This window comes from Manis pentadactyla, chromosome 1, assembly GCF_030020395.1.
Source record: "Manis pentadactyla isolate mManPen7 chromosome 1, mManPen7.hap1, whole genome shotgun sequence".
NCBI lineage: Eukaryota > Metazoa > Chordata > Mammalia > Pholidota > Manidae > Manis > Manis pentadactyla.
The window spans coordinates 84,802,478-84,874,566 of NC_080019.1; the positions used below are offsets into that span (position 1 = coordinate 84,802,478).

The 72,089-nt window shown below is 46.1% G+C and overlaps 1 protein-coding gene and 2 pseudogenes across 1 annotated transcript; 2 read left to right on the forward strand and 1 right to left on the reverse strand.

Moving 5' to 3' along the window:
- Window positions 1–14,239: 14,239 nt before the first annotated feature.
- Window positions 14,240–23,283, forward strand: LOC130679497 (pleckstrin homology domain-containing family G member 4B-like). Its single transcript, XM_057488404.1, has 10 exons — window positions 14,240–14,310; window positions 14,685–14,783; window positions 14,999–15,413; window positions 17,489–17,497; window positions 17,729–17,968; window positions 19,264–19,353; window positions 19,426–19,662; window positions 20,913–21,082; window positions 21,739–21,917; window positions 22,753–23,283. The coding sequence occupies exons 1-10, from the start codon at window positions 14,240–14,242 to the stop codon at window positions 22,989–22,991; spliced, it is 1,749 nt and encodes a 582-aa protein (XP_057344387.1). The 3' UTR covers window positions 22,992–23,283.
- A 7,246-nt stretch (window positions 23,284–30,529) lies between these two features.
- LOC118933188 (leucine-rich repeat-containing protein 14B-like) lies at window positions 30,530–34,131 on the forward strand (annotated as a pseudogene).
- Window positions 34,132–38,347: 4,216 nt separating this feature from the next.
- Window positions 38,348–53,928, reverse strand: LOC118933189 (coiled-coil domain-containing protein 127-like; annotated as a pseudogene).
- Between the last annotated feature and the right edge of the window lie 18,161 nt (window positions 53,929–72,089).

Consider the following 72,089-nt stretch of genomic DNA (forward strand, 5'->3'; position numbering starts at 1 on the left):
ACCGCTCCTCTGTGACCCCTGCCTGCCATCACCCCAAGGGCTGAGCAGCTCCAGAGAGAAAAGCTTCTGGGCGCTAGAGGGTGCCACCTACAAATAGGAAACGTCAAAGTCAAAGGAACCTGGTAACTGGACTCGAGCAATCTTCGTGAAAGGGATCTCAACATAAAAATCAGAAACATGCTCATGGAGCTACAGCAAAAAATTGCCCCTGTCTCTTGAGCATAATTACCTCTCTCTCTCTCTCCCTCTCTCTCTCTCTCCCGCCCCCCCACCTCTCTCTTTACCAGCAGCACTTTTGAGGCCTTGTTCTGAGAAGGATGCTGGGACAGCCCAGCAGGAACGGGCAGAGCGCTCAGATCCACCCCGGCCGCTGTCAGGGCAGTCCCACACGGGGTCTGACCGAACTGCAATGGGGGGACGCCGCACGTGTAAATCCACAGGAGATAAACAGTGCCGCATGCTAAGCCTTCCCATGAATGGCTAGTGGCTAGGTGGCACCACCGATACCAGGTGATGTCCACATCCCGGGCCTTATCTCCGTGGCAACCTTTTCTCCCTATGAACCTTGAAAGCAGCACATGGAAAGATACTATCAGTCTCCACCATCTCACTTCTCAGCTTAGGCCCGATGTTCCTGCATCACATCTTCTCCTCTGCATTCCAGTTTTCTCGACGGGTTGGTGTCCTGGGAAAAAAAAAGAAAAATTTGAGTAAGAATTTGAATGAAATGGGAGGGGCATACCATTCTGTTTAAAACATCAGAAGAAGAACAAAGACACCCTATAGAACGGGAGGATATATCCATAGATGACATATCCGATCAGGGGCTGCCAACTAAAATACGTCTTAAGTGCTCAGGCGCCTCCACACGCAAAAAGCAAATAAAACCAATCCAAAATGGGCAGAGGACCTGAGCAGACACTTCTCCAAAGAAGAAAGCCAAGTGGCCGACAGGCACATGAAAAGATGCTCCACGTGGCTCATCGTCGGAGAAATGCAAATTAAAACCACCACGGGATATCACCTCACACCGGTCAGGATGGCCGCCATCCGGGAGACCCACAACAGACGTTGGCAAGGTGAGGGAGAGAGGGGAACCCTCCTGCGCTGCTGGTGGGAACCGAAGTCAGTTCGTCCGTTGTGGAAAGCAGTGTGGAGGTTCCTCGAAGAGCTCAAAATGGGAATACCATTTGACCCAGGAATTCCACTTCTGGGAATGTACCCTAAGAACGCAGCAGCCCGGTTGGAAAAAGACAGATGCACCCCTATGTTAATGGCAGCACGATCCACAGTAGACAAGAAATGGCAATGTCCGTCAGTAGAGGAATGCATGAAGAAGACGTGGTACATAAAGAAAAAGGAGGACAGAAACCACATGCTCATCTCCACAGACGCTGAAAAAGCGTCTGACAAAACTCAACATCCACTCACGGTAAAAACCCTCAGCAAAACGGGTCAGGAGGGCAAGTACCTCAACATAGTAAAAAGGCCACATGTGATAAACCCACAGCCAACATCACACTGAACAGTGAGAAGCTGAAAGCTTTTCCTCTGAGATCGGGAACAAGGCAGGGATGCCCACTCTCACCACTCTTCTTCAACACAGTACTGGAGGCACTGGCCACGGTGAGTAGACGAAACAAAGAAATACAAGGAATCCAGATTGGTAAAGAAGAAGTCAAACTGTCACTATTTGCAGATGACATGATGCTGGACCGTAAAAAAAAAAAAAACAAAAGACAAAAAAACAACAACCCCGAAAGACTCCACTCCAGAACTGCTAGAACTGATACCGGAACACAGCAGAGCTGCAGGACACAAAGTGAACACACAGAAATCTGTGGCTTTCCCATACACTAACGGTGAACTGAATAGAAAGGGAAATCAGGAACACCACTCCATTCACAACTGCATCAAAAAGAATAAAACACCTAGGCATAAACCGAACCAAGGCAGTGAAACACCGAAACCCTGACACCTATACGACACCCTTCATGGGAGTTAAAGGGGACACTAACAAATGGAAACTCACCCCGTGCTCTGGGCTAGGAACAATTAATATCATCAAAATGGCCATCCTGCCCAAAGCAGTATACAGATTTCATGCAATCCCGATCAAATAACCAACTGCATTCTTCAACGTACTGGAACATGTAGTTCAAAAATAAACATTGAAACACCAAAGACCCCAAATGAATAGCCAAAGCGGTCCTGAGAAGGAAGAATCTAGTGGGCGTGTGGGTGGATCTCGTTTCCCAACTTCAAGCTCTACTACAAAGCCACAGAAGTCAAGCCAGTTTGGCACTGGCACAAGAGGGAGCCACAGACCAGTTGAACAGATTAGAGACCCCAGACAGTAACCCAAACACATATGGTCAATTAATACACGATAAAGGAACCATGGACATACAATGGGGAAAAGACTGTCTCTTCAACAGATGGTGCTGGCAAAAACAGGGCAGCTACATGTAAGGGAATGAAACTGGATCACTGTCTAACCCCACACACAACTGCAAGTCTCAAATGGATCAAAGGCCTGAATGTCAGTCATGAAACCATAAGACTCTTAGACAAAAACATAGGCAAAAATCTCTTGGACATAAACACGAGTGACCTCTTCATGAACATATCTCCCCGGGCAAGGCAAACAATAGCAAAAATGAACTCATGGAACTACATCAAACTAAAAAGTTTCTCTATGGCAAAGTACACCATCAACGGAACAAAAAGCCATCCTACCGTATGGGAGAATATATTTGTGACGGACATATCTGACAAGGGGTTGACATCCAAAATATCTAAAGAACTCACATGCCTCAACACACAAAAAGCAAATAATCCGATTTACAAATGGGCAGAGGATATGAAGAGACAGTTCTCCAAAGAAGAAATTCAGATGGCCATCAGGCACATGATAAGATGCTCCACATCACTAATCATCAGGGAAATGCATATTAAAACGAGATTATCACCTCACACCAATAAGGAAGGCCAGTACCGATGAGACTAAGAACAAATGCTGGCGAGGACTTGGAGAAAGGGGAACCCTCCTACACTGCTGGTGGGAATGTAAATTAGTTCAACCATTGTGGAAAGCAGAATGCAGTCTCCTCAAAAAGCTCAAAATAGACATACCATTTGGCCCAGGAATTCCATTTCTAGGAATTTACACTAAGAATACAGCAGCCCAGTTTGAAAAAGACAGAAGCACCCCTATGTTTATCGCAGCACTATTCACAATAGCCAAGAAATGGAAGCAACCTAAGTGTCCATCAGTAGGTGAATGGATAAAGATGTGGTACATATGCACAATGGAATATTATTCAGCCATAAGAAGAAAACAAATCCTACCATCTGCAACAACATGGATGGAGCTAGAGGGTATTATGCTCAGTGAAATAAGCCAGGCGGAGAAAGATAAGTACCAAATGATTTCACTCATATGTGGAGTATAACAACAAAGAAAAAAACTGAAGGAACCAAACAGCAGCCGACTCACAGAACCCAAGAATGGACTAACAGTTACCAAAGGGAATGGGACTCGGGAGGATGGCTGGGAAGGGATGAATAAGGGTGGGGAAAAAGAAAGGGAGCATTACAATTAGCATGTATAATGTAGGGGGGGGGCATCGGGAGGGCTGTACAACACAGAGAAGACAAGTAGTGATTCCACAGCATCTTACTATGCTGATGGACAGTGACTAATGGGGAATGTGGGGGGAACTTGGTGAGGGGGGGAGCCTAGGAAACATAATGTTCTTCATGTAATTGTAGATTAATGATAACAAAATTTTAAAAAATAATAATTAATTACTTAAAGCAAGTAAATTGTAAAGACAAAGCAACATTTAAAAATAAACAACTAAGGTCAACTGTTCAAAACCTCCTAAATATAAAAAAGTCTTTTAATTTCAACTGCTTGATGAGAGTAGAAGTTTCTAAGTTGTAATCAGAGACCAAAAATCAAAGCATAATAAGCCTAGTTTTTTTATTAAGACAAGCTCCTAAAAAATAAGGTACTTTGATTTTATGTGGCAATCTTTAAGGAAAAAATCTCAATTACACGACTCAAAAAGTCACACAACTAGAAGCTATTCCTGGGGTCATTTTTAATTCATACTTCAGAAAAACAAAACTTAAAATATTTACCTGTAGGCATTAAAAAATCAAATACTTAATCAGGTTTATATTTACTGTTTGCAAAATAAAATTCTAATGTACTGATACAGAAAACAAAATGACAATGAAATCAGTAACAACAGAAAGAACACCCAGGTAGATATGACTGTAGCAGGAGTACAGAATCTCAGAGCAGGTTTCATTACAAACTCTTAACTGTGTGTCATTTGAAAAGAGTATTTATTCAGTCTTGAATAACGTTGATGCAAGTTGCTATGACCACCTTTACTACGATGATACATTAATAAATTTTCAGAAAACTATGACTAAGTTCCAGCTGAACAAATAAAATTAAATACTTCAAACATCCTATTGTCACCTGGAATGCAAACACAACCCTTATTTCCTTTATAGAAAATTCGATGTAATTCTAACTAAGTAGGTAGCTTTGATTATGTAATGCATGTAACAAAACAAAATTTTAAATTAGAAAATTATTATTTCAACTATTTCAAAGATCATGACTATCTCAGTTCAACACAACGGGTCAAATTTAGAGGGTATGGAATAGAAATATACGGGTGAAGAAAATAAATTGGAAATTTTGCTTCATTCAAGGGAACTTTTATCATTAGTCATCAAATTTTAGTATTAGTTTATAACTCAATCGAAAGGGCAGGGACAAAAACGAAATACTATCACCCTGTGAGTTAGAAAAAGACCCCTTCTGAGCCAACAAATGAGAATAAGTCACCTTTTCCTTCTCTAAGATGTATTTTAGCCCTACTTGTTCTCTCAGTCAGGCATTTTCGTGTAGGGCACACTCAGCCTAACAAACTATACCTGGTAACTCTGCACAAGCAAAAAGCTTCAGAAAGGATTTCCCTGCCCCCTTGCAAGTCTGAGAAAGTAAAGAGTTCAGTCCTCCACGACTTAAGAAATTCGTGCAAGATGAAGGAGGGAGGATGCAGGGAAGGGAACACAGGGAAGAAGAAAGACTCCTATTTGCTCACCTTCTCCTTGCAATAAATAAGCTTCACAATTATTTATATCCCATTTTACTCCAAAATTATTTAATATGACTTACAGAAATATTAGTAGAATAGAATGCTTTCAAAATACAAATTAGTATGAATAAAGGGAAAATAAGAGGATGCAAGAAAGGTGAAACACAAGGTAAAGTTGGAACACAGGAAATACCCAAGGCCTTGCACAACTCTAAAATGTGGGTGGTTCAGCTCTTAGCTTCTTAGCAATCAATCCATGAAGTGGGAAACAAGATCTAATTACAAAATTTTCATTCCATATACGAAGTGATTTACAAACAAGCACCTTTTCCTAGTGCTCAGGAGAGAAACAACTTCTTTACTTTTCAATAACGGGACACTGGACAGTACTGTAATTTTCTAAACAGCATCTTTATATAAACTGAGTAATAGGTTTCCTATGAAAGTTTCTTTTAACATTTCCTCAACACAGCTAGGGTCATAACATAAGGAAAGTTATCCAGAAAATGAACCATCTTGCTAGTAAACCTTCTACAATTTAATCTGGGGTTATATGTATTCATTTATTGGATTTGATACATTTTTTATATAGGGTGTTGCTTTTAGTAAATAGTTATACCAGAAGGTATTCATCTGGGACTTTAAACAAATACTAACAATCCCCCAAGATAGTTCTTAAATTCACAGTCCATTTTCATACTCCAAAGTCCTATTTCATTTTCTAAATTCAGGTTCTTCTGATGGATAAGTAAAATGGTCATGCAAGTGACAATTGTGGCTCCAGATCAGATGAAGACAACACTAAAACAGGTCCAAACACTTCAAGGAGACCTCTTTTTAAAACTTAGAGAACAGTCCCTGTCTTACTTTTCCAGGGGGCCTTCTATTATCCTGCTTGATTCAGCAACCTGGGAGCCCAATCTGTGATGATTTTTATTCTTCCTAAATTTTGTATTTCTAACCAAGAAATGGTAAAGAAATCTAACTTAAAAGAGTTTCTAGATTGATTATCTTCCCATTCAGTCTACACCAATTTAGATTCATTTTAGAGTATGAATCTTTACACACTTTGGCAGGTTTTTTTACGTTACTGGTGGGGGAGAAGAGAGTAAAATTAGTATCAAGAGAATTTCCTATCTCCCATTTTATCATACAAGAACAAATAAGGTCCACAATGGCAGCATCTCAATATACTATATATCTGGACTTCATACTACTAAAATTTAGCAATGCTACAATCTGATATTTAATAAATAGGCAGTAGCAAATTGTATCTTCCATTACAGCTGGGTTTCCTCCTCTCTGTCTCCCAAAGATGCCAAATTTATATTCTCCTACCGCCCACATTATGGTCATGTTGTACCCCGTTGCTTTCCTACCTCATTAGCAGTTTGAATCTCATCACTTTCAGGATGCTCCTCTCTCAAAAGCCTGGCTATTTGGGCCCACATAACCTTCTCATCCTATTTGATTTAGCTCTATATTACTCTCTAATTATTTTAGTATTTCCCTTACTAGATATTGGAATTCCTAGTTCTTACGTTACCTACTATGAATAATGAAATGCAAATGCTCTAAGTACAAATTAACTTAATATGATGCATTAATCAACTACATACTGATAACAGTTTATGGTTGTTCAACATAACTAAGATATTTATTAAGATTTCATCAAGTAAGCCAGAAGGCCAATTTTTTACCACAAAGGTAATTTCCAAATGGCATACAATCAACCCATATTACATCAAACCTTAGGCTCTTCTACTTTCAAGCCCGTCAGAAGAATTTTAGTTGTGAGGACTTTTGAGAACACTGCCAAAAAACCAAATAGATTTTGTAACTTATTGTCAGACCTCTAAATGACCAAGATTAAATGACAGTGGTATCCAATACAGTTTGATCCATACTTGAACTCATATACATAACCCAGAGTCAGGCAACCTCTTCTATTATTATATGAACTCTTCCAGTGTGTAGCCACTGAAATTTGTTATTTCTGAATTTCCTGTTTTATGAAAATTCAAACCTTAGTGATCTCAACATACAATCTTCAGTATTGCAAACGGTAGCGGTATTTACATTTGGCATATGTACACCTGTTTAACATTTTTCTTGCAATTAAAAAAACACTCCTACATTTAAAAATATATTGGAAAGCATATGCCTAAGAAGCTCAGTATTAATTATAAGCTTAAATCAATCAATATTATATTCTATTAACTTAGAAAGTTATAGGATAATTAGAATGATTTTACATTAACCACTTAAAATTGTTTACTTCAGAGAATAAAAGTAGGAAACATATCTATAATATAAATTGAAAAGCTTTTACCAATTTAACAAGAGAAAGAATATAATTGTTTTTCTTTTTCTTAAAAGACAAACTGTAAAGAATAAACCAAACAGAGCTACAAATATGTAAGTATTCATTTAATGCAACATAATAGATACACACAGAGCCTGTGAGAATACAATATTCATTCTGCTGAAGAACAGATATTGCATAACAATGAGAGTTACTAATGAAATCAACCATCAACCTGGAATATATATGCATTAAACCAAGACCTCAGTGTCATTTTCTTTTTCTTTCTTTCATTTTTTTCTTGACCTTGTCAGTATTTTTGTCCTTTAGATTTTGTAACTTTGGTAAAGAAAAATCAAGGCTATAATGTTGTAGTGTAGTGCTTTTTATTCATCACATTTATTTTTAATGTAAATTCCAACTGTTCTGCTTCTATCAGCACTATTAAAGTATCTTTGAGAAAAAAATCAATGGATGATACCAGGAGAAACAAAGGATATTTATTTCTATTCGGAATTGCAACATCTGACATAAATTGCACATGAAAACTTTTATAGCAATGTTAGTACCTACTTGATAAGAAATAAGAATATATTTTTAGAAGTTACTTTTGTAATAATGTAATTCCTGCAGCAATTTCTACTACTGACAATTATTAAGTGAAATAATGTAGAGCTGACATAATAACTATCAGTATGAAAATTATTCTAATGTGTTTAGATAAAAATTGTAATTTTCCCCCAAAAACTGCTCTGCTGTCCTGTTCTACAAAGTTAATTACTAATTTCCATTAATCAAAAGTAAATAATTCTGAGAGTTTTCTTAAAAAACTATTATTTAAATCTATGATTTAGTTATTATAATTTTCTACAAATGCCCAAGACTATGAAAATAGTTATTATATATTTCAAATAAAATAATTAATGACCCTCAAAATTGATTCATTTCTTTTTGAGTATAAGCTATTTAGCTAAATAACTGTATGTTTCATTGGTTGTTTACACAAATTAGGTTTTCAATTCACATGTGCTACAGATAAAATTAACAGCTTAACCTGCTGTGGCATATCATTGCTGTTAATTCATGATAATAACAATTGCTTTTTTAAAAAAAGCAGCACTTATACCAATACCAACTAAAACAGCCTCAGCCAAACAAAATTAAGTACATGCGTGCGGTGGCCGAGAGGACACCTGGAGCTGTGAGCAGTAACAGTGGTTTCTCCCAACCTGCCCCTTCCCTTGACTGACTTTGGTTTCACTGGAATTTGTTTCTGGAGGGGAACCCCCCACCCCTTACTCCTGGAGCTACAGCCAAAAATTTCTATTAAAATGACAAAATATAAATCAGACTGTAGAGAAACAGGCAGTTTAAGCAAATGTCCATAGTAATAATGAAAACCTGCTATCTAGGACCAAGACTGCAGTCCTAAAATGTGGTGATAGGCTTTGGAAAGTCAGCTAGCTCCTTGCTACTCAAAATGTGGCCCACAGTCCAGCAACACTGAAACTGCTTTTTTTTAAGAAAATCAGAATTTCAAGCACCAGCCTACATGTACTGAATCAGAATTTTACACACATTAAAATTTACAAGCCATGATATAGAAAATTCTTCAGCCTACCTAACAATTTGTATATCAATTCCAGTAATTTCTGATATTCTAACAACTCCTCAAAAATTCAAATTCAGATACAGAATATTCAGAGAACAGACAGCTTACCTGCTATACCCAAAGCCCATTTACATATCATCTGATTTACTTTTTCAAGTCTCATATATTCATTATAAACTACTGATCTGCAAGTTTGTGGTCATAAAGAAGTAAGAGGGATTATCTTTTTGTAAGATCTTGGAAAATCTTAAATATATGGATAAAGTTGAAGTATTTACACTCAGCCACTATTTTAAACAATTTCATCAGTAGAGTGTTTCCTAAATAAAATCTTGTTTAGGAAGGAGCCCAGTACAGTAAAATATAAATAAAGGACTCTGCTTTGGGGCAGGGAAGGTATCCAGCAGTAGCCAAAGCATCTCAACAGAACCAACTCATTGGATTCCTCAGAGTGCAGTTTGGAAAACTCTGCCTTAAAGGCACTACTTAAAAGTCTAAAAACAAACTGAGTAACTGTTACACTAATCACAAGTAAAGTTCATTATTGATCAAAGTGAGCCCTAAAGATCTCTTTATAGAAACCTACTATTCAATTTAGTTTAATTTACTCTATCGTGTTTTAAAGAGCACTAGATATAATTATATAATTAAGGATCTTTCCTAATTCAAATTGATCTCCTCCCAAAATAGTCTAATTGCTGAGGTTGGTTTTAATTAACATATTATTATCAACTGAATTTTTACTCTAGTTAATAGTATGCCTACCATATATAAGACATTATGTTAAGTTTTACAAAGGCAATATAAATGGACAAAGTCTTCATGGAACATAGTAATTGCCAAAAAATCTATATAAATATAGTTTTTTTTTTTTATAAACTGCAGGTGTTATAAAAGGCTTCATGGAAAGATGCTTCCTGAAGCAGGCCTTGAAAAGTATGTAGGATTTTGAAAGGCAAAGGCTAAGTGGAAGAACTAGGAAAAAGGGCATCACAAGCGGCGGTAAAACTTGTTAGAGGAACAGAGGCTGAAAACATTGGGTTTATTCACAGAAGAGCCTGAAGTCACTTGCAAGCTCCCAATAACAAGAATCTTGAGTTGTTCGTTTTATAGCAAGAGTACCTACAAAACTCAAGGGTCACTATGCCTGTATAGTATAGTACAAGCATTAAATATCAACTATTTGAATGAATTAATAAATGCAGGTAATCTAGTCTGGCTGTGTATAGGGCATACGCAGAAAACAGTGGTTGAAAAGGTAGTTTAGGACCTTATAATAGATAACCCTGAATACCACATTAAGTGTTTAAATTTAACACTGCAAACAACGGTAAACTACTTACATGAGAAATACTGATCTAGCAGTTTTAAGCAGGATGGATTGGAGCAGGAAGAGATTTCCAATAGAGAGATTGCAATATTCAACTTTTTCTTTCCTCAGATGGTTGTGTTTATATACTAAAGATATATATCCATGTTAATATGTGTAACTCTAGTTCATTCATTTTAACTGGTTTATACTATTGTTCTATAAACATACCACAACCTTTTATTTTTCCAATATTTCACTATACAAATAGTGCTGCAATAGTTTAGGCAAGAATTAAGGGTCTCATCTAAGATTGTAGCAGTAGAGTCAAAAATATGGAGATGATTATGAATGAGATAAAATGAATCAAAACTTTTTCTTACTTCATTGCTGGGCAAAGAAGAGCTAGAAATAAAAAAAATGTAGAAGTAAAATCTACTGGACTTCATAGCAAGTTCTATACAGAGGAAGTGGGAAGGCAAAAAACAAGGAAATCTCAAAGACTGGCAAAAATGTAGAGCAGGAAATCTCTTATGCACTGGTGGTGCCAACTGGTACAAACACTGTATAAAAATATTAAGCAATACATAGTAAAATCAAAGCTGTATGCCATTTCCATCACAGCAATTCCACTTCCAGATATAGAATCCAGAAAAGTTCTCATCCATGTGCACAAGAGGTCATAAACAAAAATGTAAATTTCAGCACTATCGGTATAGTTAAATATTGGAAAAATAAAAGGTTGTGGTATGTTTATAAAACAAAATAGTATAAACCAGTTAAAATGAATGAACTAGAGCTACACATATTAACATGGATATATATCTTTAGTATATAAACACAATCACCTGAGGAAAGAAAAAGTTGTATTTACTTCTTATCAATTTTAAGACAGAGCAATCCTAAATAAATCGGTGAAAAAAGGAAATGGGTATGTCTTATGAGTGATCGACGTAACAAGTCTCTGGAGCACAAAGAGACTGAAAATCAAAAAGCACGTCTTAGGTTTGGGCGGGGGCGGGGGGGGGGGGGGATGACACAGTTTTTTGTTTTTACAAATGTTAAGACTTGAAACCATAAAACTCTGGAGAAACAATAGGTGGTAAGCCTTGGATGTTGGTTTTAGCAAATTTTTTCTGCATATGTGTCCCCAGGCAAGGGGAACAAAAGCAAAAGTAAACAAGTGTGGCTACATCAAATTAAATGGCTTCTGGGCAGGAAATGAAACCCTCTAAAAGACAAAAAGGAAACCTATTTGTTAGGCAGGAAATTAGCTATGAGCGGGGTGGAAAGAGAAAAAGGCCAGAAAGTCCACTAAAAAGACCCAAAATTAATCAATTAAAAGCTCAAAAAGCCAAGAGCAACTTAATTACTTCTTGGCAAATAGTGAATCTGAGGCATCTTACTACACTGATGGACAGTGACTGCAGTGGGGTATGATGTGGGTGGGTGGGGGGGCTCATGCGTGAATGTAGTAACCACATTGTTTTTTCATGTGAGACCTTCATAGGAGTGTATATCAATAATACCTTAATAAAAAATTTAAGAATCTTACCTGTTTAACTTCCTGGGTGTTAAAATGCAATCTTATCTTTAAGATGGGATGCTTCCTGCCTTTTACTACATTGTTTGTGACTGGGCTTACTTGCCATATTATTTGCCCAGGTTATGTATCACTTGATTAGGGGATGGAGGGGGAAAAGCAGCATCTGGGCAAAGTTAAAGATAAACTGGGCCTTTTATCCGGCTGCACTAAATGTTACACCATCCTCATTTAATTGACACAATGAAGTCTTGGGCTACATGGAGGCATTTTCTTATCCGGGGGATGTTTACACAAACATTCCAGGCCGGGTTACTCCTGGCTTTTTAGTTTTAAGTAATCTTCACTGAAGAATGCTTATACTCCTAATTTGGTACTTGACTCTGACTTTGCTGAATTGTTTAAATACGGAGGTTTGGCAGGGGTCTTTTTCCGGAGGTTTGGCAGGGGTCTTTTTCCAGAGGCCCTCACCCTACTCTGACTACACCCACGGTCCCTGTCTCAGAATCCCCGTCTCAGAATTACTCAGCTGCAGATTACAAACCGAAATTACAGAAAGGTATGAATTTCTAAATACAATAAACTGCACTGTCAGTTCCCAGACCAAAGTAAAGAAACTTCATTCCCAAATAAAAGACATGAGAAGTACCCTCTCGAGAAAAATTTTAATTTTAAGGTGCTGCCTCTGGGCGGCCTCTCGCCCGCCGCCCCGCTGCGGGTCACACTTGAACCTCAGCCTGCCCGGCCCTCGCCCTCGAGGCCCCCGCCGAGAAAATCCACACACGGCAAAACGCCCACCGGCCTCCCAGTCTGCGCGGCCCGGCCCGGCCCCACCGCCTGCGGCACCGGCCAGAGCGGCGGGGGCAGGTCGGCGGGGCGGCCCCGGGCAGGGCGGACGCGCGCCGCGAGGCGGAGAGCAGCCGCCCTCACCACTCAGGCCCGGGCGGAGGAGCAGTGGCTCAGGCGCGCCTCTCTCCCCCTCCCCCGGCGAACTTCACCAGCCACTGGGACATCCGCCCCGGGCGCACCCGCTACGCTCCCTCCCTTCCCGGGCGGCCCCTCTGTCGCAGCGCGCCAACTCCTGGCCCCCGGGCGGGCCCCGCGAGCCCACCACCCGCGTCGGCCGCTTCCCGGCCCCGCGGGCCACGCGCTGCCCGCCGAGCCACTCGCACGGCCGCCCCCTCGTCCGGCTCCGCCGGAGGCAGGGTTCCCCGCGCCCCGTCCGGGTCCCGCCGCGCCCCGCGGCCACGTACCTTCTGGCCCGCAGAGCCGTCGCTGTCGCCTTCACCCTGAAGCAGGGCCCGCTCTGGACCCTCCACCGCAGATCCGCAGGAGCGGGAGCCGCTTCTCCGCCGAGCTCTCTGAAGTCCGGCGAAGGCAGCGGCTCCAAGTCCGGGCCGGTGCCGCCCCCGCATGCGCGCCGGAAGGACGGCGCCGCCGAGCTCGACGCGGGTTCCTCAGCATCTGCTCTCCGCCCAGCCCGCTGCGCGGACAGGACGGCACGGGCAGCTCCTCCCGGGCCGGCCGACCGAACACTGAGGGAGCAGCAGCAGCGGCTTCCCTCGGCAGCGCTCGCGGTGCTACCGACTGAATAAGGCGGCGGCAGCGCCTGCAGCTACTGCGCAGCCGCAAGACTCACGTGATCGACGCTCTCGCCCAGTAGATGTCCAAGAAATGGAAGCAACCTAAGTGTCATCAGTAGATGAATGCATAAAGAAGAGGTGGTACATATACACGATGGAATATCATTCAGCCATAAGGAGAAAACAAATCCTACCATTTGCAACAACACGGATGGAGCTGGAGGGTGTTACGCTCAGTGAAATAAGCCAGGTGGAGAAAGACAAGTCTCGAATGATTTCACTCCTTTGTGGAGTATAAGAACAAAGAAAAAACAGAAGGAACAAAACAGCAGCAGACTCACAGAACCCAAGAATGGACTAACAGTTACCAAAGGGAAAGGGACTGGGGAGGATGGGTGGGAAGGGAGGGAGAAGGGGGAAAAGGGGGCATTGCAATTCGCACACATAATGTAGGGGTTGGGGGTATGGGGAAGGCAGTATACACAGAAGACAAGTAGTGATTCTATAGTATCTTACTACCCTGATGGACAGCGACTGTAATGGGTATGTGGGGAGGACTTGGTGATGGGGGGAGTCTAGTAAACATAACGTTGCTCATGTAATTGTAGAGTAATGATACCAAAACAAAAAAAGAAAGAAAGAAAAGTTTCTAACACGGTAATTTGCTAATTTTTCCAAGAAGCAGTAGGAACTCTACCACTACAGCACAGTCATGCAGCACAGCCTGCCTGCTCCCAGTTCAGTAACAGTCAAATCCGAATATGTTGAAGGGTTTAGAAAACACCCGGCCTAACCTGCACACCCATTTCCCCTCAGAGAGCTCAACAGGATCGTGGGGGAAGCCTTCTCACACTCATCCCATCCTCCCCAGGGCTTTACTCTGACAAAGGGAAGCTCAGGCCCTCCCCTCCCACTGAGGCAAACACTCTGACCGCCGTGGGACACAAACCCCTCAGGCTCAGACACAAACTCGCCTGGTCTCCCAGTGGGAAAGTCCAGCCAGCAGCTGCCACTGTGGGCAGAGGGGTCTTCCTTCCTCTCCGTCTGGCTCGCCCTGGTCCTGCGTCTGAGTGACCTGCATAGCAGTCCTGTGACCTGAGTTCACACGAGCCACCCTTGGCCGCCCAGCATCAGGCAAGCCTTCCAGGCCATCTTGGCAGCGGTGGCCCCCTGCTGCCCTGACCAGCTCGCTCCTCTGCTGTGCAGGTGGGTGGGTGGATGCCTTAGTGCCGTGAGCTCCCAGAACCCGTGGGCCCAGAGCCGGTTGCCGAGTATCCGAAGAGCTGTCACCAGGAACCCACGGAGGTGACTGTGGGGAGCTTCCCTGGGGCAAGGCAGTGGGGTGGGGCCTGGGCGGCCAGCAGGCCCTGCAGCAGTGGCACAGGGCCTTGCAGCTTCAAGAGGCCCTTTCTGTGACCACCCGGGCCCCAGTGCCCCACCTTTGGACTGGAGCCCCCTGAAGCAGGTGCTTGCCCAGGGGGCTGAGAGGGGACACCATAGCAATCCTGGACTTGCCTAAGTGACCCCGAGGTCCACACTGGACAGTGGGCCCCACTGCTCCCTGGAAAAACCACTCTGTGTGGGCAGGAGAGTGGGCACCTGGGCCCAGGTGTGCATGTCCCGGGCGACAGCTACACCTACTCTGAACCCATGCAGACACCCAGTGGCCACCCCAGGAAACACCCCCTGAAGAAAATCATGAAGAAAACACAAAGCTTTGAGATTCCATTAGCCTGTGGCCCCAGGAATGTGCACCGGCCAGGCCACACGGGGTTCTTCGTCAGAGGACTGGAGACCACCACTGCCACAGCCAGCCACAGAGAAGGTGGACCCCTGAGCCAGGGTGCTGAGAGCCCCCCTCAGAACTGGAGTCTGTCCTCTCCTGCTAGGACCTGGCCCTGTGAGGACGACGGGAGGAAGAGAGAGAGCAGGAAGGTGAGAAGGGAGCCCTCCGGCCTTCAGGCCCAGTGCTCAGTGGAGATCTAGACACCCAGAGCCATTCCATGTGCTCCTACAAAGCAGAGAATCCATAGGCACCCCTCCCAGCCCATCCTGTCCAGTCCAGGCTGAAACAGGTGCGCCTTTGCTTTTAAGCAAGGTGTTAATTACTTTCCATGTTTAGAACAGAATCCTTGAAAACTGCTTCTTTTCCTTGACCTGAGGTAATGTGGCATACCCACTCTGATGGTTACATAACCAAGTCTAGTTATTTAAGGAGCCCTGATTTTAGAAATTTACAATAGGCAAATAAAGGCCACAATATGAAAATTTTACCTCAAAAATTGCTTTTACAAAAAGACCCTAAGTGTTGAGACTAGAGATATGCACCCATTTACCTATTGCCCAAACAGATGTGTCCATTTTAATGTGTCAAATATTTAAGAAAATGTTTGTAAACATTTTCTTATTAATAGTTTGGATAAAAGTGGGCAAGAACTCCACCCATGCCTAATGGCAGATAGCAGCATTGCTGGGCATTGCTTGTCCCTGGGCTGTTTGTCCATTTCTCTAGTGAGTGGTGGGCTGGCTGGAGGTAGGTGTCTTCCACAACAGGCCTTAATCTGACCTGAGGGGGTTACATAAGTCTTCTGACACACTCCTTCAAGTTTCCCTACCTCTGGCAGTTACAGTGTGCTCCTTAAAAGGTGGGACTTTTGGGACTTTGGGAGCATCTGCATTGCAGGGAAGGCACCAGGTTTGTGAACCGCCTTCCAGCTCCACCAAGCTCATTTTGAAGGTTTAGGGGCCGCAGAACACAGGGCCGGGGCTGTCCACCTGCTGAGAGCAGCCCTTGGTTGTTCTGGGTCCGGGAGAACACGTGGGGACCTGTCCTGCTTTTGGCCCTGAGGATAGGTCCCCTGCCTGCTGCATCCAGGCCACAGACTGATCCAAGCCCAGGTCTGGAGTGGGGCCCTCCTCAGACACCAGGACAGTGGAGACAGTCCTGCTGCCTGTCTGGGGGTGTTCCTGTCACTTGGCCAGCAGGCATCTCCCAGGAAATTCCGAGCCATCACGTCCACAAGTCAATTTCCATTTGGTCCAAATACCCAGACCACTAATTTTATTTTGTTCCAGAGTATTTAAGGATGCTTATTTTCAGTGAGTGTTCACAGGAGGTGACTCCATGGCCCACGCTTGCTGTAACGGTGGCCCTCTGGTTTGCTGGGGGCTCCTCCAGGCCTGCAGCAGTTACTGATCCACCGGAAGGTGCCATTTTTGCAAAAACAATAGCATTTGTAAAATTTGTTGTGCAGGTGTGGGAAAGCACACATTCTCCAAGCCAGCTGCAGTGGGTGTGCTCTGTAGCTCTTCAGACCACCACTGTATTTCCGTCATTAGCTGCTATTAATTTTTCCACTTGAAAAAACCAAATATATGCAAAAAATTTGCCACCCCCATTAGTGTCATTGGGATTGAGTACTTTGAGAAAGTTGCTAGTAGGATGCTATCAAATAAAGAAGAAAGTAATGTGCCTCGCTGTTGGCAGGGTGGGGCCCCAGTTCACCAGCAGACTCTGCTCAGCGCCCAGGTGAAGTGAAGCCAATTGGTACCATGTGCATCCTTGAGACATGTACAGTGCTTGGACACCAGCAGGCACCGTGGAGGAGAAGAGGTCTGCCCCCTGCTCACATCCCTCCCTGGCCTCAGGGTCAGATATCACTATATAAAGCTGATTTTGCAGAAATACCTTCTGGTGGGTTAGCAGCAGGTGTGCATCAGAAACCCATGTCCCCATAAATCTCCACAGCCTTCTTTGCAGAGGCTCCCTGCTGGGAGTGTTTGGATGTCCTGCCGGAGCAACCCCTGAAGAGAGGCTAGAATCACACCCTCTGGAAACAAGAGGCCTCATGACTCGGGCTTAAGTCAGGAGCCTGTGAATCTCACCTTTTCAGTTTCCAAAAGGATCTCTCATTTGTAAAGGCCATGATCAATAATGGGGAAGTTATTTTTTGTGCTAATATGCATCCCTCCCTGTTTTTATCTTTCCTATTTATATTGCATCAAAGGAGCAACTCCAGGTAACAGTGAGAGAATGACTCAGGGCTGGGAGCACTCTTGTGAGTGGTCATTGCTGGACTGGAAGTGCCCTGCTTGCTGGGAACCTCCTGTCTGCATGCCGCCACTGTCCTTATGGATTTCCATTGCTTCTGTCTCTGTAGGAGGCGGAAACGTTGACGCCGTGTTGCAGGGGCCTTTGCCTGCCGCCTGACTGTCCCACCGGCTCTCTGTCTTCCAGCCGCCAACCACAGCACATAATGGCCGAGATGATTTCCACAGAGAGGGAGTATGTCAGGTCCTTAGGATATGTCATCGACAACTATTTTCCAGAAATGGAAAGAGCAGACCTGCCCCGGGACCTCCGTGGGAAGAGCCATGTCGTCTTTGGAAACGGGGCGGAGCTCCACGACTTCCAGGGCCAGCACTTCCTCAGGGAGCTGGAGTGCTGTGGGATCTGTCCACTGGCTGTGGGCCAGGGCTTCCTCAGACACGTGAGTCCCTCTGGGCTGCAGGGAACCCAGGGCCAGGAGAGTCGGAGCACTGCTGTTGGGGTTAGGCATGGGTCCCTAGGCACAGTAAGACTTGTGGCCCAGTCAGTGGCCCACAACAGGCAGGCAGCTGTGGGTCTGACAGCACTGGCCACACCCCGTACACATCGCCCGATGGCAGCCTTGTGGAGAGCCACACGCGCTGGGACCTCGCCCACATCCTCACGCTTAGACCTGTACCCACCCTGCGCCCTCATGCCCAGGGCTAATCGGCCAAAGCAAGTCCCGATCAGCTTGCTTCCCACACCCAGGAAGCCCACTGGTCCCCTTCAGAACCCTTCCCAAAGTTCCCTGGGGCAAGGCCTGCCTAGTTCTGAGAATCTGGTGGGGACTCTTGACAGAAGCACATGGAATGTACACATTAACGGAGGGGGCTGCTTGCTCTCTCTTCAGCCACGAGTACGGACCGTCTCTCCATTAGGGTCTTTCACAAAATTCTTAATTCACTTTGGAAAGAAAATCCTTTCAGCAAACGCTTACCAGGCACTATTCTAGGCACAGGGACCCAGGGGGTCTGCACTGTGGGCAGATGAAACATTTGCCTCAGCACTTTTAAATAGAGATTCCACAAGGAAAACACCACAGATGAAATAAATCCCACAGGTTATGTCTTTTCAGCTAGTTTTTGAAAGACACTGGTAGTCATAAGGTGCAATTTCTGTATTTTTGGCAATAATTTCAAGAATTTTTAATGTTTGGACAACTTTGGCTCTTGAATCTTAGTAACATTTCAAAGCCCCCCATTCTGAACCCTCCCGGGCTTGCCCTCTTGCCCTTTCCCCCAAACTCCACTTTAAGACAATTCCAGGACTTGGCATCAGGCCTGGGGCACTCCCACACCTTCGGGAGCTGAGTAGTCTTAATGCAGGTCCAAGCCTCCAGCCTCCTGCCTCCTGCCTCCAGGCTCCAGGCTCCAGCCTCCAGCCTCCTGCCTCTAGGTCCAGCCTCCTGCCTCCTGCCTCCAGGCTCCAGCCTCCTGCCTCCTTCCTCCAGGCTCCAGCCTCCTGCCTCCTGCCTCCAGCCTCCTACCTCCAGGCTCCAGCCTCCTGCCTCCTGCCGCCAGCCTCCTACCTCCAGGCTCCAGCCTCCTGCTTCCTGCCTTCAGCCTCTGGCCTCCTGCCTCCAGCCTCCTGCCTCTAGCCTCCTCCCTCCATCCTGTGGGAGAACTTGCATGGATAGCAGGGACAGCAGCGATTCCAACCCCACCAGGCTCAGGTGCCCTGTGTTCTCTTCTGCAGGAGGAACAGCTTGGCTTGTACGTGCTCTACAGCAAGAGCAAGCCCCAGGCAGACGCCCTGCTCCACGACCACGGCAACATCTTCTTCAAGGTCATCCCCCCTCCCCGCGAACTGCGTCACCCCCAGCCTGGTCGCACCTGACCCCCTCTCCTGCCCGTGCAGGGCAAGCAGCGGGAGCTGGGTGACAAGATGGACCTGGACTCCTACCTGCTGAAGCCCGTGCAGCGCATGGGTAAGTATGCGTTCCTGCTCCAGGACCCGGTCAAGGAGGCCGGCCTCTGCCTGGCCCAACAGCAGGAGCTGGGGGAACTTGGAGCCGCCGAGGACGTGGTCCGCTACCAGCTGTGCCACGGCAACGATCTGCTCGTCGTGGATGCCATCCGCGACTGTGACATAAGCGTCCAAAGCCCTGACGTGCTCTCATGCGCTCAGGACTCTGGGCTGGTGCAGGGGAAAAACATGATCAGGGCCGAGAACACATGAACTTTCCTTCAGGAAAGTCCCCGAAACAGACACCTCCCAGAGGCCCCCCCAGAGACTCTACCAGAGGGGCAGGAGGGTGAGAGGAAGGACCCCAACGTCTGGGCCACTGGGGCAGTAGCTGCATGCATGAAAAGCAGGCTGGCTGCAGACCAGACTTACTGGAGCTGTTTTAAATCAACTGGATGCATCGACAGTTCAGCTGTACTGTGGGGCTTTGGGGGTGCTAAGGCCGACGCCCACACACCCCCATGGTGGCGTGGCAGGACCAGCACACGAGGAAGAGGAGACTGCCCTCTAAGATGGGACCCCTTGTATCTGGAGGTCAGAAGGCACGGCTACAGAATTCCCCACACAGAATGAGAACACTATGCCTCGCTGAAACGGGGCTGACCTCAGGATGGAAGGCTGCGGGAGAGACCTGCTGTTGTTTGGGACCCATCTCACAAGGGAGCAATCGCCTGGCAAGGGCGCAGAGACTGCAGACCCCCACACGGGATCAGCCCAGATGCCGCTCAGACAGGATTCTGGGGGTGGGGGAGCTGCACTGACATGCGCGAAAGGGCTTTTGCAGACCCTCTGTGTGAACCGGCAAGCACAGGAACCTGCCGAGGGTTCGGCACCCGATTCCAGACCTAGTGTATAGGTTTTCCCCTCACATCCAGGCAACTCTTGAACCCCAGATGGATGTCTTATAATTCAACCCAGTTCTGACATCATCTCCCTGAGTCAGTGTCAGACCCCACAGGTTAAGGGCTCTGTCCCATGAGATTGCCCCCTACCCCACCCAGTCACAGGCTGGAGGTTCCAAAAACCCCCTCCTTGGGTTTGAGTAATTTGCTAGAGTGGCTCAGAGAACCTAGGGAAGCATTTTACTTCCTAGATTTCCAGCTTATTGTAAGGGATGTAACTCAGGGGCCAGAGGAAGAGCCACACAGAGCTGGGCATGTGGGGAGGGCCGTGAGTCTCCGCTGCCCTGGGCTCACCAGTCTGCACACTACAAGCCTGGCCTTTGGGGGTTTGGGGGAGGCTTCATTCCCAGGCAGGACTGATAAGAGTCAGTGGCCATTGAGGATTGAACTCAAGTCTCAAGCCCCCTTCCCAGAGGCCAGGGTGGATGTATCAGCTGGAATCTAATCATCCCTGAGGGAGACTTGCTCTGTCTGCAGGTGAATTTGAAGGAACAGGGGCCACTGAGATGCCAGGATGCATTTATCATTTGCTGTGGAAGGAGAAAGTATTTGAGGCAAGTGTTCCTCTTTGAAGACCCCATCCTGTTCGGCAAGACCACAAAGGTGGGTGGGGACTACAACACCTACACATACAAGCAGTCCTTCAAGGGGTCCCTCCTCCCGTGTGCCCAGTGCCACTGGGGGTCGGGCCTGGTCCACTGGAGACAAAGCAGGGAGCACATGGTGTCTGCTACTTGCTGTGGTGCTCTGGCTGAGTTTTTGAAAACCTCAGACCTCCCAAAGCTGCAGGGATATTCACCCTTTCCAGTCCTGTGTGCTGGCTCAGGCTAGAAAACAAACATCTCCTCAGTCCGTGACTCCAGCCTGGATTTTGGTCATGTTGAATGGAGGCGGCCTTCCCTCACCTGCCCCTCGCTGATGGAGGCTAAGGGTGAGGTCTCCTGCTCTCAGGCTCCTCCCAAGGAAGACCACCCCTGCGAACCCTTACCTGCCAGCACTGAGGGACATCACAGGGGTCCTGCGGCCCTGGGTGAGAGCCAGAGGGCTCCATAGAGCCTTCCCATTCCACCATCATTTTCTCCAGTGGGGAAATGGAGGCTCCGAGAGGGAGCCAGTGCAGACGGGGGCACTCCATCCATCCCATCCGTGGGAGCCCCTGGCCTAGCTTTGTCCACACCACCTGGTGTCTGAAAATCTCCAGCACTGAGGCGCTGGGGTCAAACAGTCAGCCAGAATGTGGTCAGCTGCTCAAGGGAGGGCCCTGGGGTTCCTGACAGTGCTGCCCCTCGGGGCTCGTGATGCGGACAGCAGAGATCAGGATGACGGAGAATGTGGGTGACAGCGGTTTGAGGTTCAAGATCTGGTTCCGCAGGTGGAAATCCCAGAACACCTACATTCTCCAGGCCAGCTCTGCGGAGGCCAAGACCACCTGGACCGACATGATCAGGAAGATCCTGTGGCGGCAGGCGCTGAGGAACATAGGTGGTGGGATGTCATGGGCTGGGCTTGGGGCAGGTTTAGACTAGGTTTTGGGGTGAGTGGGGGCAGGGTTTAGGCCGGACTTTGGTCTGGGCTTGGATCTGTGCTTGGGGTGGCTTTGCTCAGGAAGCCCAATGGCCCCTAAACCCCTTCCAGTGGGTCAGTCCTTTGCAGGAGCTGGAAGTTGCGGTGCTTGGTGGGGTCTCCCTCCCCAGCCTCCCACGCCCTTGCCCATCCCCCTGCCCCACCTGGCTCTGATCATTGCCTTCCTTCCTCTGCTTGGGTCCCCAGGGGCCGCCTTGTCACATGGTCACCTGGGCTCATGCCCCTCCCAGCACTCAGCACACAGCATGTGTGCCTGGCCTGGGGGCCTCTGTCCCTGACTGTTCCCCTCTGTCTCCTGCTGTCCTCATTGTCCCCCACTGTCCCCTCTACCCCCCTTTGTCCCCTAGTGCCCCCACCGTTCCCTGCTATACCAAAGTCCCTCTTTCTTCTGCTGTCTCTTGCTGTCCCCATTGACCCCCACCATCCGTCTGTCCCCACTGCAGGCTGCACCTGCTGCCCAGCTCACCGCTCTTCACCAGCAGACAGGGTATCTCCCCTTCTCTCCCACTGGACACCCAGTCTCCGAGGCCCCTCGCCTTACTCTTGGTCCCTGAAAAGGGCCACTGTGAGGCCAGGTCGGAGGCACCACCACCTCTAGGCCCCAAGAACACTCAGGGAGCAGGGCCGGCCAGCCTGACTTGCTCCTGGCCTAACAGTTCTGGGTGTAGAGCATCATCGGCGGCATTGTACTCAACGAACTGCTTGGGGAATGGGCCGCATTCTTTCATCTTAGAACTCAGAATGCAGGAGGTGGTGTGTATGGGGATGGGCAACAAGCTGTTTGTGGACATCAAGCCCAGCGATGCGGCCAGAAGTGACCAGGCTGCCGACTACATCACGAAGGACACAGGTGAGGCGCCTTGGCCCTCACTCTCACCCTGCCTGCCCACTCAGACCCAGGCCCCACGTGTGCGGTGGGCCCTGTGGGCCAGCAGGAGGGTGGACGGTAAGGCCCACACCATGCCTGGGTGACCCCAGGGAGAGGAACTGGGCCGGTGCTCTGGATGGGCCTCTCGTTCTTGAAAGTGGCTGCGCTTCTGGAGCAGAGGCCAGACTCACATGTTTTCTGTCCTCTCCAGAGTCACAGACCCAAATGTCCACAGCTGTGCCTGCTCCCGGTGGCCAGGCCGCCCCCTTCAAGAGGCCACATTCCACCATCTCAGAGAGCAGCACATCCTCCTCCAGCAGCCAGCCCTCCACCTGGGGGCCATGGCGCCTGCATGGACCCGGCTGCCCAGCCCACGTGGGACCACTGAGCCCCGCCCACTGCCACTGGCCATGTGACATTCCCACCTGCATCGAGGAGGACGAGCAGGAGAAGGGGGCAGGGAGTCAGCCTTCCACATGTGAGTACATTTGCACGTGGGAGCCATGCACACTCAGCCTCCCGCAGCTGGTTTGGGTAGGGATACCCACACGTTCATTTATTTCTTTTGGTGTTATGTACTTCCAAAAGTTTTCAAACAATTTAGCATTTCGTTTTTATAAAAACAAAAAACTTCCAGTTTCATCCAAGATGTGTAACAGGGAACAGATTTAAAACAAAGACCAGACAAAACAAGACATAAGCAGACAAAAGATACAAAACAAGAGGTTTTAAGGCCTGGACGTCCAGCATCAAAGGACAGGAAGGCAGGAGAGCCCTGCAGCTGTGCTGATTTCCTCCGTGAGAGTCCCCAGGGCCCGTGCAGGGATGAGGGACCAGGAGGGGCCCGGCAGGCTGCCCGAGCTGAGATGAGCGAAGGTGTCTGGGCTTGCAGGACTGAGCAGAGGCCTGTGCAGAGCGGGAGGCCACACGAGGATGGAGCCTTTAGCAGAACTGGAACACTCCCCTGTGCTCACGTGATGCCTGATGGAACCCTGGAAACTCACAGGACACAGGGCGGCCACTGAGGGACCCAGTACTGCCCGGACCCACCCACCAACCACGCCCTGAGGATCCAGCTGTTCTCAGGTAACCTAACTATGTCCCAGAACAAAGCACCAGGAAATTTATATGGCGACGATATCCCACACCCAACACAGAGAATTCCCATTGCCAGACATCCAGAGACAGGCCTGCAACAAAGCAGGAAGCATAAACCATAACGAGGAGAATGACTGGTCAAATAAAACCAGCCCAGAAGTGATATGGTGCTGTCAGCTGTGGGTTGTTCTGTCTCCCTGATATCCACAAAGTTAAATAGGACAGGGTGGATACAAAATAATACCCAGGCTGAACTTAGAGGGGTAGAAGACCACAGCATCTAAGATGAAATGCATGGGAGTTAAGTCAGCAGAGGAAATTATCTGAACTGAAGGCATGTCAGTAGCAACTGTCCCAAATGGAACACGGGGTCAAAAGAACATCAGTGGGCTACAGGACAACACCAAGCAGCCTGATAAATGTGTAATTAGAGTTCCCAAAGTTGGGGTCAACACAATTTTAAAGGAACAATGGCTGAGTACTTCCCTAATTTGACAAAACTACAAACGCACAGCCCTAGAAGATGCGTGAACCCCAAAAACAGACATAACCAGACTGCACGGCGCCAGAGGCAGGCAAGAGCTCCCGAAGGCAACCAAAGGAAGATGGCAGGCTCTGTACAGGTGAGTGGTTGGGGGTGGCTGCAGGCCCCTCACTGGGAGCGGGACGGCGTCTCATCTGTGACACCCTAAAAGGAGAAGCTGTCAAACTAGAATTCATACCTGACAAAAGTGTCTTTCAAAAATGGTGAAATAAAGTCATTTCAAGCATGCGGAAGCTAAAACGACTGCACCCGAGCAGGCTGAAACATTCAAGGGCCTCTTCAGGGACCGGGAAACTGCTGACAGAAAGGAGGCCTGTGCAGGGCAGAGTGTGGGGCATCAGGCTTCTCCATCGTCCGGATCTGCAGAGGACAGGCAGCTGCCACATATACAGAAAACACAAACATGACAGCATTGGACTTGAGGTTTATCACACGTGTGGGCAAGACCAGTGACATGGCAGCATGTGGAAGGAGGGGTGGAGGAAGGTTTCTGGATGGGTGAAATTGCTCCACAAGCACCACGGAAATAACAAAACCAAGATTCGGCAAATGCGACACCAGAGCAGCTGAGGTGGGTTCATCAGAGAAGCTCAGTCCGAAAGCTCACAGGAAGGAGAAGTAGTGAGGAGCGGAGGGCTAACCAGGAAGGGGCCTGGGGTGGCCGCACACAATCACGTCAACGCAAATGAGGACAAGGGCGCTCCTGCAGGCTGCACGGGCCTCACGGTGCGCACAAGTCCAGAGCTGTCACCCTGCACTTGGGGAGCAGTGTGCTTTGTCAGTCGTTTCCCAATTGAGCAGCATCTCGTATAAGCACAAGCAAGCACACATCCCCATGGAGATGGAGCAGATATGCGCACAGGAACAGATATGCGCACAGAACCACGGGGGCTTGTTTTCTCACCCCCTTAAAGTGGACAGTAGGCAGGCGTGGCATGGACAACCGCAGTTTCTGGTGACCCCCCAGGACACCCATTCCATAAACAGGCCCATCCCTGGGTGATAGTGCCAGGCCAGGTGCCCACTCAAGCCCAGAATGTGCCATTGCTACCATGAAAACATCTCTGAGGCATCACCTGACCACAAAGGTGTCTGTGTATGGGCCGAAGCATCAGGTGAGACCTACTTGGGGCACCCAGGTGCTGTGTGCAACCTTGGGCTGCCCTCCCCACCCACACCCCAGGTCTGGGCTGATGCCCTGGGAAGGCCTGCATGGAGCAAGGCTGGGCATGTGCCAGCATTGCCAGCCCAGAGCGGTGACACTCTCCAGGAGGTGATGGAGGTGGCTCGCACCTGGGCTGGCAGGTGGGCTCTGCCTTCCCCCATCACAGAGCCAGAACTACAGACTTGGGGTAGGTATGCCTTCACGAGCTCAGCTCAGCCATCCTGCACTAGGGTAGAAACAGCACCTTATCCCCACAGAGCAGCAAGCAGGCAGGCACCAGCTGGGCACATGGGAGGTGTGACTGCACCAGTTAGGCTTGACCCCATGCCTGGACCCTGAGGCTACGCTTGGCCCAGGGTGATGCAGGACAGCCCCTGCAGTGGAGACTGTGCAGAGGCTGCTCCGGCCCTGCCTGGTGCAGCTTCTGTATACACCCTGAAGTCCTTCCTCACTTGGCCTAATTTTCTGTCTCCCTGTTGACCTGCACATCCTGGCCTGTGAGCCGGAGGCTTCCTGATGGTGGAGAGGTCTCCAGAGCACCTCTCCCCGGACCTTAAATCCCACGGGCCTGCTCTGTTGCAGATGGACAGGCCAGGGACCTGTTCACAAGCGCAGCGGTGCCAGACACCCAGCTGTCTGTCCTTTCTGCTTAGAGCCAGCCTCACAGGTTGTCACATCATAAATCTGCATGCTGAGCAGGAAATACCTCATTCCCAATTTAAGAGCTTCAGGGGCCCCTGAGTGGTGGGCACGATGGGTGGGAGGGGCAGCCGGGCACTGGAGGGTGGCAAGCCGATGGTCCAATCCTGAAGTGGCTTTTCTTCTCAGGGACCAGGTCCACACAGAGCATCTTGGGGGACAGCAGCCCCGTCCTCCCAGGGGCTGTTCTCTGACAAGGACCCCAGGGTGCCTCCCCCCAGTCTTCCACAGAGGGGCTCACATCTGCCACTCAGCAGAGGCCAGGTCACCAGAATCGTGAGTACCTTCTGAGACCCCTACACAAGAGGCCCAGGTGGGGCTGTGATGGGGCCCCGTGCGTGCCAGACGATGTTGGGTCTCCCTGGGCCACACAGACCCCTGGGGACTGGCTCCTCACCCACACCTCCATGCCAGGTTCCCAGCAAGCCTGGCTGTGGAACCAAAGGTCTGGCACCATGCTGGGTGCCACTGAACAGCAGAGACCTGGGGTCTTCTCCGGGCTCTGATTCTACCACCACGCAGAGGCCTGCACCCATGCCATCGGCCACGTGCTGGTCCCAGGCGGGTGGTGTGGGCTCTGGCTTCCTCATCAGAGCCCCACATCCTGGGTGGAGGGCTGGCGGTCAGTGGGCAGTTTCTGAACCCAGCCCTGTGAAATGCATGCTGGATGCCACTGCTGCTGAGGGTCAGGGATCTGCCAAAATAGGGCCCCTCTGGCAAGTCTCTGGCAAGTGTGCAAATCCCACCCTCCCTAGGGCTGATACAAAATGTGCTTTTACCTTGGGGAGTTGGGAGGGCCTGGTGTCTGCCCCCACCTGTTTCAGGGAGAACAGGAGGCCCCAGACACCACCCTAGATGTACACGTGGAAACACGGTCCCCTGAGAGGGCCTGAGGCGACCTGGGAAAGGGGCCAATCAGACAGGAAACCACAGCCATCTCCTTCAAAGAGACCTTCTCAGAGCCTCAGCCAGCCCCCACCCACCCCTGGTCATGGACATCTTCACTCTGCAAGAGCAGCCCCCACCTCTGGGAAACACCCCCAGATGCCTGCCTAGGCAGCACCAGAAGGGAAGGCCCGATCTTGAGGGTGTGCTGAGCCTAGAGTCCGAGGACCGGGCCCTTAGGGTGCATCCCCTAGGTCGCTCCTGATGGCCAGTGACCCCAGTTCTGATCGGTGACTCCCTCCCCTTCCAGCAGATCAAAACCACCCATGACTTAGGCTACTGGACCGTAGTTTGATGGGCCGACAAAGCACACCCTGTGTGTGACAGGCTTTTCAGGTAACCCCCAAGTAATGGGGCCTCCCACTTGCTGTCACTGCCCAGGCTCCCTCAGATGCTTCCATGGCACAGCTGCCCCACCAGGACAGATGTTACAGCACAGAGGGGAGGTACCTGGCCAGGAGGCTGCTCCCCTTGCTCCCCAACCCCTACTGACCTCCCTGGGTTCTTGCTGCCTGAAACCCCTGCTAACCAGCATATCCAAGAGGGCAGAGCACATATTCTTGGGGCACTGCTCAGCCAGGAGCAGCTCCTAGGGGACGAAGTGCCCTCTCCTTCCCAGACGGGGTTTCCCTGACACCTGCGTGTGCCCCGGGACATGGCACCCGGTCAACAGGGGCTCTGAGGTCAGCAGAGCCACAGCATGGCACTACGGTTTCCACACACACCACAAATCCACATCACAGTAGTCGCATGGCAGAGCCATGGCCCACTGGCCGGGCAAGTCCAGCAGGTTCTCAGGGCCTGGATGTTCTGGGCATGGAGCTGGGGAGGCACAAATGACATCAGACAACAAAGCAACAGCCCTACCGCCGCCGTGCCCCCAGCCCACCAGCTCCCGCCACCCCACTGCCTCCCAATGCCAAGCTTACACAGACGACCTCCAGGTACGTACGTGGGTCAGAGATCAAGTTCCAAGACTGCATGTCAGTGTGGACTCCGTGTGCCTGTAAAATAGTGAGACTGTTTTACACAAACCACATTTCAAATCATCTAAGTTCCTTCAGCTCACAAGAGCGGCTGCTCCTGAGACACACGCAAATGCACTTTCACACACCCGTGTTCCAGGACTGCAACAGCAAGCAGAACTGACATGTTTCAAGGCCAAACCTTTTTACCCACAGACCCCACATGCTGGCTGAGGGGGTCCACCGGGGCTTCTGCACATGGGTGTCTGTCCAGGGAAGTCAGCCATGCAGAGGACACCGTTTCCACTGGCCTGGCCCCAGCTGCTGCCTTTTTAAAGGCACCTGTTGGTATTCTGAGAGCACCTTGCAGGCACCCTGGCCACACAAGGCCTCTGCTGTCCCAGGTGGGGCAGGGCTGGCGGGGCCCAGCAGGTGGAGCAGTTCGTTCTTTTGAGTCTGTGATGGATGCTTCTCTGTAGGGAGAGTCCCAGTCATAGAGGAAGGAACCACTAGCAGACTTGTGCCCAAGGAAGCAGGACCACCCCCATGCCCGCTCACCAGCCTGGAGGTCACATGCCTCGGGTCCCGCCTGCCTGGGCATTGCACAGCCTTCCTCCCACCTGCCTGCCCAGCTCCTCCTGGCCCCACCAGCCCCCCAAGACCATGCTTCCCTGGCCTCCCACACACCCTAGCCCCGCCAGAGTGGAAGCACATGGACTGCCCCAGTGTGTGGGGGCCCAGGCAGGTGGGGGCATCTCAGCAACCTTCCTGACAACATGGCCTGGTGGGTGAGGGTCCCAAGCAGCCCCTCCAAGGTGTTTCCTGGCGCAGGTACCTCTGAGTACAGCTGGAAGTTCGATTCCATTTCCTTTTTAACTGGTTGCACTGCTAGTGAGGGGCTGAGGCCACAGGTTGTGGGGTGGGACCCCGGTTGTGGCAGGGGCGCGGCCAATGGGATGGTGCCCTCGTGGAAGGAGGTGACGTTGTGCCAAGGAGAGCTCTGCACCTGCAGAGGAAGAATTCGTGTGCGGTCTGCTGGTAACAGTTTCTTTGTTACTTTGTTTCAAGATGGCATGTTCCAAAGTTTAGGAACATAAATAAATGGGACTTACTTTCCCATGACCTGGCTGTGCTTCTCTTACTTGGTCTGTGGGATCCAGGATGTCACCTATGAACCCCACCCAGGGAGCCAGCTCCTGCCTCCCTGAGGGGATGTGGCCCTGGGCCTAACTCTGGGGTCTGCCCAGTCTACACCCACGTCCATGCCACTCACCCTCAAGTGATATCAGGGGCAAAGTCCCACAGCCTCATGCACAAACCTCACCTGCCTGACAACATGGGTTTCAGCCCTTCCCCCCCAGGGACCGCAGGGAGGGCAGGCCCTCGGGCACCAGTGGGTGGCAGCCCACCCGGCACATCCATTGGCCCACTCCCTCCTCTTCTCACACAGCCTCTCTGTCTCCAGCTCTGTCTCTGTCTCCCTCTGTCTCTCTGTCTCCATCTTTGTCTCTGTCTTTCTGCCTCTCTCTGTCTCTCTGTCTCCCTCTGTCTCTGTCTGTCTCTGACTCCCTCTGTCTCTGTCTCTGTCTCTCTATCTCTGTCTCCCCATGTCTGTCTCTGTCTCTGTCTCCCTCTGTCCCAGCCATGACCCCCAAGACCAGCGTGGCCCTGCTGGCCTGTGAGCTAACTGCCCAGCCCTTCCCTCAGCAGTGATGTTGGCAATGGTGTCTGGTCATGAGATAATCATTTGACACCCATGAGTACTGGGCGCCACTGGAAGAATTTTTTTGCTCCTCTTAGGTCTAAGCTGGGGCTCTGTAACAAAAAACAGATTAACAAGAGAAAAGCATGCAATTTATTTCACGTAAGTTGTGCATGCAATGGGAACCCCCATAAGCGAATGAGGACCTGAAGAAGTGGGCAGCCCAGGGGTTTCTGTACTAGGTGGAGTGAAGAGGCAGTTGTGCAAAGGAAGTCCCACCAAGGAGTCTGTGAGCACAGAGCTCCAGGCCCGCCTCTGGTGACAACGCTTCTTTCTTCCCGATACAGTGGTATGGGGGCAGGACTCTCACTGGAGTTTCTGCTCCTGTTTGGGATGAAGAGAGGGTCAGTGCCCTTATGCTTACTGCTTCTCAAGAACCCTCAGCTCAAAATGATCCTGGCACCAAGCAGCATACATCAGGCGCTGGGTTCTGCCACCCTGCAGACACCACATCTCACCTGCCGCCAGGTCCTGAGAGCAGATAAGGAGATGGACTCAAAGACAGGCAGACCCTTGGGCTGGCGGCAGCTCTGAGCTCGGCCCCTCCCAGCCCACCAGGATGCGTCGCGTGTCCTCCCAGCTCACTCTGGCCATGGTTCCTCCCATGGAAGGTGGGGAAGCCAGAGCCTGCCCAGGTCCTCAAGGAAGATAGAGGAAAAGGAGGGAGGAAGCAAATGGAAGAAACAGTTGTCAGTAGGGCCATCCCCATTCCTGGTACCACATCCCCAGGGCCCAGACAAGTCAAGGGTGGGAGTCCAGCCCCGGGGCCCCTGATGAAGTTTGTGGCCCAGGGCCTGACTTCATTCTCCATGGAGGGTCCCAGACGTGTTCCACCCGGTGTGCAGCAGACCCCGCAGCCCGGCCCTCAGGCAGCTCTGCTTTCACCAGCTAAGCACAAGGGACAGGGTGGCCACCTCCCAACAGCCCCACGGCCAGAGTCAAACAGGCACCCGGGACCAAAATAGCCATCAGATGACTGCAGCGCTGGCTGGTACCTTCTGCCCAAAAGCAAGCAGCTCAAGCAGATGCAGCTAAAAATAGTGAGAAGGGCACATGCCCCTTGGAGAAGGAGGAGGAGGGCGGCCAAAGACAAACAGGATGAGGTTGCTGCGCTCCTGTTCTGCTGAGGCCCTGGTGTCCCAGCCCCAGGTAGCCCGGCGGAGCCTGGACGCTGTGGCCCACCTCATCTACCTGCTCCTGTTCAAAGCCAGCTACTTTCTGGAGCAGGCAGAGGTGATCCACGTTCTGCTGGGGCACTGGCCGCTGGAGGAGTTCAGGCTGAGCGCCCTGCTGGGGCCCAGCACAGAGCATCCAGTGGACCTGCGGGACCGGGCCTGCTGGGCCTGCCTGGAGGCCTCTGTGCAGGGCCAAAGGCTGGAGGTGGCTGCGAATGGCCGACCTCACAGGAATCTGAGACATGCAGGTGCAGCAGTGCGCCTGTGGGAGGGCGCTGGGCAGGTGGGGCTGCACGGAGCTGCTGTGCTGGTGCCAGCTGCAGACAGAGCCCTGCACAGATCAGAGGCCCATCCAGGTCCTCGCTGATCTCTTTGTCACCGATGGCAACTTCAAGGTGGTGGTGCAGGCCCTGGGGCCGATAGGCCCCACTCCCCTGCAGCTGCACTGCCTCTCCTTCAGGGCGGACAGCCTGGACCCTGGCCAGCTCCTACACATGCTGCGTCTGGCGGGGCTCCAGGAGCTGCACAGGCTGGAATTGGTACACAATGTGTGGCTGCATGCAGGCCACGTGCAGCAGCTGCTGACCCAGGTGGGCTTCCCCTGGCTGGCCTCACTCACCTTGCCTGCCAAGGCCTTCGACCCTCCCCCTGGCAGCCCCCCAGCCCCTGACAGTGAGGACCCCTTCTTCACCTCCATCTCCTGGGAGCTCAGCCAAATGAGCCAGCTCAGTGAGCTGAGTGTGGCCTTCTCCACGCTGACTGGGAAGATCCAGAAACTGCTTGGTTGAGTCTGTAGCAATAGCACGGACAGCCCCCAGCATCCCAGTGGAGTCAGGATCACACAGGGCCTCCTGGGCAGGTTGAGGATGCACTGAGGGGCCATAAAATGGGACCTGGCCATGAGACGGGGTTAGGTGGGTATCTCAGCCTGGCACACACCAAGAGGCCAAAAAGGGGCAGGTGTTTAGCATGAACCACACTGTTCATACAGACAAGTGGGCCAGAGACGCCGCCCAAATCCAAGCTCCCAGACACAGGCCTCCTAGGCTTGGCTGTCGGGCCTGTTCCCTCAACCCTTTTATGAATCCAGATTCAAGGTGCAGGTATGGGTGGGGCAGGTGGGGAGAGGTGCTCAGCCCCGGGCCTGATGTGGATGAGAGTCGGTGGGGTTTCCTTGTGGGTGGGGGAGGGGGTAGGAAAGATGCAAGTAGGAACATTTTCCACCATGCAGGGCTGGGCAAAGCTGCAGAGAGCTCGCTGTGGGGTAGATGCCAGGGGCTCCATGCAGGGTACAGGGGCAAGAGGTGGGCAGGAGGCTATCTCAACAGGAGGATGTGGGACAGACCTCAGGACCCTGGACATCCTCTTCACTGAGCACTCAGCCAAGTGACACCAGACCCTGGCCCAGTGTGCTGGAGAGCAGGGGACCAAGCAAGTACCCAGATAGGGGTGCCACTCCTCACCAGCCAGAGCAGAGCCTCACCCCGCAAGCTGTGCATTTACTGGTGCCGGCTGCCCACCCCACCAGCATCAGGACTCAGCAGGGTCCCAGGCAAGGCTGAGGCTGGGCTAGACGGCTCCGAGGCCCTTCCTGCCCTAAAACTGTGGGCTTCCTCTCTCCACTCAGAGGGAAACCAGTGTTTCAGTCCCTGCCAAGCCACACATCTCCCCCTCCAGCAGACACGGCATGCTCAGCAGGGAGCCAAACATGTCCCCACACTCAGAGCACGTGGCTCATTGACAAGACGGATCTGCCATTCTAGCCGCTGACGACAAAGCCAGGCCTGTTTTCAGGTGAAGGTGATTCTTCAACCACAGGGACACACAGTCTCAACGCCTCGGCCCTCCCACTGGGGCCACAGGGCGGCCACAGCAGCCTGTAATGAATAAGTGTGGCTGTGTTCCTATAATGCTTTACCTATGGACACTGGCATGGGAATTTCATATAATTTTCACATGTCACTAAGTATTCTTTTGATTTTTTCAGCTATTTAAAGGTGTAAAAACCATTTCAGCTCTCAGGCTGAGCTTAGGCAGTGGGTGGATTTGGCCCAGAGGCTGCAGTCTGCTGGCCTCTGAGCCAGGCTCCATCGGTCTGCACCCAGAGTCCCCCTCACCAGTGCTGTCTTCTCACAGAAACCTAGGGACCCCGCTGAGAGTGCTGGACCTGGCCAACTGCTCCCTGAACCACGCGGACATGGCCTTCCTGGCGGCCTGCACCCACACCACCCACCTGGAGGTGCTAGACCTCAGTGGGCACAGCCTTGTTGACCTGTTCCCCTCCACCTTCTCCAGGCTGCTGGGCTGGGCCGCCCCGACACTGAGGGTCCTCACCCTGGAGGAGTGCAGCATCCAAGACAATCATGTGGGCACGGTGGGGCTGGCACTGAGCCCCTGCCACCGGCTCTGTGAGCTCCGGTTCCTGGGGAACCTGCTGTCGGCCGTTGCCCTGAGGCATCTCTTTGCCGCTCTCTGCGAGCTCCCGGAGCTGCGGTGCATAGAATTAATTCCTGGTTCCCAAGGACTGCTACCCTGAGGGTGCCGCCTACCCCCAGGATGAGATGGCCATGTCCAAATTCAACCAGCAAAAATATGATGAGATTGCCAGGGACCTGCATGCACTGCTGCTGAGGGCCGGCAGGGATGACATCCGGGCCTGCACCCCAGTCTTCCGAAGCTTTGACCCAGACATTCAAGAAACGAGCAATGAATTTGGAATGTTCTTGCTGCAAACTTTCAAAACTGCTCTGGAGAACTTCAGAGCACTGGAGCAGATGGAGTACGGCCTTGCACAGGCCAGGGCGAGTCTCACACCACAGCTGCCAGGTGGCCTGGGCTGCACATCTGCTCCAAAGCATTACTTAACGAATGCTGCACGCAGCATCCATTAGGGTGCCAGCGCAGAGGAAGCCCTGGCTTCCAGGAGTCACCCGAGACCACTTTAGCGTGAGGGCAACTCGCAGCCAAGCCCTAGAGTGGGAATGCTGAGGGGTCAGCAGGAACACCCCACACAGAGGTGGGCATCAGAGAAGCATTGAGAACCAAAGCTCAGCATGGGGTGGGTGCTCAGAGGGTGGCTAGTGCGAGGCTAGCAGGAGGCAGGAGGATCAGTGCCGGCCCATCACAGGACTTGGCTGGGCTGAGCAGAGGGAGGGGCAAGAAATGACCAGATTGCATACCTGGCAGCCTCTCCAGCAGGTATGGGAGGCAGTAACGTGTTTGCACACTTAAAACCTCCAGTCCAGCATGGGACAAGGGATTTGGTTTTTAATGGCTCCTGTTTGATCTTGGAAGGTGTGAGCAGCAGGCTTGGGCTCTGCTGGCACAAGGCTGAGCCTTAGGGCGCAGGGTGGCTTCTGTCCCTGGAGGGAAGACAGTAACTGTGAGGAAACTGTCCCCCATCTCCCACCTCCAACAGGATCCAGACCCTCTGCTTAGGCCCAAAGGAGTCTCCTGCATGGTTATTTGAGTCCTAGCACTTGAAGGGTGGTTAATTTCAATATTGGGACTTTGTTTCTACCAAGATCTGACTTGTGAAGGGTTGGGCATTATCATGATTACATACTAATAAAACAGGTGGTGGCTTATTGAGCTGTGGCTTTAATTTCAATGCAATTCAGAATTTTTAAAAGGACCCGAATCTGAAAATTAAGTGTTTTCTGAAGGTAAAGGCCAGCTCTTGAGGGGCCAACCCCCCACCTGAACCACTGCAGTGGAGGTGGTGGTCCTTGTGTGCACATCCGGTGTCCCGCCAGGACACCAGTGCAGGGCATGTGAGCACTGCAGCAGTGGGTCTGGCCTCTGGCCTTTCTCCACTGTGCCCATTCCCTTAGGCCACCCCAAGGTCTTGCCTTCTCACCGCTGTGAGGTGCTGGGCACCCACTGAGGTCTTGGAGGGGGCTGCCTGGGCAGTGTGAAGGGCTCACATGCATCGGGGTTCCAATTCTCAGGCTCCCCACTGATGTTCCATTCAGGCTCAGGCCCCAACTCTTCGGCATCACAACTCTGGCATGGGACCCATCAAGGCTTTGGGTACACTGCTTGCCATTCATCACCCTCATGAGAGGCTTGGTTTCCCTGAGGACTGCAGGAGGCCACTGCCTGCAGAGCTGCCACAGAGGCCTGTGGCTCCCTCTGCACACCTGCAGGGAGGGTCAGCTTACAAGTCCTTTTGTTTTCTCAAGATTTTCTGTGAGGCTAACAAAAGACACCCCCATTTTCCCCCTCCCACTCCATTGCAATGCCCAGCGCTGTTTAGCCCAGGGGTTCCCAGGCTTTGCCTCACTCAGGAGAACCGTCAGGACAGAAGCTCAGGAGTGGTTCTGACCCTGAGACCCAAGAAGAGCAGGCTGTTTGCAGGGAGAGATCAGAACACACGCTGAGCTGGGAGCCAGGAGGCCCACTTCCCCAGAGTCCCTGGTGGCTGTTTATTCACCATTCCTGGTTCCTCTTTGAAGTCTGGCCTTCATTCTCCATTATCACCCTGAGGCTTCATGAGCCTTAAAATAAACCCCCTTGTAAACTAGCTTGAACTGATGAATTCTGAGCTAGCTTGACTTGATCTCTGTTGCTCACAACCCGGGTCCTAATGTAGAGAGAATCAGAGTGGCTGTTTCTGTCATTCCTAGGATGGATGAGAGTTCTTCTGGCATCAGCCCCTGGAACCCAGTTCAGACATGTTGGGAGAACCTGTCTCGGGTGGACCAGGCACGCCAGCAGGCCCATCTAGCTGGCCTCCAAAGCTGAGCTGCAAGGTCCAGCAGGACCCAGGAGGGTGCATTTCCACCTGCAGTACCACTTCTGCTGTTCATGTACACTTATCACAGATTTGCTTTTATGCAGTAAGACTGAGACAAAGCCACTAATCAGAAAGCCTTCCTCTCCTGAGATGATCTCAGTAAATTATTCAGCTATCAGACTTCATAAAAAATTCAGCCTGGAATGCATAGCTACACATTGTAATTAGATACTTTTCTCTTCTCAAGAACACAGTTTTTTTGGTGATGTTTCTTCCCTGTCATAATATCACATCCTTGGTACAGTGTTTGCAATTATTTTGTTATCATTAAATCAACACTATCTTCCAATCTATCTATCTGTCTATCTATATATATATATGTATATATTACACAGAGAAATACATGTAAGAATTCTATAGCTATCCCTATGAATTTTCACAAGGGGAAAAAGGCTATTGAACACATGAATTGACTATATCACCTCACACAGTAATAGCCTGCTCCTCATTTTATTTTTGGAACGTCCAGGTCAATCCTGATACCTTCTAACTTTACACCAAAATAGAGCACCTGAAATAGGTACTTCCACAGGAAGCCAAATTAGAAAACAAAATCTGTCCCCTGCCCCCTGCCCTAAAGCCCTTCCAAGCCACTGCAACCTCATCCACAGTGTGACATCACCAAATCAATCAAGAGTACACCCACAAGCAATGGCAACCTCTCTCTACAGCAGAAAAGGCTCCCTCCAGGGGTGAGGACCTGTCTCCTCCAGGATCCTGTACCCCAGAGCACTCTCCTCACCTTGGGGCTCAAGGTTTAGGTGTCTGAGACTTCAGGGAAGGGAGGGCAAATAATGTTTTACACTAAAGTCCCTGTGAATTCTGCACACACATCAAATAGCTCTTGGGCTCCAAGTCTTTGTCCTAATTATACAAACCATTTTAGCTCAGTACTGTTCCACTACAATCTCACTTTATCCAGACTCCTCTTGGGACCCCTGTGAAATCATTACAACATGCAAACATTCCAAAACTAACAAAATCAGTTTTAAAAGGAAGAATGGCATCAAATTAACCCTAATTAAACTTGCTAATGGAAGGCAGCCATGCCACACAAATACAAACTGCCCAGTATCATTTTCTATAGAAAACTGGTCTTCCTGCAGTCTCAAGCCGGTATCTAAACTGATCTGAATGATCTGAATATGTTTATCTAGCTATTCAAGGAGGCTACACTGAAGCATGCTGGGCATTAGAAAATAGGGTAAGAGTTAACAATTCACCTTGAAAATCATTTAAATTCATTTACTAAATGGCTGGCTGTATTTTAAAGACAAAAACAATAGAAAAGCATCAAGTGGGCTATCCAAGGCAAATCAGTGGCATGACAGGAACTAGAATACATCCCACTCTAAGCAAGGGTGTAAATCTCCAGGAGATACCACCAGAGAAACTTTTTAGTCCATATTTACCTGAAGAAATTATGCTCAGATCAAGTGGTGGCAGTGCAGCAGGAAGACGGCACTCCAAGCCACGAGAAGCATTCTGAGCAGAGGCCCCAGGACATATTGGGTGACTTATTTCAGCTCTCTTAACTGGCTCCCTGATCTCTAAAATGGCATCAAAGGTTGGAAACACATGCAAGCATGAATTACATAAGCTTCAGTGTGTGATACTCAACAAACAGCCTCTAATCATTACTACCCCATAATTAAACGGGTTTCCTTTAAGTTTAGTATTTTAGAAGTGTGTGTTACCATACAGACAGGATTCAAAAGCAGAGGGACCTTCCCCCAGTCACTGCTAGACCGTCCAAAAACCTCATGGAGGGCACCAGCATTCTGGAGCCAAACTGCCTGGGCTCATCCCGGCCCACATTACCCACATGACTTCACCAGGCTGGCTTTCCCTCACCTGCTCTACTTCCCTCATCCCTGTACAATGAGGGTGCGCAGAAGAGATCACACAGCAGGCCTGACACTGAAGTCCTTTCAAACGCCTGCTCACCTGGCTGACTCTTGGCTGGCCTCTGGGAACCTGGATTTTGGGAGGGCTCCCACCACCATTAAACTAGTCAGAGCAGGTCGCAGTGCCTCAACTTTGTGCTAAGAGCTTAGAAGCCCTGCTTTCCTTCTGGGAGTTTAGAACTGGGTATGTGCCAGGCAGAGGGCGCATGCATGCCAGCCCTCCGCGGAGGCCCTGGGTGCTGCTCAGCAACATGTCCCATGAGTCCTCGAGACTTGTCACCAGGGGAGCCAGTGGATCTTGGGGGTCTGCATGGGAGGGGGCTCTGCAGGCCGGGTCCCCTCCCCCTGCCCTATGTGCCTTCTCCCTTTTGATTCTGCTTTGGACCTTCCCACATAAGACACCTTAGCTGTGGAGCAACTAACCCTCTGAGACTTCCCAGCACGTCATCCAGCTGAAGAGTGGGCTGGGGGGCCCCTGACCCGAGGGTAGTAGCAATCTGTACCGACTGCCTAAGGTCAGGGCTAGGACTTAAAGCACAGTAAAGCCCGATTCACAGCAGCTTCATGAACAATGGGGCCACAGGGGCCTGCCTACCTTTTAGTTTGCGGTAAGAATTCAGATGTATGTAATAACATTTTGCAAATAATAAAGAATGACACACATAAAAAGCACTGATACTTTTAAATGGCAATGCTTTTTTATTGTCACTGCTAATAAATACTATCTGCCTACCGAATACAGACACAAGCCAAGTTCCAAAAACACTAGGGTATCAATACTAGAAACACATTTTTTCCCCTTTGCAGGGAAAGCTCTTCAAAACAATATAAATCCTTGACACTTTCTATTGTCATCTGTTAGGCAGTTTTATCCATTACTGACAAAAGCTAAATGTAATTTTAGGAGAGAGAAAGAATTTGAGGAGAAAACAATTTAGGGGGTGATGAAAACAGAATATTACTTTAACAGTGAAGATCTGTATTTGACTTTTTTTAAAAACAATTTACCATAGAGCTAAAATAGGACATTATACTGTTCCACTCAGTAAAATTCTGATGGCTTAAAAAATGCTTCTGGGAAACTGCATCCTTAACAGCAGAGGAGGATCAAGGGGGACACCCTGTGTCCTGAGGCCTTGATGTCCTGCTCAGAGGGCAGGTGGCTGTATGCTCACAAGGCCACAACACAGGCAGCAGGGCAGGAGGAGGAGGGAAAGCGTGGGGCACCCCGGAGTGACCTGTAGTCACAAGAAGCAGCTTTATATAGCTCTCACCTCACTTCTCCAGTAGGGCCCTCTCTACTCTCTTAAACATCTTCAGTTGGACCATCAGCTCCCAGTATTTGAGGTACAGCCACATGAGTCTCCCATTCTGGCATCTGTTGGTATTCCAGACATCACCACAGTGCATATCATGCTGAAATATGTCGGCCAGGCCAGTCGTCATGTCCAGGTCAGCAGCAACGAGGTCAGAGGCCGCATGGACCAGCAAGCTCTTCTCTATCCCCAGCCACTTGCTGCGAGGGACAATCAGGCTGCAGTAGATGCTCTGCTTTTCTGTAAGAGCATCTTCAAACTCTTTCAGCAGAAGCCTAGCTCTTCTCTGCCAGTCGTCTTCCTTCTCCAGGTGACTCAGGTAGGCACTTCCCAAGGGCTGCAGCTGTCTCTTTTCTCACATGACCAGAGCCCATTCCTGTTCCAGAAGCTCCTTTTCTTCTACCAACTTGCGTCCCTGAGAGATGGGGGCTTCCTGGTAGCTGGCTGTCCTGTTTTGTTCCTTTTCAAGTTCCAAAGACAACTGAGGAACTGCACGCCGATTTTCAGAGATCATGACATGGTACTTGGCCTCGAGGTCCCGCTGGAAAGCAGTTGTCCTACGGTAGTATGCTTCTCTCTCCTTCTCTATTTCTTTCTGGGACTCCCTAGACCAAATCCAACTTGACATGAAGAAACTGGGGGAGAAAAGCACACATAACAAAACATCAGAGCTGAAGTTCTCTGATCTTTATTCAAAGAAAATATAATGCTAAGGGCAGCATTTCAATGAAGTCGTAGGCACTTCTGCTTCTGCTGAGAGGTATGAAAAATATAATATTTTGTATGAAATCATGTAATATGCCAAGTTCTTATCTTAAAATCAGGTAAGAGCTCCCAAGAGACTAGTCTGACAAGACTGCATCCAGGGATCCCTCCGTTGCATGAATTTCCATGCCTAAGAACTACCAGATTGCTTGTGCTCTCAAACCTACACCAACTGCCCCCTCTGGCAACAATGCCCCACATGCTATTGGCGAGGTTTAAAAATTAACATGGGAGAGAGGGCGGAAGATGGCGGCGTGAGTAGAGCAGCGGAAATCTCCTCCCAAAACCACATATATCTATGAAAATATAACAAAGACAACCCTTCCTAGAATAAAGATCAGAGGACACAGGACAATATCCAGACCACATCCACACCTGAGAGAACCCAGCGCCTCACGAAGGGGGTAAGATACAAGCCCCAGCCCCGCGGGAGCCGAGCGCCCCTCCCCCCCAGCTCCCGGCGGGAGCCGAGCGCACATCCCCCCAACTCCCAGCGGGAGAAGAATAGGCAGAGCGGGAGGGAGACGGAGCCCAGGACTGCCGAACACCCAGCCCCAGCCATCCGGGCCAGAGTGCAGACACAGTGGGTGCGCAGGGGGCCCTGGATACTAGGAAAACAGGGCAGCAAGGACAGTGAGTGGGCACCGGAGGCCGGGCGCCGGAGGAAACAAGAAAAGCGAGTGAACAATTTTTTTTTTTCTGTTTTGTTTTGGTGAGCGCTTTTTGGAAGTCTTAAAGGGATAGGGACCCCAATACTAGGGAAACAGGGCAGCAAGACCAGTGAGCAGATGCCTGAGGCTGGCGCCGGAGAATAAAGAAAAAGGAGTGGCAACCTTTTTTTTTTTTTATATTAATTTTTATTTTAATTTTTTTCTTTTTTTTTGTGGTCGTTGTTTTGTTTTGGCGGGTGCTTTTTGGAAGTCTCAAAGGGGCAGGGCGGGACACTTAATCCAGAGGTAGGGAATCCGGGGATCTCTGGACACCCTAACCCTTGGGCTGCAGGGAGCAGGGAGGCCCCTTACGGAGATAAATAGCCTCCCAGCCGCTCCTGCTCCAACGCGACTCCACCATTTTGGAGTAGCTGCCCGAGCCAGGCCACGCCCACAGCAACAGCGGAGATAAACTCCATAGCAGCCGGGCAGGAAGCAGAAACCCTGTCTGTGCGCAGCTGTGCAGCACAAGCCACTAGAGGTCGCTGTTCTTCCAGGAGAGGAGGGCCACAAACCAACAAGAAAGGAAGTCCTTCCAGCCGTCACTCGTCCCAGCTCTGCAGACTATTCCTATCACCATGAAAAGGCAAAGCTACAGGCTAACAAAGATCACAGAGACAACACCAGAGAAGGAGACAGACAGACCTAACCAGTCTTCCTGAAAAAGAATTCAAAATAAGAATCATAAACATGCTGACAGAGATGCAGAGAAATACACAAGAGAAATGGGATGAACTCCAGAGGGAGATCACAGGTGCCAGAAAGGAGATCGCAGAAATGAAACAAACTCGGGAAGGGTTTATAAGCAGAATGGATAGAATGCAAGAGGCCATTGATGGAATTGAAATCAGAGAACATGAACGCATAGAAGCTGACATAGAGAGAGACAAAAGGATCTCCAGGAATGAAACAATATTAAGAGAACTGTGTGACCAATCCAAAAGGAACAATATCCATATTATAGGGGTCCCAGAAGAAGAAGAGAGAGGAAAAGAGATGGAAAGTATCTTAGAAGAAATAATTGCTGAAAACTTCCCCACACTGGGGGAGGAAGTAATCGAACAGACCACGGAAATACACAGAACCCCCAACAGAAAGGATCCAAGAAGGGCAACACCAAGACACATAATAATTAAAATGGCAAAGATCAAGGACAAGGAAAGAGTGTTAAAGGCAGCTAGAGAGAAAAAGGTCACCTATAAAGGGAAACCCATCAAGCTAACGTCAGATTTCTCAACAGAAACCCTACAGGCCAGAAGAGAATGGCGTGATATACTTAATACAATGAAACAGAAGGGCCTTGAACCAAGGATACTGTATCCAGCACGACTATCATTCAAATATGACGGTGGGATTAAACAATTCCCAGACAAACAAAAGCTGAGGCAATTTGCTTTCCACAAACCACCTCTACAGAACATCTTGCAGGGACTGCTCTAGATGGGAGCACTCCTAGAAAGAGCACAGCACAAAACACCCAACATATGAAGAATAGAGGAGGAGGAACAAGAAGGGAGAGAAGAAAAGAATCTCCAGACAGTGTATATAACAGCTCAATAAGCGAGCTAAGTTAGGCAGTAAGATACTAAAGAGGCTAACCTTGAACCTTTGGTAACCACGAATTTAAAGCCTGCAATGGCAATCAGTACATATCTTTCAATAGTCACCCTAAATGTTAATGGGTTGAATGCACCAATCAAAAGACACAGAGTAACAGAATGGATAAAAAAGCAAGACCCATCTATATGCTGCTTACAAGAAACTCACCTCAAACCCAAAGACATGTACAGACCAAAAGTCAAGGGATGGAAAAACATATTTCAAGCAAACAACAGTGAGAAGAAAGCAGGGGTTGCAGTACTAATATCAGACAAAATAGACTTCAAAACAAAGAAAGTAACAAGAGATAAAGAAGGACACTACATAATGATAAAGGGCTCAGTCAAACAAGAGGATATAACCATTCTAAATATATATGCACCCAACACAGGAGCACCTGCATATGTGAAACAAATACTAACAGAACTAAAGGGGGATATAGACTGAAATGCATTCATTCTAGGAGACTTCAACACACCACTCACCCCAAAGGATAGATCCACTGGGCAGAAAATAAGTAAGGACACGGAAGCACTGAACAACACAGTAGAGCAGATGGACCTAATAGACATCTATAGAACTCTACATCCAAAAGCAGCGGGATATACATTCTTCTCAAGTGTACATGGAACATTCTCCAGAATAGACCACATACTAGGCCACAAAAAGAGCTTCAGAAAATTCCAAAAGATTGAAATCCTACCAACCAACTTTTCAGACCACAAAGGCATAAAACTAGAAATAAACTATACAAAGAAAGCAAAGAGGCTCACAAACACATGGAGGCTTAACAACACGCTCCTAAATAATCAATGGATCAATGACCAAATCAAAATGGAGATCCAGCAATATATGGAAACAAATGACAACAACAACACTAAGCCCCAACTTCTGTGGGATACAGCAAAAGCAGTCTTAAGAGGCAAGTATATAGCAATCCAAGCATATTTAAAAAAGGAAGAGCAATCCCAAATGAATGGTCTAATGTCACAATTATCGAAATTGGAAAAAGAAGAACAGATGAGGCCTAAGGTCAGCAGAAGGAGGGACACAATAAAGATCAGAGAAGAAATAAATAAAATTGAGAAGAATAAAACAATAGCAAAAATCAATGAAACCAAGAGCTGGTTCTTCAAGAAAATAAACAAAATAGATAAGCCTCTAGCCAGACTTATTAAGAAGAAAAGAGAGTCAACAAAAATCAACAGTATCAGAAACGAGAAAGGAAAAATCACGACGGACCCCACGGAAATGCAAAGAATTATTGGAGAATACTATGAAAATCTATATGCTAACAAGCTGGGAAACCTAGGAGAAATGGACAACTTCCTCGAAAAATATACCCTCCCAAGATTGACCCAGGAAGAAACAGAAAATCTAAACAGACCAATTACCAGCAACGAAATTGAAGAGGTAATCAAAAAACTACCAAAGAACAAAACCCCCGGGCCAGATGGATTTACCTCGGAATTTTATCAGACATACAGGGAAGACATAATACCCATTCTCCTTAAAGTTTCCCAAAAAATAGAGGAGGAGGGGATACTCCCAAACTCATTCTATGAAGCTAACATCACCCTAATACCAAAACCAGGCAAAGACACCACCAAAAAAGAAAACAACAGACCAATATCCCCAATGAACGTAGATGCAAAAATACTCAACAAAATATTAGCAAACCGAATTCAAAAATACATCAAAAGGATCATACACCATGACCAAGTGGGATTCATCCCAGGGATGCAAGGATGGTACAACATTCGAAAGTCCATCAACATCATCCACCACATTAACAAAAAGAAAGACAAAAACCACATGACCATCTCCATAGATGCTGAAAAAGCATTTGACAAAGTTCAACATCCATTCATGTTAAAAACTCTCAGCAAAATGGGAATAGAGGGCAAGTACCTCAACATAATAAAGGCCATCTATGATAAACCCACAGCCAGCATTATATTGAACAGCGAGAAGCTGAAAGCATTTCCTCTGAGATCGGGAATAGACAGGGATGCCCACTCTCTCCACTGTTATTTAACATAGCACTGGAGGTCCTAGCCATGGCAATCAGACAAAATAAAGAAATACAAGGAATCCAGATTGGTAAAGAAGAAGTTAAACTGTCACTATTTGCAGATGACATGATACTGTACATAAAAAAACCCTAAAGACTCCACCCTAAAACTACTAGAACTGATATAGGAATACAGCAAAGTTGCAGGATACAAAATCAACACACAGAAATCTGTGGCTTTCCTATACACTAACAATGAACCAACAGAAAGAGAAATCAGGAAAACAACTCCATTCACAATTGCATCAAAAGAAATAAAATACCTAGGAATAAACCTAACCAAAGAAGTGAAAGACTTATACTCTGAAAACTACAAGTCACTCTTAAGAGAAATTAAAGGGGACACTAACAGATGGAAACACATCCCATGCTCGTGGCTAGGAAGATTTAATATCGTCAAAATGGCCATCCTGCCCAAAGCAATATACAGATTTGATGCAATCCCTATGAAGCTACCAGCAACATTCTTCAATGAACTGGAACAAATAAGTCAAAAATTCATATGGAAACACCAAAGACCCCGAATAGCCAAAACAATCCTGAGAAAGAAGAATAAAGTAGGAGGGATCTCACTCCCCAACTTCAAGCTCTACTATAAAGCGATAGTAATCAAGACAATTTGGTACTGGCACAAGAGCAGAGCCACAGACCAATGGAACAGACTAGAGAATCCAGACATTAACCCAGACATATATGGTCAATTAATATTTGATAAAGGAGCCATGGACATACAATGGCGAAATGACAGTCTCTTCAACAGGTGGTGCTGGCAAAACTGGAAAGCTACATGTAGGAGAATGAAACTGGAACATTGTCTAACCCCATATACAAAAGTAAACTCAAAATGGATCAAAGACCTGAATGTAAGCCATGAAACCATTAAACTCTTGGAAGAAAACATAGGCAAAAACCTCTTAGACATAAACATGAGTGACCTCTTCTTGAACATATCTCCCCGGGCAAGGAAAACAACAGCAAAAATGAACAAGTGGGACTATATTAAGCTGAATAGCTTCTGTACAGCAAAAGACACCATCAATAGAACAAGAAGGATCCCTACAGTATGGGAGAATATATTTGAAAATGATACATTCGATAAAGGCTTGACGTCCAGAATATATAAGGAGCTCACACACCTCAACAAACAAAAAACAAATAACCCAATTAAAAAATGGGCAGAGGAACTGAACACACAGTTCTCCAAAAAAGAAATACAGATGGCCAAAAGACACATGAAAAGATGCTCCACATCGCTAATTATCAGAGAAATGCAAATTAAAACTACAATGAGGTATCACCTCACAGCAGTAAGGATGGCTGCCATCCAAAAGATAAGCAACACCAAATGTTGGCGAGGCTGTGGAGAAAGGGGAACCCTCCTACACTGCTGGTGGGAATGTAAGTTAGTTCAACCATTGTGGAAAGCAGTATGGAGGTACATCAAAATGCTCAAAACAGACTTACCATTTGATCCAGGAATTGCACTCCTAGGAATTTCCCTAAGAATGCAGCAATCAAGTATGAGAAAGATCAGTGCACCCCTATGTTTATCGCAGCACTATTTACAATAGCCAAGAATTGGAAGCAACCTAAATGTCCATCGATAGATGAATGGATAAAGAAGATGTGGTACATATACACAATGGAATACTACTCAGCCATAAGAAAAGGGCAAATCCTACCATTTGCAGCAACATGGATGGACCTGGGGGATATTATGCTCAGTGAAACAAGCCAAGCAGAGAAAGAGAAATACCAAATGATTTCACTTATGTGTGGAATATAAGAAGAAAGGAATAACTGAAGGAACAAAACAGCAGCAGAATCACAGAACTCAAGAATGGACTAACAGGTACCAAAGGGAAAGGGACTGGGGAGGATGGGTGGGTAGGGAGGGATAAGGGGGGGAGAAGTAGGGGGGTATTAAGATTAACATGCATGGGGTGTAGGAGAAAAGGGAGGGCTGTACAACACAGAGAAGGCAAGTAGTGATTCTACAACATTTTGCTATGCTGATGGACAGTGACTGTAAAGGGGTTTATAGGGGGGACCTGGTATAGGAGAGAGCCTAGTAAACATAATATTCATCATGTAAGTGTAGATTAACGATATAAAAAAAAAGGCAGTTCCTGTGTGGAGACCTACAATGAGTTCTACACAAGTGTATAAAGGGCATATAAAAGTGTAGGCAAAGGGCCTGTTTGTGTTTATACAGAGGATCAAAGTCTAATTTGGCTACACTGAAAATCAACTAAGATACGATATGGAAAAGAACTTCCAACATCAGGACTCTCTGGAAGACTCAAGCCAGAAGATGATCATCAAAAAACCCCAACAAATATCCACGCACTGCTGCAGGTGTAGATGCACTCATCCCACCAGTTCCTGGACTTGCCATGGGAATGAAGAAGGAGATATCTAAGCTAGCCTGTGCATACAGTAAAACAACAAATTTCACTGGATCTATACTGTTGGAACTCAATGAAGAATTAGGAGAAGTGGAAATTGTAGCGCTCCAAAGTCTTACAACTACAGACTATTTACTGTTAAAAGAACATAAGGGATGTGAACATTCCCCAGGAATGGGTTATTTTAATTTGTCTGATTTCTCTCAGACTGTTCAAGTTCAGTTGGACAATCTCCACCATATCATAGATAAGTTTTCACAAATGCCTAAGGTGCCTAACTGGTTTTCTTGGTTTCACTGGAGATGGCTGGTAATTACAGATATGCTTTGGTTATGTAACTATACTCCTATTATGTTAATGTGTGCGCGCAATTTAAGTAGTAGCTTAAAACCTATACATGCTGAAGTTACTCTACAAGAAGATATGTCAAAGAAATAATCAATCTTCCCATGTTTTCTTCCGCCTGCTACTTCTATAGCCTTTCTTCTTCCTTCCTAATTACAACCCTTAAATAGAATTCGTGCCTCATATCAAATTTACCGAGTATCATAATTCTTCCAAGTGGTTAAGATACCTCAAGACAAATGCTGGGCCTAGAAGCCACAGGGCATAAATATGCAAAGAAGTAAAAAGCTAACCTTTTCAAACAATAAGGCTTCCCTCTCACTTATCAACTTCACATTTCCCTGTATGACCCCGGAAGATGAGTGGTTAGCCAGAGACGGGTAAGATTCCTCAAGGGAGGAACAACCTAAGACAGGCACAGTCGCAGGGGGGCCATCAGGTGAGAAATTGGGGATCAACAGAGCTGAGGCTTAGAACCTCACCCCCCCTGTTCTGAGAGAAATCTTCTGCATACGTGGATGTTTTATTGCCCTTGTCTAGCTTGGATTAACACACAGTCTACAGGCACACACCTGATCATCTACATTTGCTCTCTTACAACATTAAACTATGTTTTCTATCTTTATCTTGTATCTACCTACCACTTCAGCATTTTATTAAAAATAATAATAATAAAGAGAGAAATGTGGTATCCACATATAAATCAAGTATAAAAATCAAATGAGTATTCATATTTGAACTGACTGTTTATAGTTCATAATGCATGAGCAAAACCGAAAGTTTCTGTGATGACTGCCCTTGTACTGTTCACTATGTAACTTATTCACTATGTAAGAATTTGTTCTCCATGTAAGAACTTGTTTGTTATGCCTCAGAAGATTGGAGACTGACGAAAATTAGGCTTGGGGTGGATTAACGTTTGTGCATTGAGCATTGACTCCCCTATACAGAATTTTATTGTTGTTAACCATTTGATCAATAAATATGAAAGATGCCCTCAAAAAAATAAAAGTACACACTTCCAATGGTAAAATAAATAAGTAACCGGGATGTAATTTATAGCATAAGGAATATAGTCAAGATATTGTAACAGCTTGGTAAGGTGATAGCTGGTACCTAGAATTTTCTTGTATATAAATGTTGAATCACTATGCTGTACACCTGAAACTAATGTAAGGTAATACTGTGTGTCAAGTACCCTTCAATAAAAAATAATTATCTACCAAAAAAAAAAAATTAACATGGGTGTGGAGGGCTGGAATCAATATCACCCTGGAAGTGATGTCACTCCACAAGTGACATCTGGGCACCACGAAGTGCTATAACAGGAAGTGCTGTCACCAGAAGCAGAAGTGACAACACCAGGTATGAGATTAGCCTGTAGGTGACACCTTTTTGAGCCTGTGCTCAGAAGTAAAACTGCAACACTCATTTCCCATCAGTGGGCAGTGAATCTCCTGATCCCAGCTTTGGTTTTCGTATCTTTTTTGTATCTTTCTCTGTGTTTCCTTTAAGCTCTTCATACACTGCTCTCCAGTTCAGCTGGTTTGTGGAGCTGGTCTCCGCACATGGGCATGCTTCAAATATTATTGGCCAAGTTATTTCAGAACTGAATAAATTTCAAAATGTGTTCCATTACTGATGATCACTAGTAAGCAGCTGCAGTCTGATAGGGTACACAAGTGGGGTGGAGTAAGAAATTCAACCTCAAGACATGGTTTGGCTGCCTTGCCCCAAACTAGAGCACCCTGGGACAGAGAGTGAGCAGAGGCTGGAGTGGGCAGTCTCCACTCGGCCCCACCGCACAGCAGCAGCCAGGCCTCAGCCCTCTGCTGTGCCCCGTGTCCGAAGAGAAGGAGGTGCCAGTTCCGCACAGGAACACCTCCTCTCCCCGCACTACTGCACATCAAAGTTCCAGGTGCTTCAGTATAAAACAGAAGCCACTGTGGTGACAGGTGACTCTTTCTGGTGCAGGAACCCAGCACATTCAGAACCAATACCACATGCCCAAGCCCAGCACAATTGTCAGTCCCAGTCCCAGCACAAATGTCAGAGCCACACGCCCAGTCCAGGCACGAATGTCAGTCCCAGTCCTGGCACGACTGCCAGGGCCACATGCCCAGTCCTGGCACAAATGTCAGGTCCACATGCCCAGCCCTGGCACAAATGGCAGGGCCACACGCCCAGTCCCAGCACAAACGTCAGGGCCACACACCCAATACTGATTCCTCACAATCGCAGGTTCAGCCTGTGCAGGACACATGTCCTGCATGGACTCATCCCTTGAAGACAGGACTGTGCAGCAAGTCTTCAAAGCCCAAGGTCTCCAGGCCACCAAGGGCGGCAGTCCAGCTCTGAGGGGTCACCTGTGCAGGCTCTCACACACAGCCAGGCTGTCCCCATGCTGCTCTCCCACCCCTGGGAACCACTAGAGTGCCTAAAGCCTTCCTGGTCCCCTCCCTCCTTTTGGTGTCCCTTCCCCAGGTCCCTTGGGACTCCAACCAAGTCCCAAGATCAACTATCACACCCTGAGGCAGCAGAACCTCCACATGTCCAAAAGCTTTTCCCACCTGCACCAACATTGCTGGTTCCCTGGGCCTAAAACCACACTCATCTCCCAGCTTAAAACAGTTCTCAGCCCCATTTCAGTTGCTACTCAGGCTCCTCCTTCTGCCAGAGGCCACAGCAGGGGAGCTGATCTGTAAAGGAGCAGCTTGGTGTAACTGACAGGCACGGAAAGGTGGGCAAAATGCGAGGCGGAGAGAGGAAAGAAGAGCCAGTGCAGTTTGGGGTGGGTTCATGGAAGGCTTCATAAGTAGGTGGATGTGAACAGAGTCTGGATGGCCAAGTGGTACCTAGGAGGAATGCTCCCTCTGGGCAGGAGGAGTAAGTACAACTGAGCAGATCACATGCCTGTGAAGATAGCAGACAGCTCCCAGAGGAGCTGGGGCTGTCACTGGGAAAGCCCCCACAGATACTGATAAGGAAGTGAAATCGGACCTGACACCACTCTGGTGTGAGCAGAGGGTCAGAGGTGAAGGAGGAAGATGGGCAGGGCCACCTCCTGTGCTGGTCTAGGTGCAGTCTCATTCAGGTCCTGTACTGACACATGTCAAGTGGTGCAGACACAGGGTACCCTGGACCACATGGCACAGGCTGTAGTCACCAGGAGTTCTGGGGGGGTGCCCTTAATCAGGAGGTCTCCAGAAAGACATGCTGGGTGGAGATCACCAGGGAGGGTCAGAGTTAGTAACATGTCAGTCCAATAATCCTCAATTCTGGGTCTTAACTAGAACACTCTTGCCTTACAACTTTAGGCAGACACAACTCTCTGGAGCCTTAGTTTCAAAAGGCAGAGAAAAGAGAGCTGGGGCTCCCACTTCTGGGACAGCACAAGTGCTCTCCCTATTCATTCTGCTGAAAACAGCCACTGGACATCTGTGCACAACAAGCAGCTGACTATGAAAGGGAGACAGGGGGACTCTGGAACCCACAAACACCTGGGAGTGTGCCCTGGGACTCTGTTTTGCCTCTACATAAAACTTGATACTTAAGTGCCAATGGGTGCAGATTTTCTTGTAAAAGCCCAACAAAAGTCTCTCTGCCAAAGGACTAGGAAAGGGGCCCCTGTAAGACAAAAAATGTTTAGACAATGACCACTCTACTAACGCCAAACTGTTAGCAGACAACTGTATCCCCACAACCCCTGTGTGGGCAAAGGCTAGGGGAACCCTCCTGGTCCCCCCTGGGGTGGTGGCAGAGGAAGCTGTGTGGGACGTGGCAAAAAGATGTGCCCACCTCTTGGCTCTCCAGACACCTGGGAGAGCCCCGGTAGAGGCCTGGGTAACAGGGCAGAAGGCCTCCTGTTTGGGCCTTCTTCCTGGGGCCAGTGGGCTGGAGGCCAAGTGGGAAGCATGACCTTCCATCCCTGCCTGCAGGAAGGAGGCAGCCACACCTTTCCCCTGATGAGCACCGTCAAAGAAACCAGCCTGAAAAAGATTGAGTAGAACCAGAATGTCACAACATAATACTCAAAATGCCCAGGTTTCCATCAAACAAGAATCAGGAATATCTCAAATTGAATTAAACAAATATAATCAGTAGATACCAATACTGAGATGACAAAAGACGTTATCATCCGATAAAAGTTTAAAGCAGCCATAAGATGTATAAACAAAGAAATAGAAAGTTTCAGAAATGAAATAGAAGACATAAAAAACTAAACAGAAATATCAGAACTGAAAAATACAATAACCAAAAAATTCTTAAGGATCCACAATAGGTGTGGGAAGAGAGAGAAGCTGGTTAAAGTGATAAACTACTCAGTATGTCCCTTATAAACATGGACAAGACATTCTTAGCCAGATACTGGTAAATATATTCTACAATATTTAAGAAAAATTATATTGCATGACCAAGTGGGAATTATTCTAAACACACAAGGCTGGTTCTACACTCAAAAGTCAATTGATATAATCCAACACGTTAGTGGCCTAAAGAACAAAAAGCACATGATCATATCAACTGACATAAAGACAAAACTCAACACCCATTCATGATAAAAACTCAGAGAAAGAGGAAGGGAAGGGAATGTCCTTGCCTTGATAAAGGTATCTATGAAACCCACAGCTAATGCTGTACTTGATGGTGAAAAGACTGAATCCTTTTACTCTCACATCAGGAACTATTTAAGAGTCCTGGAAGTTCCAGCCAGTGCAGGAAAGCAAGAAAAGGAAATAGAAAGTAAACAGATTGGGAAGGATGGAATAAAACCTAAGTTTTCTAAGCTAAACAGAAATGAACTCAAAATGGATCATGGGCTTTTATGCAAAAAGTAAAACTAAAACTTGAAGAAAAAACACAGAGGGGGGAGTCTTGAGGATGTAGGGCTAGGCAAAGAATTCCCAGACCTGCATGCGACGCATGATCCTTAAAAGGGAAAACTGATAAACTGGACTTCACCAATATTAGAACCATTGTTCTGTGAGAGATTCCATTGATGGAATGAAGAGACAAGGTACAGACTCGATGTTCACAGACCAGAGTCCAGCTCTCACAACCCAACAATCCTATCAGAAGACAGCTGGCAGACCAGAATGGACATTCCATGCAGAGGACAGACTGATGTCAAGTATGTGAAAAGCTGCTCCAAACTTTAGCCATCAGGGAAATGCAAATTGAAGCCACAGCAGAATGGGTAAAATAAAACCACAAAATAAAAATAATGACCACAACAAATACCAGCAAGGATACCAAGAAACTAGATCACTCACACTGCTAGAGAGAGCTAAAACCCTGCAGCCACTCTGGGAAACATTCTGGCTCCTCCTTAAAAATTAAACATCCCCTCCCAGGCCAGCTCACAACAGCAGGCGGATCATGGCTCGGTGATCTGCACAGGGCCTGCAGACCCAAATCCGGCCCTGAGGACACTGCCATTTAGAAGCTCAGGAGCCTGCCGCCTTGCAAAACACCACTTAAAAGTCGGAAAAGTGAGGAACCTGGTGAGTGAGCTGAAGGCTTAGAATCGCACTGACTCCTGTAGTCATCAGAGGCCCCGATGTGACTCCCACTTTCCGTCTGTTTTCAGACCTATCTCCAGCTTTATAGCCTTCCCCAGTAATCTTTGCTTCTGATGTTCTTGCCTTCTTGGACTTTTGAAATGGTGCTTTCTGATCCTGAGAAGGGTGACGTATTTTTTTTCTTCCTGATTATCTTGCTTAGGTAATGTGATTGAAGAAAAATTTTAACTTTGCAATCTTATAAGAATTCTCCAAAAATGTGTCATTACATAGTTAAGAAGTTATATTACAAAATAAGGGCATCAACTAGCCTCCTAGCTGGTCCAGGAATAGCCTAGAAGTAAAGGCAGGCAAAATAGTAGTTGATAAATGCCACTCTTGATGGCTTCCACTTCCCATAGGAAACCCTGCTGACCTGAGAAACCCAGTCCACAGCAAGTGCCAATGCAAACAGAGGGCAGCTTCTTCGATTCAATTCCTCAGGTCCTCACATGCTTAAGTGCCAGCCCAGAAGCATGGGATGTGGGATACAACTCCTGAATATTAGGAAATGTATCATGTAGTGGGGATAATTACAACTGACTTGTGGCCAGTAATTTCCCGAAGTAGTACACAGTCAAAATGGTGAGGATTTCTGGCCAAGGTGAGCAGAGGTGTCATGGATGAAGTCTCCCGAAGACTGATTTTCTAAACATTAAACAGACATCCAAGACTGGCTTTCTTTCATGTCCATTTTATTCTTCTCCATCCATCCTTACAAAGGCAATTGGAGCAAGGGAGCCCCTTAGGGCAGTGAAGCCTCGACAGGGTGCTAACAGTTGTCGACACCCACTCCACACAATGCTTCTGAATATATTGTCTTATTCACCCTCACAATGCATCCAGGTAATCATGATGCTACCTGCCCTGGACAGGGGAAACAAGCTCAGAGGGTTAAGTAATTTGCCCAAAACAAACTGTATGAGACAAAACTAGGGTGTACACTTTCATCTGTCAGGGTCCATTTCCAAGGTCTTTGGGCTCCCTACTTTCAACCCAGAAATCACAATTATTAGGAAAATGATAACTTACGAAAAGCAGCCAATCCCAGCATTGGCACCAACAAGGCATAATTCCATCTGCTTCCTTCACCCCCATCAGCCCTGGAATTAGGCCAGATATTCCAATTTGGGGGGTCATTTAGGTTATTCATGGAGATACACATTGAGGCAAATAACAAAACTATTAAGCACACAATAGGAATAAAATACATTTGTCACAAGTGTATCATCTACAGGCTCACGTGAATCCCTTTTTAATTCCCAAAAACTTTTGTTCAGTTCCACCTGAGTATTGTACATGGTAAGCCTTATGGGATTCAAAGCAGAAATAAACAATGCCTTAAGACAAAAGCAACTCACACTGTAGTCAGGACAGAGACATGCCTCACATAAGTGAGATGCAAGTTGAATGAGATATGTTCTCTAATGAAAATGTTTAAAAGTACGGTTGTAGGTAAAAATCCAGAAATAGGAAGATGTGAAAACACTGGCTGCTTCAGAGAATGGTATATAGGGCTGAGATGTTGCCGTGGTTCTCAAACTGAGCCGGCATCCAGGTGCTCTGGAGGGTTTGATAAAACACAAATTCCTAAAGCTCTCCTCCACAGCTTCTGAGTCAGTAGCTCTGATGTAACCACCAATTTGGAAATCTCACACATTTGCAGGTGGTCCACCCTTTGAAGACCGCTGGCTTACTGGTTAAAAACAGAACCCAACTAGCCCAACTGCCAGGTTCAAACCAAGGCTTCATCTTGGGCAAGTTACTTAAACTTTCCATGTCTGATTTCCATATTGATGTAATGAAGATAATGATACTATCTACTTCATAAATGTACTGTGAAGATTAGGTTAATTGATACATATGAAGTAATTACAGGTTGGCACATAGTAAACTTCTTTCCTATTCTTATTAAAGGCATTCATATTTCTTCTTAACTGTTTCTTGAAAATAGTTACAGGGATTGTCACTTTCTGACAAAGATCCCCTTTTAAGGTCTGCAATTTGGGTAGAGAAGAGAAAAACTCTTCTCTACCACTGCCCATCCTCAACCCATGGCCCGTCCAAACCATCCCTTTCTTCTTGGATTGCTGAGTTTTGAAGGAAGCACAGAGGTGTGCTTAATTGGTATCATCACAAACTTTTGGTCTATAATTTTTTTCTGAACCCTTAATAGTGCATAAATGCAGGCATGGGCTGTCTTTCATGTGAGCTGCTCCCCGTCGTGTGCTTTGGGAAACAGCAGCAGGAATTTTTGTTTAATGATGACTAATACTTCTCTAGCAAGAGTTCTAGGGAGGCAGCTAATGGAACAATAAAATCAGTGACACATGGAACAATATTTTTGGACGTTTTAATAAAAACTCACTGCTCTCACTGCCAAACTTTCCTCTTCTGCTGCATAGGAACGTGGAAGACACTTTTCTGGAAACTGATCTGACAAGTACAGCTTTCTCTGGTTCCGTAAGTCTGGCTTCTTTCCAGCAGCAGGGTCATATTTTAAAAACTGCTTAGAAATCAACTAATTACTACAACCACGAGCTTCTCAGGGCCCCAAGTGCCTACCAGTTGGTGAATGAAGGGGCTCAGTGTGGTGACAGATTTCTGCAATCTTTGTTCTGGTCATTTACCTGAGTCCCACCTTTTCCCCAACACATATTCTCTTGATTAATTCCTCTTTCCTAATGTAGTTTCCAAATGGAGTGATAATACTACCTTTAGGATACCCTTTCTTGAAGAATCTTGGAGGAATCATAGTTCCGTCCTAGGCTGACCAACTGTGAGGGGCTTCTCAGGATGCAGGACTCAGTTCCAGACCCTGGAGAGTCCTGGGAAAACCAGGTTGAGTTGGCCACCTTATTTATGTCTTGGGCTTCCTTAGTTCCCCAAACGTATATAAGAAAAACATTCTCACAGCTTTGAAAAGTAGCCTCTCCAGGGTCGCTCCAAGTTAGCCTATTCGTCTGTGGAGCAGTTAATTAGAGTATCAAACCTTTTTATGCATTTATAAAAAATTATAGAACTACTTCTCAGTTTCTAATTAGATGTGTAGTTGCAAACATCCTCTCATCAAATATTTTACTTCCTTTGCTTTTAAGAGGCTGGTGTCTGAGTTACATGCTCTCCGTATGTCCTCTGACTTCCGCTCCACCCTGCTTCTGCTCTAACCAGATTCCTCAGCTAAGAGGCCCGTCTGGAAAGATCATGGGTCAGCACCGTTTCCCAACAGCTTGGCTTTGCTCCATGTGACCTGTGACTCTTAGTCCCCATGGCCCGAACATGCCTTTATCACTCATTTCCCTATGACAGAATTGCTGGCTAGCCCTTATGGGGCCACAGCACTCATTCTGGAAGAGAACTGTGTCTGTTCCAAGTCTGATGTAGCACACATTTTCTTTCATTATCCATCACTGTTTAGCAGGTCTGCGTCCCATGTCATACACTGAAAACATGGCTGTTGCTTTGGTTTAAGGAAGAGGATGTTTCTTCCCCTGTTTTTTTTTTGGGGTGGGGGTGAAAGGGTTACACCCAACTTTATTTCCAGGTGGCAGGTCAGTCACTAGAATCCCATTCACTCAGAGCGAGTCTGTATGCAGCAACCCAGTCTCTGCCTCTGGGAACCTCTGTTCTCACAACTGTCCGCTGGGCCTCGGACCTCGGCGCTGCCATCACTCCAACCTCTGCTCTCCTACAGCCTTGCAGCTCTGCCACCGTGTCGTGCCCAGAACACTGGGCAGAGCTCTTTTTTTTTAAATTTTGGTATCATTAATCTACAATTACATGAAGAACATTATGTTTAATAGGCTGCCCCCTTCACCAAGTCCTCCCCCCCACATACCCCTTCACAGTCACTGTCCATCAGTGTAGTAAGATGCTGTAAAATCACTACTTGTCTTCTCTGTGTTGCACAGCCCTTCCTGTGCTCCCCCTACACTATACATGCTAATCATAAGACCCCCTTTCTTTTTCCCCACCCTTGTCCCTCCCTTCCCACTCATCCTCCCCAGTCCCTTTCCCTTTGGTAACTATTAGTCCATTCTTGGGTTCTGTGATTCTGCTGCTGTTTTGTTCCTTCAGTCTTCCTTTGTTCTTATGCTCCACATATGAGTGAAACCATTTGGTACTCGTCTTTCTCTGCCTGGCTTATTTCACTGAGCATAATACCTTCTAGCTCCATCCATGTTGTTGCAAATGGTAGCATCTGTTTTTTTTCATATGGCTAGGTAATATTCCATTGTGTATATGTACCACAAATTCTTTATCCATTCATCTACTGATGGACATTTAGATTGCTTCCATATCTTGGCTATTGTAATTAGTGCAGCGATAAACATAGGGGTGCATCTGTCTTTTTCAAAGTGGAGTGCTGCATTCTTAGGGTAAATTCCTAGCAGTGGAATTCCTGGGTCAAATGATATTTCTATTTTAAGCATTTTGAGGAACCTCCATACTGCTTTCCACAATGGTTGAACTAATTTACATTCCCATCAGCAGTGTACGAGGGTTCCCCATTCTCCACAGCTTCGCCAACATTTGTTGTTGTTTGTCTTTTCGATGATGGCGATCCTTACTGGTGTGAGGTGATATCTCATTGTTGTTTTAATTTGCATTTCTCTGATGACAAGCAATGTGGAGCATCTTTTCATGTGTCTGTTGGCCATCTGAATTTCTTCTTTAGAGAACTGTCTATTCAGCCCCTATGCCCATTTTTTATTTGTATTATTTGCCTTTTCTTTGTTGAGGTGTGTGAGCTCTTTATATATTTTGGAAGTCAATCCTTTATCGGATCTGTCATTTATGAATATATTCTCCCATACTTTAGGATACCTTTTTGTTCTATTGATGGTTTCCTTTGCTGTACAGAAGCTTTTTAGCTTGACACAGTCCCACTTGTTCATTTTTGCTTTTGTTTCCCTTGCCAAGGGAGATATGTTCATGAAGAAGTCACTCGTGTTTATGTCCAACAGATTTTTGCCTATGTTTTTTTCTAAGAGTTTTATGGTTTCATGACTTACATTCAGGTCTTTGATCCATTTTGAATTTACTTTTGTGTATGGGGTTAGATAGTGATCCAGTTTCATTCTCTTACATGTAGCTGTCCTGTTTTTGTCAGCACAATCTGTTGAAGAGATGGTCATTTCCCCATTGTATGTCCATGGCTCCTTTATCATATATTAATTGGCCATACATGTTTGGGTTAATGTTTGGAGTCTCTATTCTGTTCCACTATTCTGTGGCTCGGTTCTTGTACCAGTACCAAATTGTCTTGATTACTGTGGCTTTGTAGTAGAGCTTGAAGTTGGGGAGTGAGATTCCCCCCACTTTATTCTTCCTTCTCAGGATTGCTTTGGCTATTCGGGGTCTTTGGTGGTTCCATATGAATTTTTGAACTATTTGTTCCAGTTCGTTGAAGAATGCTGTTGGTAATTTGATAGGGATGGCATCGAATCTGTATATTGCTTTGGGCATTAAGGTCATTTTGACGATATTAATTCTTCCTAGCCAGGAGCCTGGGGTGAGTTTCCATTTGTTAGTGTCCTCTTTAATTTCTCTTAAGAGTGTCTTGTAATTTTCAGGATATAGGTCTTTCACTTCCTTGGTTAGGTTTATTCCTCGGTATTTTATTCTTTTGGATACAATTGTGAATGGAATTGTTTTCCTGATTTCTCTTTCTATTAGTTCATTCTTAGTGTATAGGAAAGCCACAGATTTCTGTGTGTTAATTTTGTATCCTGCAAGTTTGCTCTATTCCGATATTAGTTCTAGTAGTTTTTGAGTGGAGTTTTTAGGGTTTTTTATGTACAATATCATGTAATCTGCAAAAAGTGACAGTTTGACTTCTTCTTTACCAATCTGGATTCCTTGTATTTTTTTGTTTTGTCTGATTGCCGTGGCTAGGACCTCCAGTACTATGTTGAATAACAGTGGGGAGAGTGGGCATCCCTGTCTTGCTCCTGATCTCAGAGGAAAAGCTTTTGGCCTCTCACTGTTCAGTATGATGTTAGCTGTGGGTTTATCATATATGGCCTTTATTGTGTTGAGGTACTTGCCCACTATGCCCATTTTGTTGAGAGTTTTTATCATGAATGGATGTTGAATTTTGTCGAATGCTTTTTCAGCACCTATGGAGATGATCGTGTGGTTTTTGTCCTTCTTTTTGTTGATATGGTGAATGATGTTGATAGATTTTTGAATGTTGTACCATCCTTGCATCCCTGGGATGAATCCCACTTGGTCATGGTGTATGATCCTTTTGATGTATTTTTGAATTCAGTTTGCTAATATTTTGTTGAGTATTTTTGCGTCTACATTCATCAGGGATATTGGTCTGTAATTTTCTTTTTTGGTGGGGTCTTTGCCTGGTTTTGGCATTAGGGTGATGTTGACTTCATAAAATGAGTTTGGGAGTATTCCCTCCTCTTCTATTTTTTGGAAAAATTTAAGGAGAATGGGTGTTATGTCTTCTCTGTATGTCGGATAAAATTCCGAGGTAAATCCATCTGGCCCGAGGGTTCTGTGCTTGGGCAGTTTTTTGATTACCGTTTCAATTTTGTTGCTGATAATTGGTGTGTTTAGATTTTCTGTTTCTTTCTTGGTCAGTCTTGGAAGGTTGTATTTTTCTAGGAAGTTTCCCATTTGTCCTCGGTTTTCCAGCTTGTTAGCATATAGGTTTTCATAGTATTCTCTAATAATTCTTTGTATTTCTGTGGAGTCTGTCGTAATTTTTCCTTTCTCGTTTCTGATTCTGTTGATGTTTTTTGACTCTCTTTTTCTCTTAATAATTCTGGCTAGAGTGTTGTCTATTTTTTTTTATTTTTCCAAAGAACCAGCTCTTGGTTTCATTGATTTTTTCTATTGTTTTATTCTTCTCAATTTTATTTATTTCTTCTCTGATCTTTATTATGTCCCTCCTTCTGCTGACCTTAGGCCTTGTTTGTTCTCCTTTTTCCAATTTCAATAATTATGACATTAGACTATTCATTTGGGATTGTTCTTCATTCTTTAAATACGCCTGGATTACTATATACTTTCCTCTTAACACTGCTTTTGCTGCATCCCACAGAAGTTGGGGCTTTGTGTTATTGTTGTCATTTGTTTCCATATATTGCTGGATCTCCATTTTAATTTGGTCCTTGATCCATTGATTATTTAGGGGCATGTTCTGAAGCCTCCATTTTTTTGTGAGCCTTTTTGCTTTCTTTGTACAATTTATTTCTAGGTTTATACCTTTGTGGTCTGAAAAGTTGGTTGGTAGGATTTCAATCTCTTGAAATTTACTGAGGCTCTTTCTGTGGAATAGTATGTGGTCTACTCTGGAGAATGTTCCATGTACACTTGAGAAGAATGTGTATCCTGTTGCTTTTGGATGTTGAGTTCTATAAATGTCTATTAGGTCCATCTGTTCTAGTGTGTTGTTCAGTGCCTCCGTGTCCTTACTTATTTTCTGTCTGGTGGATCTTTCCTTTGGAGAGAGTGGTGTGTTAAAGTCTCCCAAAATGAATGCATTGCAGTCTGTTTCCTGCTTTAATTCCGTTAGTATTTGTTTCACATGTATTGGTGCTCCTGTATTGGGTGCATATATGTTTATAATGGTTATAGCCTCTTGTTGGACTGAGCCCTTTATCATTATGTAGTGCCCTTCTTTATCTCTTCTTACTTTCTTTGTTTTGAAGTCTATTTTGTCTGATGCTAGTATTGCAACACCTGCTTTATTCTCCCTGTTGTTTGCATGAAATATCTTTTTCCATCCCTTGACTTTTAATCTGTGCATGTCTTTGGGTTTGAGGGGAGTCTCTTGTAAGCAACTTATACATGGGTCTTGCTTTTCTATCCATTCTATTACTTTGTGTCTTTTAATTGGTGCATTCAGTCCATTTACATTTAGGGTGATTATTGAAAGATATGTACTTATTGCCATTGCAGGCTTTAGATTCGTGGTTACCAAAGGTTCAAGGGTAGTTTCTTTGCTATCTTACTATCTAACTTAACTCGCTTACTGAGCTATTATAAACACAGTCTGATGATTATTTCTCTCCCTTCTTATTACTCCTCCTCCATTCTTCATATGTTAGGTGTTTTGTTCTGTGCTCTTTTTAGGAGTGCTCCCATCTAGAGCAGTCCCTCTAAGATACCCTGTAGCAGTGGTTTGTGGGAGGCAAATCCCCTCAACTTTTGCTTGTCTGGGAATTGTTTAATCCCTCCATCATATTTAAGTGAGAATCGTGCTAGATACAGTATCCTTGGTTCAAGGCCCTACTGTTTCATTGCATTAAATATATCATGTCATTCTCTTCTGGCCTGGAAGGTTTCTGTTGAGAAGTCTGATGATAGCCTGATGGGTTTTCCTTTGTAGATGACCTTTTTTCTCTCTCTGGCTGCCTTTAATACTCTTTCCTTGTCCTTGATCTTTGCCATTTTAATTATTATGTGTCTTGGTGTTGTCCTCTTTGGGTCCCTTCTGTTGGGATTTCTGTGTGCTTCCTTAGTCTGAGCAACTATTTCCTCCCCCAGTTCGGGGAAGTTTCCAGCAATTATTTCTTCAAAGACACTTTCTTTCCCTTTTTCTCTCTCTTCTTCTTCTGGTACCCCTATAATGCGGCTTCTGTTCCTTTTGGATTGGTCACACAGTTCTCTTAATATTGTTTCATTCCTGGAGATCCTTTTATATCTTTCTGTGTTAGCTTCTATGCATTCCTATTCTCTGGTTTCTATTCCATCAATGGCCTCTTGCAGCTTATCCATTCTGCTTTAAATCCTTCCAGTGTTTGTTTCACTTCTGTAATCTCCCTCTAGACATCATCCCTTAGCTCTTGTATATTTCTCTGCAGCTCCATCAGCATGTTTATGATTTTTATTTTGAATTGTTTTTCAGCAAGAATGGTTAGGTCTATCTCCTTCTCGGGGGTTGTGATTTTGGTCTGTATCAAATTCTTTTGCCTTTTCATGGCGATAGAGATAGTTTGCGGAGCTGGCACAAGTGATGGCTGGGAGAATGTCCCTTCTTGCCAGTTTGTGGCCTTCCTCTCCTGGGAGAACAGCGACCTCTAGCAGCTTGTGCTGGGCAGCTTTGTGCAGACAGGGCTTCTGATTCTTGCCTGGCCGCTATGGAGTTTAGCTCCGTGGTTGCTGTGGGCGTGGCCTGCCTCAGGCTGCTACTCTGATATGGTGGAGCCGTGTCAGAGGGAAAAAGGCCAGGGGGCTGTTTATCTCTGTGAGGGGCCTCCAAGATGCCCTGCTGTTCAGGGATTTAGGGTGCTCAGAGTTCCCCAGGATTCCCAGCTGCTCAGTTAAGTGTCCCTGGATGCTTCCATCCAGCTCTGGGGTCCCTGTCTCTTTAAGACTTTCAAAAAGCACTCACTCTTCTTTGTCCCAGGGGCACTAGCTGCGGGGACCCGCTCGCAGGTCTTAGTGTCCAGTTTCCCTGGTTTCCAGCACTCCACGCATGCACTGTGTGTCTGTGCTCTGGTGCAGATGGCTAGGACTGGGTGTTTAGCAGTCCTGGGCTCCCTCTTCCTCCCTGCTCTGGCTCCTCTCCTCCTGCCGGGAGCTGGGGGGAGGGGCACTCAGGTCCCACCAGGCCACGCCTTGAATCTTACCTCCTTCACGAGGTGCTGGGTTTTTGCAGATGTGGATGTAGTCTGGCTGTTGTCCTGTGTCTTCTGGTCTCTCTTTTAGGATTAGTTGTATTTGTTGCATTTTCAAAAATATATGTGGTATTGGGAGGACATTTCTGCTGCTCTACTCATGCCACCATCTTGGCTTTCCCTCTCTTTTTTTTTTAGTGTTTTGATATTTCAGTGGGCCTCAAGGAGAGGAGAAGAAAATCTTTCTTTGCTGTCTTCACTATTCACGGAATCGTTATTTTAGGAAAAAAATGACCAAATACACATTTTTCTATTCTTAAATATTTATTTTATTTCTCTCCTCTTGAGCACATGTGGTGTACTGACCCATGCAGACACTGGGCTCGTGGGGATTCTGGTGGGGCTTTCATCTCAACCTGACGCTGTGAAGATGGGCTAAGCAGAGATCCAGTCTATTTGTTTTCATTGGTTTTCTTTATTCTGCCACTTCCTTTTTACCCTCAATGCCAAAAGAAAGTATCAAATTCTACCAATGTAAATGACATAGGGGAATTCTCTAAACATTTGTAGAGAAAGTCTTTTGTAAAATTCTTAGTAGTCTTGTGTTAAACATTTTCCCCATCACTTTTTAGGAAAGGAGAAGTTAAGAATTCAACTTTCTCTTGAGACAAATGAAAACGTTTTGTGGAAAATCAGTAAAATGTTTCTGTACTTTAGAAACATAAAAGATGACACTCTGTTAGAGGCTCAAAATTTCGATTTAAAGGATATTGTGATCATTTCTACACTTCTTTGTGGTTTACAAATAGACTCTTTCTAAAAAAGAAATGTCTCTTTCTCTGTAGTTCAATACACATCTTGAATTTAGTTAAGCTGTTAAAGTTGAAAATCTGTATTTCTCCCTTACAAATCAGAATTGTACAGGTCTACACATTGGCTTCCTAAATGTCAAACATTTATTACTATATGGTGTAGTACAATGCTTACAAAGGCTAAACTCTGCTGTGTAAATAAGAACTAAACCCAGTGGCTCAAGCAGTGTGGGCAGAACTGCAGGTTTATTCTATTTGACTGGAATAGCACTGGGCAAAGACAAGGGAAGAAAACGTTGCAAAACTACTCTAACTTGGAGACTGCAACCTTTGCAGAACCAGTGACGTTAAAAACAAAAGTAAAATACTTTTTCCCTCAAAATGACTTAACTCTTTAACAAATCTTCCTGGGTTATCTTTAGCGCATCAAACCCTTTTTGAGTGTCTACCCTGTTTCAGGTTCTGGGGATAGAAGGGAAACACTTTCCTTCAAGGAGCTCACATTCATCCCCATGTGATGATGGCCACGTTGTGCTTTGAAGTTGTTGGACTACTCTTCAATGCAGTTGTCCCCATATGTTCGACCATATTTGGGGATATATGGCTGCTAGATCTATGCTAGATACACAAGTTTTCCACAGAAAAATACTTTGACTCATTACTTGAGACTGAGATTGCATCCCTTCCCTCTCTCCCATTATGAGAAGCATATTGGATCTGAGTACATGTTTTTGTGCATTTCTTTCCCTTGCCTTTCCTCTTTCTCTGACTTTTTCCTTCTCCTTGAAACTTGAAACAAAGCTGACCCATTCTGAACACACTCCCAGTGGAACGGACATTGCAGCAGGGCACCAGATCTCTGGGATTCCTTTCCACCTTTTGGTCTTTCTTCCTTTGTCACTTTTTCTGGATCCAACCCCTCTAGGTGACCTCAGCATGTTAGCATTCCCCGGGCCTTGCATTCTCCTTTCATGACCGGCTCTCCTAAGATTGTGTCATCCATTTCCACGGCTATATATACCATCCATCAACTGACACCACAATGGATTTCTCTGTGGCAGACCTCTAAGCTCAGTTTAGCAACCCTGGCTCTGCTCCTCATCAGTGCTATGGGCACTATCTTAACCTCCACATGCTTCAGTTTTCTCATGTGAGAAGTGGATTTAATAATAGTACAAAACTTGTAAGTTTTCTTTATGAGGTTTAAATGAATGAATGCAGAAAATGGGTTTCATAATGATAGAAAGCAAAAGGGGTTGTTATAAGACCTGAATTAGTTAATACATATGTCTTTGTCAGTTTGGGCTGCTATAACAGAATGCCACAGACTGCATGACTTAAACAACAAACATTTCTTTCTCACAGTAGAGTGAAAGGTACATCTTTTGGGGGTTGGGAAATGCAAGACTGAGGTACAGGGAGATTCATTGTCTGGCGAGGGTCCCCTCCCTGGCTTACAGGCGGCGGTCTTCTTACTGTGTCCTCACATGGAGGAGACCAGAGGAGGAGGGCAAGCTTGCATGTTTCCTGTAAGGGTGCTAGTGTCCTTTCTGAGAGCTCTCCTTTCATGGTCTATCCACTTCCTGAAGTCGTTGCTTCCCAATACCGTTATATTAGGGATCAGGATTTCAGCATATACATTTTTGGAGGGACATAAGCATTCAGTCCATAACAACAAATAAAGCTCTTGGGTCTGGAGCCCAGTGAGTCATCAATAACTGTTGGCTATTATAGTCAAATGCCTATTGTACATCTCTGCCAGGTTATTGCAAAGCATCTTAAACTCTGGATTGTCTATCCGTTTGTATTTTGCTCTTTCTCCTATCAGGAAAGCACTAACTTCCATGCTGTCATTCAGGCCAGAAACCACAAATCATAGTCCTTTTCTTCATCCTTGCCCCAGTATTCTAGGTAACGATGAATTCTCTTGGTCTCGAAAAGGTTTTAAAATTCACTCTTTGTCCTTTTCCTTTCCAACTCTCTCGCCAAGTCCTTGTGTGTTATTCTCTGTCTGTCATCCTACCACTGTAGGAAAGTTCTGACTTCACTGCCTCTCTTCTACCTCCCACCCCTACCCCATTCATCCACTGTCTATATTGCATATATCATCACCCTGCTTAAAATTTTTCAGTGGATTCCTATTTCACTAAAACCCACATTGTTCTCTTTACAACTGGTGGAAAGTTTCTGGGTGTCTAGCCCCCCGCCTGCCTTTCCATGGTAATTTTTGACCTTCATTCTTTTGCACAGTATGTTCCAGTCACATGGCCGAGATGGTTCCTAGAAGAAATCAAACTCCTTTCCATTTAAGGCCTTCAACTTGCTAAGCCTGGACATTCTGCTCCTAGTTCTTCACACATTTTGAGCATTCTCATTTACTAAGTTTCAGCTTAGATGTCACCTCTTAGAGAATTTTTTCCTGACCATCCTATCTGAAAGTAATTTGACCCATTCCAGCCATGATATTTTTTATCACATTTCCTATTACTTGTCCTTCAGAAATTCTTTTATCTATTTCACTTCCATGTGTATCGTCTCCTGCCCCAGAATGTATAGGACACAGGAGGACAAAGACTGCCAGTTTTGTTTATCATTGTATTCTTGTTATCTGTCAATATGTCTACTAAATAATATTCAATAAATAGTTTTAGAATAAATGCCTCAGTGTTTTCAAGATACTATGATGTCTGTGAATCTCACTAGAATGACTCTTTTGAACTGAAAGGTGGATATCTGTCTCTAGGTAAGAGGAAGCTGTGACAGGGCTAGTAACTAAATTGAGGGGTGGGGAGGAGATTGCCTGCCAGATGTGGCTATGTAAGTTGTAGATGCAAGGGGTGCGAGCGAAAGGTGGGAGACTGAGCCAGTGCTAGGTCAAAGGGACGCTCATTAGAAACCCAAGCTGATGGTGGGATAAAATACTGCTTGTGTCCTTTATGGATGCAGATGAGAATGAACCTGTCCCTGGAGGGAGTAAGCAAACTGATTTAGGGAGTCTGTACATGCCTGCTTAATGCAATCGAATGGCCAGGAACATTGGAAGGCCTTTCAGCCTGGAGAGCTGAAAGAAGGCCAGGCAGTAGTGGAGCCAGTCAGGCACAGTAGTGGAGTGTGTGTAATTCAAGACTGTTTGAGCAAAAGCCAATCTGGCATTTCCTGCACAACTCTGCCTTGGGTCTTGGCTCTCTCCCCTTAAAGGCACTGTGTCTGAAAAACAAACTGGTAAATTCTCAGGCAGGAGGTTGCATTTGTGTGTTCTGACTCATTTTGAAAAATGAAGTTTATGAAAATGCTCAAATCCATATACAATGATGAGTATCTCTCCTTCCCACGCTTTTTCTGTAGCTGCCTAATCCTCTTCCTAAGAGGAAATCACAAGTACCACTTTCATGTATATTTTAGTGGAGATAGTCCATTGCACATACAAACATGGGTATATGCCATGTGAAAACACATTAGCAGAATAAACGCAGTGCTCTCCACACCTTGATTTTTCACTACAACAGTGCAGACACACATATTATCTTTTAGAATAGTGGCCAACTTTCCACTGCATAGATTTTTATCCACAGGTTTTTTTATCTAGACACTTAGTAAAAGACAGGTAGTTTTCAACCTTTTAATCTTATAAACAATGCTAAAGTGAATACCTTTTGCATGTATCAGTTCCCAATATGTATCAGGTTATATTTATAGATGTGGCTTTTCTGAGTCAAAGGGTGTGCACAGCACTAATTTGAATTTTATTGGTAAATCACCTTCCTCAGAGACAGTTTCAATTACCAGTCCCACTGGTAATATGTGAAAATGCTTGTTTTTCCACACTTACTAGTGTTTTTGTTTCTTTTTTTAAAAAACCGGAACAAACCAAACCAAACCAAACTGTGATCTTTGCCCATCTGACAAGAGAAAACTCTCTAGTTGCATGTGGTTTAAGCTGTATGAAGTTATACTTTATTAATTTTTTTTCTGCTGGTACAACATGTTCATAGGCTTTGTTGAAATTTCATTTGGTTTATTGACCCTTTCCTACTGATTTACGATAGTTTATTATGTATTAATGAAGTCAGTACATTGTCTGTAACATGAGTTGTGAATACTTTTCCATTTTTATTTTGCCTCTGTAGATTTTTTCTTGGCCTTGACAAATTTTTTTAGTAATTGAGTTTATCAAATTTTTATTTGGCTTCTGGGTTTTGTGTTACACTTAAAAAGAAATTCTTTTCTTCAAGTTTATTTTAAACACTCCCCCCATGTTTTCATCTAGTAGGTTTAAATGTTTGTTATTGATAATGACAACGTTTATTAAAAAAATATATTTTCTTCATTGATTTGAAATGCCACTTGTATTATATACCAAATACCTATGTAATCCATCTGTTACTGGATTTTCTTTTCTTTCTGTTTTTATTATAATAGCTACTTATATGCTTTTTATTGTAGCTTTACAACATCCATGCATTGGCTTAATCATTACAGTTTTATAATATGCTTTGAATTATGAAAAACTGATAGTGCATCAATATCTTTTTCAGAAATTTGTTAAGCGATTTTCTTTGTTATTTTTCTATACGAACTTTAGAATCAGCTTGTTTATTTTTAAACATCCTGTTGGATATTTTTATAATGCTGAATCTTCCTTCCCAAGTACATGAACTTTCCATTTGTTTCCATCTTCTTTTGTGTCCCTCAGGAGCTTTTTAAAGTTTCTTCCAGAGAGATCTTGCAGGGTTCTATTCAATTTTATTCCTAGATGTTTTATGTATTTGTGCTGATATTTTATTTGGGGCTAATTTCTAACATTATATTTTAACTAGTTTTTTATACACGAATTAAAAAAATTTCTATAAATTAATTTCATACTCAGTTCCATTGCTGAATTTTCTTATATGTTAACCTTTTACACTTCATTTTCTTTGGATTTTTAGCAGCACTGGATTTTTAATCACGATGTATATCTGAATGCCCTGTGGTTTTACATTTTCTTTAAAAAATATATGCAAATGTTTGTTTCCTCATTTTGGAGATTGAGTAATCCTGGGTGGATTCTGAGCATCTGCATTTTATAAGGCTTTATAGGTAATTCTCAGCCCTACCCACGGGGAAAATATTATTTTAAAGTAAGAAAGGATGAATTAAAATTATTAAGTCCTGGCTGGTTGATATTAGAGTTAACTGTAGAACATGGAATAAAATAGGTTTCCTGAATATTAAATGTGTCCACAAAATTCTCAGTGACAAACATATTACTTCTTTCATTCTTCTGTAATTCTTCCCTCCCTCCTTCTTGCCCTTTCTTCTCTTTCATAAAGGGAAACACTAATAATGCAACCTGAAGATGTGAATATAAGTGAGGGCTAGGTCACATGCTCTGTTAACTTCTTTCTCAGAGTTTGTTTTCATTCATGTGTTGGTTTTATGTTTGGAGAATCTGTGTGCAATTCTTTATAATACTGATCATGGTATGATATTTTATTGACAAGCAAACTGTATGTGAAAAGGAAAAGAAAATCCAGGTCACTCAGCTAGTTGCTTTGGAGACAGGTTCTTCCATATTAGAACAGTTTTTTTTTTTAAACTTCTACTCTATACATAATTTTTTGATCAACTGTGCAAGTTCCTCTACAGCAGTAAATGTTCTCATATCTGTATCTATTTTCCATATTCTAAAGCCCTTTAAAATTATTATTCTTGCTTTCAAGGGGAGAGAACGCCATGCATTTGCATTTATGCAAATTGTTGTTTTCTTCTTTTCCTTAATTTTGGATTTAGTATGTTCTTTCTTTTAGTTCTTTGAGGTGTTGAAGTTGTTGGAGATCTTTCTTCTTTCTTAATGTAGGTATTTTTCACTATACCCTTACCTATTAGAACTGCTATTCCTGCATCCCATAAGTTTTGGTATGTGTGTTTTCATTTTTATTTGTTTTAAGATGTTTTTTGATTTCCTTTTTGTGTTCTTCTTTGACCCATTGCTGTTCAATAGCATGTTGTTTAATTTCCACATATTAAAAAATTTTCCAGTTTTCCTCTTCTTGCTTTCTAGTTTCATATCATTGTGGTGTGACGAAAGTCTTCTTGAAAAGGCATTTGGTATAATTTCAGTCTTATATTTGCTAAGACTGGTTTTATGATATAACATATATGATCAATCCCAGAACGTGTTCCTTGTGTGCTTGAGAAGAACGTCTTTTCTGTTGCTTACAGATGGAATGTTCTGTATACGTCTGCTAGGTCCATTTGGTTCAAAGTATAGTTCAAGTCTAACGTCTCAATGATTTTTCTGTCTGGATGATCTATCCATAGTTGGAAGTAGGATTTTAAAGTCTCCAACTATTATTGTCTTATTGTCCATTTCTCCATTCAGATCTGTTAGTATTTGCTTACTATATTTAGGTGTTTCGATGGGTGCATGTATATTTAGAGTTGTTACATCTTCTTGATGAATTAATCCCACTATCATTATATAACAACCTTTTTTTGTCTCCTGTTACAGTTTTTGACTTAAGGTCTCTTTTTTATGACATCCATTCAGCTACTTTTGGTCTCCATTCTCCCATTTATGTGTCCTTAAAGCTGAACTGAGTCTGTTGCAGGCAATAAACATATACTGGTGTCTTTTTTTTTTTCAACCCATTTAGCCACTCTATGCCTTTGGATTAGACAATTTAATCCATTTACATTTGAAGTAGTTCTTGATAGGTGAATACTTAATAATGACATTTTATGAACTGTTTTCTGGATGTTCTATAGTTTCCTTATTCCTTTTTTCCTCTCTCAGTTTCTTCTTTTGTGAATTGATGTTTTTTTGTAGTGATATGCTTTGACTCCCTTCCCTTTATCTTTTGTTTCTGCTGTATGTTATTGCTTTGTGGTTACCATGAACTTTATATAAAACAGTCTATTTTAAGCTGATAACAACTTAACTTTGATCTCATACAAAACCCTATTTTGTACTTCCCATTAAGGATTCTTAGGCTTTCTCGGACCTTTTAAATGGATATGCCTGCTCTCCACTTCTTGTTCCCTTTTGAGGAGGAATTCTCAAGATTACTTCCCTTCTCTGAATCCTGCAAAGCCAGGCAAGAGGCTGACAACCTGTTTGCTTTCTCTGGGTTGGTGCAGTGTGCTCAGGTTTGTGGGCTTTCCTCCAGTCCCGCAGGGTTGATCGGCTTCCTGAGTAAGCCCAGCACTGTACGCAAAGGCACTCTCACTACCACTGGGAGCACATAGGGAGCTGGTCAAGGGTTGTGTAAGGGCTGGTGAAGCATGTGGAGTTTTGGAGGAGCCTATGGACTACTTGGGGGGATCTGCAGGAGAGGTGATCCCAGAGGCTTAAAGGTAGGCTTCCTGATGGAGTCTGCAAAGCAGCTAGTAGCATCTACCTCTTCCTGCTATGTTCCATTCTGAGCCCTGCTGCTGTCCTCCCAGATACTCACTGCACCCCAGTCACACAGCTTATGAATTGGCATTCTGGGTGGGGCAAGAAAGAAATGGGCCTCTTTAGCAAAGTTCTACACAGCTGGGGAAAGCAGGCAGTCACTCATGTGTTCTCACTTTCTCTTGTGGGAGAAATCATGGGCTAAGAAGTTCTCTCTTGGCACTAAGCTGTGTTGCCTTGGGGGAAGGAAAAAACCATTCTGGAATCACTCTGAGAAAGCTATAAGCAGACTCTCTGATTTGAGTGTCAAATGTGTATTGTAGTTTTTTTAGATTGTCTCCCTGACAGATTATTTTGCTGTAAGACTGTTTATAGACAAACTAAAAATTACATCAGGAGCTCTAAATGGTATTTTAGATCCCTCATTCTCTCCATTATGAGATCAAAGATGGCAGAAGGCAGCAGAGTGGGGAAGATGAATTATCCCCTCTTGGCTTTGAGCTGTTAGAGAGGTGGCTAAGAAATGAATGCCCTAGGGTGATAAGACAGATGTGAGGAGCTTCCTAGAGAATTCTGAAGTGGAAGGTATCCATATAAAGTTGCTTCATGTTAAGGCAGGCACAATTGAGAGTACCAGCAGGCACTTTGGTGATCAAAATCTTATCTCTTCAACTGGGAAAAATCATGAGATATTGTGACAGTTGCCTCAGATAACTGTTTCAACTCTAGAAGCCTCCCCAGGAGAGGAGTCCTCTCTTCCCTGAATGTTCATGGAGTCTCCCAGTCAAAATTCTTCTTTCAACTCTGGATCTACTCCCCCACACTTTTGGGCACTCTTTGACTTCTCATTTTCTCCTTAATATATGCAAGGTGAACTTATGAGTTATATATGTAATGCTTATGTGTATGTGAATTCTTAATAATTCAAGTAACATTCTACTCTGTAGCTTCTATATGCAGCAATTTGTTTTCATAAAGGATAATTTCAGGCCCAATAATGACTGGGGGATCCCAGCAAGTAACATGACTAAAAAGAAGTGGGATATTCCAGGCACACTCTAGAGCCACTGCTGTAAGCCCCTGGTGGGCAAGGAGGGGCAGAAGCTCCAAGTTGTTGGTTCAAAAACTGGCCCCCTTGAAGGGAGGAAAATGATGGTGGTGTGAGAAATGAGGCAGAAACCTCCTCCCAAAACCACAAATAACACAAAAATACAACAAATACAACTAATCCAGAAAGAGTGACCTGAAAACTGCAGAACAGACTGCCTACAAGTAGGGAAAAGTGAAGACCTCATAGTAAAAGATAAAGTAGGAAAGCGGTGATCTGTCAGGACCCAAGCTCTCCTCTGACCCAAACTCAAAGGTGGGAGGAAGAGAAATGGAGTGGGAAGGGAGTAGAAGCCCAGGACTGACTGCTAAACCCCAGCCCTGGAGATCTGCTCCAGGAGCATGAACCTACATTACACAGAAATTGGTGGGGTTGGAAAGCAAAGACAGGCAGACTGCTTGGAGAGACTGAGATTCCAGCTGCTTGTAGAGAACAGGTACCACAAATGGCCACTCCAGGACAAAAGAAAGGTGGGCACTTTGAA

Coding starts and splice junctions, on each gene's coding strand:
- LOC130679497 (XM_057488404.1), top strand. CDS start 14,240: ATGTTGAAGGGTTTAGAAAACACCCGGCCTAACCTGCACACCCATTTC. Junction 19,663..20,912: donor TCCGCGACTGTGACATAAGC/GTCCAAAGCCCT, acceptor CTCTGTCTGCAG/GTGAATTTGAAGGAACAGGG. Junction 21,918..22,752: donor GCAGGCGCTGAGGAACATAG/GTGGTGGGATGT, acceptor CTTTCATCTTAG/AACTCAGAATGCAGGAGGTG.